The sequence below is a fragment of the Grus americana genome, chromosome 2 (assembly GCF_028858705.1).
Source record: "Grus americana isolate bGruAme1 chromosome 2, bGruAme1.mat, whole genome shotgun sequence".
NCBI lineage: Eukaryota > Metazoa > Chordata > Aves > Gruiformes > Gruidae > Grus > Grus americana.
The window spans coordinates 38,948,110-39,020,198 of record NC_072853.1 but is presented as its reverse complement, the minus strand read 5'-3'; the positions used below and the strand labels follow the sequence as shown (position 1 = coordinate 39,020,198).

General features: G+C 40.8%; 1 protein-coding gene and 1 long non-coding RNA gene across 9 annotated transcripts in view; one reads left to right on the top strand and one right to left on the bottom strand.

The window, feature by feature from the left end:
- The window catches only part of LOC129203321 (cytochrome P450 7B1), a 126,056-nt gene extending 119,662 nt beyond the window's left edge, over positions 1 to 6,394 (bottom strand). Inside the window, exons 1-3 of one of the 4 annotated variants that reach the window (XM_054817644.1) lie at positions 6,186 to 6,308; positions 1,705 to 1,802; positions 360 to 517 (exon numbers count right to left, since the gene is read on the bottom strand). In XM_054817644.1, coding sequence (XP_054673619.1) covers positions 360 to 385 — 26 coding nt within the window. In that variant the 5' untranslated portion in view covers positions 386 to 517; positions 1,705 to 1,802; positions 6,186 to 6,308. Of the gene's footprint in view, positions 1 to 359; positions 518 to 1,704; positions 1,803 to 6,185 lie in introns of all 4 variants that reach the window. The other 3 variants (XM_054817645.1, XM_054817646.1, XM_054817643.1) reach the window with 3 other exon arrangements.
- A 16,919-nt stretch (positions 6,395 to 23,313) lies between these two features.
- Positions 23,314 to 50,000, top strand: LOC129203379 (uncharacterized). 5 transcript variants are annotated; one of them, XR_008576001.1, is made up of 7 exons: positions 23,314 to 23,550; positions 24,200 to 24,304; positions 24,858 to 25,151; positions 26,375 to 26,750; positions 31,200 to 31,334; positions 35,469 to 35,736; positions 48,729 to 50,000. It is a non-coding gene; the product is annotated as an uncharacterized LOC129203379 (long non-coding RNA). The 5 variants fall into 5 exon arrangements; XR_008576000.1 differs by having other exon boundaries at positions 26,375 to 31,334; positions 48,729 to 48,819; positions 49,864 to 50,000; XR_008576003.1 differs by lacking the exon at positions 31,200 to 31,334.
- Positions 50,001 to 72,089: the final 22,089 nt, after the last annotated feature.

Below are 72,089 nucleotides of genomic sequence, written 5' to 3'. Positions count from 1 at the left end.
GAGCTGAAAGCAATTCCCTTTAATTCTTGCCCTTTAATTTTATTTCCTCCACAGAACAATGAAGAGAAGAAAGCAAAACCAAGTACTTCAAGAAAAAAAAAATTAGACTTTTTTTTACAAAAACACTAGATGCAAAAAACACTGTAAAAGTAAAAACCATTGTATTTTAGTGAGAAACCTGAAGCCACTAAAAATATCTCTTCCACACACACACATACATTTACCAGGATGGCATCTACTGATGGTTTCTGGATGCTAATCAAGACCAGACCAGGTACAAACTAAAACTGAACAACCCCCGACAAAGTAGGTCAAGAAAACTGGGAGGGAAGGGAAACTGTTGCTAGGTGGCAGTGTACCTTAAGCAAAGAATACTGTAAATCATAGATTACTGGAGAAGTTCATTATCTGCTAAAAGAGGTGTCATCTTCAGTGTCATCTTCAAAGTCTTGGTAGGAAGCAGAACCCAAGATGTACATGATACCCAGGCTACATATCAGAAGGATGAGAAGCAGCACTGGAAAAAAAATAAGAAAAAGAAAAACCTGCTTTGAGAAATGCTCTTGTGAAAGACTCATGATGTAACGACTGTCCAGGTCTATCGGTGCCGTAAGAGAACCCACAAGCCACTGAACTGAGTCCTGTACATCTTGAGAAGGCTATCTTTTTGCTTACTTTGTTTTATTCAACCTTTGCTAAGCTCTTACCAGAAGAAGCAAGCAGAGAAATAAGTTTCCACCACATCTTGGCACAACAGTGAAAAGTTGACAGAAAACCCAAGTGTGGTGGTGAGAAAGAAAGGCTTTTTAAGGCTACTTAAGAAACAGAACTGTTACTTTTCTGCCTTGAACAGTTTCAGTCTTCAGTCCTAATCTTTTCAGAGCGGAGTTAAGAGTGGACAATGACACTTAACAAAAGGAGGTCACAAAAATGCGCGCACACCCTAGGACTCCAACCAAGGGGATGGAGAAAAAGGCCTGTGTAGAAAGCCAAGGTAAGAAGGTAAGAGGGAGATTTTTCTGGTATCCTTCTATCTGTCCTTCCTGATGTTCCCTCCAACAGAAAACTACCTTAACATATTGCCTAAATTAGCAGAAGTGGTAAAAAAGACAGGCTGATGACATCTTGTGAACTACAATTCGCTTGGTAAGAGAGCTGTTAGCAAGCTCACAGCTTGTCACAGGGAAGGATAAGATGTTCTTGAAGGCAAAGACGAAATCTATATTCTTTTCAACAATATCTATCTGGGTTCAAAAGAGCAATTTTTTGGAAAAGTATCTCAGATGAATGCAATTGTATAGACTGGAGGTATTTTAGAGGATAAAATAAAAGAGAAAAATAAAACACACTTTGCTCCAACAGGGCTTTAAATCCGTAACTCAGGCCATAACAAAATCCTTTCTGAGAAATTTATCAAGTAATTCTTCTTATGTTGTCTTTAATCTACAATTACACTGTTTAAGTTTTTTTATACCATGTTCTGACACATTAGAAACTGGTCAGAAATAATATATTAGAACATATGTGCCCCATCTAACCCAGCACGGGAATTCCTATACTGCTGTACAGTAAACCCCCACACAGGTTACACGTGCCATACATTGTATCATTCCTCGTAAGCAACCTTGACTGTGAAGCCCATTCATATTTAAAATACCAACCTTACTAAGCTATAGAGTTGCAGAGGGAATAATTTTTACAAACCCTTTCATCAGCGTAGCTCACGTAGGACATGTGTTAACTTTCCAAGCAGACATAAACCTCTCATGAGTATTTCCAGGTTGGGTCTGTATCTTCTTTATCTGAAAAAATTTGGGATGCAAACCTCAGGACAGCAGGATTCAATTTCAATGGATAAATACGGATGCAATGATCTTTGTTCCACTTCTCTCCACTGTCCCTTTCTCCAAAGCTGGTGGTTTTAATTTGTGGTCAGCATGAGTCTCTTCCTCTTCTGGGTAATTTGGAGCGTCTGCCCCACAAGGAGGGAGGCAGAGACCATCCCAGCCTTGTCCCCAAACCGCTGGTTACAAATTTGGGATCATTTTCAGTCATGGTCACGCAATAAACACTAGCAACCAAAAATAAGCATCGACGTGAGCAAGAAAAAGTGGAATAGTACCACAGCTACAGCAGTCACTAGGAGCCAACCCCTGCTGATCTCGAGGGCCCTGCCCTGACTTGGGCAGCTTTCTGCTGGAGCTGGCTTCACCTGCCCTCTCACCTCCTGCTCCTTCAGACTGCACAGCTAGCGGAAAAACAGGTTGAAAACAAACAAAAAAAGCCCCACAACACATAAAGTTGGTGCTGACTTAGACATTTTTATGAAGATGAAAGAGAATAATCTGTACAATCTCCAGGCTAGGAAGTCATCAGGTTTTGCCATAGCAGAAATACTTTTGTGCGGCAGCACAAAGGAAGGTCTCTCTGGAGAAAACACATTCCCCAGCAAACAGCCTAGATAGGCTTTTCTTCATCAACCAGTACGAGGGAGATCTTTCTGTAGCGTGCAGAAGGCACTGAGCCTCATTTGACACTGAAGTTTAACTCAAAATTTTCTGTGATTAAGGAAACTTTTGTTCTACTTCTGTTTCTACACCATCTGTGATACGAAACCTGGCAAAGACTCCAATTAGTTTCCTTTGTGTTATTACTGCCACCAGCACTTAAATCATAAACATTAATACAAAAGGAAATTCCTTTTCCTTTCTCTGCTGTCTCCAAAGAGTAGATGTAAATACTTTAATAAGAAAACCTGTACTGAACTCACCCTGAAACCTGGTAACACCCGATTACACCAACCCCACTTCAGAAGAAGGAAACGGCTGATTAAGTCAATACAACACTTCTGACAAAATCTTTTCTCGAGTTAGGAGCGCTCGGCCTGAGAGGAAACAAAGCAGAAGCACCTCACACCAAGAAAGGCAAAATTCTGTAACATCTGCTTAAGGAGCATCAGGGACAGATTTGGGGAGTTTTCTTCTCTGGGACATACGCTCCTGGGCACGTAACTCTCAGAGCCGCGTCAGCGGTTCTGCTTTCGCCTCAGTCGAGCAGGACAGAGGCATCCTCTGGCAAAACAAACTTACCGAACTCTGAAGAGCAAGATAATGCTTAATGGTGTATATTTACTTAAACTCTTTATTTATATATACACACATTTGACCACTGTTGCTATCCTAGATGGAACCCACACATAGTTGTGGTTAAGATGTTAAATTTGATTATTCTGGTAAAGTTTATCTTGGTACCTTAAACACAACAAACAATCCCCTTACACAGAGTTTGCACGCTGGTACCAGCATACCAACATTAGGGCAACATAGTCATTTCCATAAACACACCTGTATAGGAAAAGTAGTAACATTTTTTCTAGCATAGGCAACCTCTACAAAACCAGAATTTGTTTGCGTTTCTGTCCAAATCTTAACGATCCATGAACAAGAGTACAACCTTGACTTTGGCATTTATTCATGCAGTAATTTGCCAATGGTCCCTATGTCAACAGGTTGCCAAATGTTTTTTGTGGATTCCTGAGGGGGGTAGCCCCGCCTGCTGCTGGGTTTGTTAGATTCAAATAGAAGAAAGGGAAAGAAGAAATCTGACACATGGAGGACACATGGGGATGAACAAACAGATAAGGGTTAGATAAGCAAGGGGAGATCACAAACTTGCACCAAATCTGAGCAGCACGGACTAAGCCTTATTCCCAATTTTTAATCCACTGAATCCTTAGTACAGCTTTTCTTCCTGCAGATCAGAAATGGCTGCTGAAGGCAGCCTCAAGACCATGCACAACTTCTTTTCTTCCTTTATGCTAAAAAAATAATAATAAATAATTAATTGCACATTTTACTGGAGCAGGATAGCACTTCAACACCAGCACCTTATGCTGAGGGCTGTACTACGCAGAGGTTGATGCGGTTTTCCACTTTTTATTTCCAGTTGCTTGCACGCTAGTACTTTGTACGCTTCTTTGAGAAACAGTACAGGATTTAAATAAGAAGTTTATTAATCAAACAGCAGTTTAGTTTTTTGGGCAAGATAGTACGCCTTCTTGATGAGGCCTCCTGCGTAATATCATTCTCTTGTGGCACAAATGTCCAAACAATTTTGCTATAGATTCTGAAGAGCTGACTTAAAAACTCTACAGCCACAAGGGTCATGAAAATAATTTGAAATGGGTTCTTTGATCCTTTTTCCCTACCTGGAAAAAACCATCTGACTGAAAACTTTACAACCAAAATCTTTGCCTGTTTCCATTTTCAAAAAATCAGTCTTTTACAATTCTACTAGAATTTATACTAATGACAGTCACGATTTTATAATATGGCTGAGCCACTATAATAGCTTTTAGCCCTAAAATGACACCCAATTCCATTTGGCCCGACCATGTCCTCACTGCTCCCCTTTTGTTTTCTGTGCTGACTTCCTTTAGGCAGCTAAACTTGCAGGAAACCAAACCTATGAAAAAAAATAAATAGTTTTTTGCTAGTTTAACTCCCAGAACCAGCTCACTGAGGATCAGATAAGCAACAGGAGGAAGGAGGAGGAGTGACCAGTGGAGCAGCAACTATTCATTTGTAAGCTGAGCTGCAACACGAAGCTACATCCTAAGCTACTCTGTCAAGTAGTTTGTCTTATGGGATGACTCCACTCAAACACCGGGATGGATGTCAGCCACCTGAGGGATGGATTGGGCTCTCTAACTCAAATCACGTTAATAATGGTTCCAAAACAGACATTATGGAAATAATTCATCACTGTTTACAGTCAGTGACCTGATGCTTTCTGGGATCGAAACAAGAATTTTCACTGTTTTTCTCTGTTATTTGATTAATTCTATACATGGTCCCAAAGTTAGGGCTATTGGTCTAAAAACTGCCAGAATGACTTTCTGACTCTTTTTTAGAGGCTAGTACTGCAATTTCTTTTTTGCATTTGTATGTCTACACCTTCCAAAAATAACTTTTAATGATTAGGAAAAGTAACTGTTTACTATTTAAATTTACTATTTGCTACGTTTCATTATGCGATTTAGAAAAAATAAGCAAACAATGCAGCGAATACTGATGCCTCCCCTTCTTCAGCTCTCCTCCGCCAAGCCTTCACACGCATTTATTCATCAGCTGTGGAACAGACACTGCAGAGCATCGAGTATTGGCAACACAAGTGAAAAATGTTAGTATATGAAGAAACAGGTATTGGTCAGAAACAGAAAGAATAGTTCCAGACAGTGCTTCTTTCCCCTCAAAAAAACGCGTCTTCTACTTAGAGCATCCCAAAATACGTGCGTACCTTCTGTGAAGCTTTAGATCATATATTGGAAGAAACTAAAGGCAACACCGTGAGAGACACTAAAAAAAGTGACCAAAACGTCCACGACCCAAGTTCTAGGGGCTTTGCCATTACCACCGTCAGCTACTCCTCACAGAGGAAAGTGGCAGCGGAGGGCCGATGTTGCAGCCCAGCAGCAGCATTTGCCCACCTTGCCTCAGCAGGTAAGGTCAGTGCAAGCTGGGCTCCAGGGAAGGCTGTCAAGCCGCGAGCAGGTCTCTTGCTACATGCAACGCGCAAGTAATATTCACGTTTTCAGCAAACCTAAGGCTCACTTCTATTCACATGCCAAACTGCCAGGGGCCAGGCTATGTGCTTCGTGTACCCCTTGTTTCGGAGCACGGACTTCCACGCAGACACGAAAGGCGAGACCAGCCTCCCCGGGCGCTCCGAGAGCCCACGTGCGAGCGGCGGCCCGCACCCGCCGGCCAGGAGAGGAGCCGCCGCCGCCGCCGCCCGCAGCCCCGCACCTCCCCGGCTCCCCCTCGCCTCCAGCCGCCGCGCCGCAGCGGAGCGGCGCCGGAGCCCCGCCGAGCAGCGACCGCCCGGGGCCCCGCAACACCCGCGCTCGCCCCAGCCGCAGCGGGGGGCCGCCGGCCGCCATCCCCCTGGGTCCCGCCGCCCCCGGCCCGGCGGGGAAGGCGGTGGCGGCGGCGGGCGCTGATAGGGCTTCCCGGCGCGGAGGGGCGGGCGGAGGGAAGCGCGGCCCAATGCGCGGCTCGGCAGCGCGGCTCCCGCCTCGCAGCCCCGCTCCCCCAGCGCGGCCGTGAAGGAATGCGCGGCCGCCCCCCGCTCGGCCGCCCCCCGCTCCACCGCCCCCCGCTCCACCGCCCCGGCCGCCCCGGTACCTTTTCCTCCTGCAGAGCACGCACACGGCCCAGAGGAGGAGGGCGGCGGCGGCTGCCCCGCCGTAGGTGCCGAGCTGCAGCGCGTCGGGGCCCATGCCGGCAGAGCTCGCCTCGGCGGCCGCTGGTGCCTCGCCGCCGGCGGGGAGGAAAGTTTCGCCCGTCCTCCCGCTCCCTGCAGGAGAGGCGCCCGGCCGGCCAGCCCTCCCCGCCCACCCCGAGCCCAGGGGGCTGGGTTTGGCTGCTCGGAGCCGGACTTGGCGAGGGAGCCCGGTGCGACCCGGCCGGCTCCTCCCCGGGGAGCGCCCGGTGCGGGGAGGGTCGCGCCCGCCCGCCCCCGCGGCCTCCCGGCGGCGGAGAGGAAGCCGCGGCCTTTGGCGTGCGGGGAAAGGCACCGATCCCTCGGAAAGGTCCCAGGACGGAGACCGGGGCGGGGGGTCCCGGGGTCATCCCACCGCCCCCCGATCACCTTCAGCCCTCCCCGCACCCCGAGAGGGGCTCGATGCCCCCACACACCCGGCCTCGGGTGCCAGTGGCGTGTCCCCAGAGCGTACTGTGCTAGGCTTGGGCAAGTAGCGGCTCCAGCAGCCCTTTCACCTCCGCTTGGTTTTGGTACAAACATTCGATGTGTGTCCGTTGCTTAAAAAGCAAGACAACACCTCCCGGCTTCATAAAAGTTGACCGGAGGTAGGATAAACTAGACGTGAACAGTGAAGCTTGGCTCTTGATGCGGTGCTGTGTAAGAAGCCAGGTCCGGACTCTGAGGTAGCGCTCCCAGTCCCACCGTGCCAGCCCTTTCTGGCACGTTACAGAGAGGAACAAGAAAGGAGGAGGTGAGAAACCAAACACCAAGGCAATGGGGAGATCCCCAGCTTGAGGAAGCAGGATGGGGTGGAGTGGGGCAGAGGTCCCCAGAGTTTGGTACTGCGTGGCAGGGCAGGGGGCTAACAAAATACCAGGGCAGCAGCGGCACCTTACAGTTCTGCTCCCGTTCAGTGCAGCTACACTCAGAAACACTGCTGTGATGTAAGGTACTGTATAACGCAAATTCATGCTGAACAATGGAGTTAAGATGCTTCAGTTTCTGGAATCATGGTTTGGATGAATGCTGACAGACAGAAGTTCACGTACCTTACTCCTTCTTGGCTGCATGCAATATTGCTAATGATGTGTTTCTCAATATTTGGTGGTTTATACAATCCTTTCATCTTGGAAACAAGTTGTACAACACTCAGTTTTCTGAATTGCCCTGTTTTAAGTTTCCTTGGAATTGTGGTGACCCAGATGTATCTTAGCAGATAAAAAATCCACTTAGCTAAAAAACCTTCCTGACTTTAGCAGATCTCATCATTTTTCAAGGCCTGACTCACATCTGAAGATTTGAAGTTGGCAGTGCTGTGTCTTCTTCCTCAAACATTCCTGTTAATTTCAGTGACATAGTCAAAAATGCCATTGTATTAATCAGAGAAAATCTGATTAATGTGTCTCATATTAAAGTGTCTCAGAATCACTACTCCTTAAAACCATCAGCTGTCCTTCCTGACACCAAAAAATCAGACACCCTTATTGTGCAATACAATACACAGAGGGAAACCATAAGAGAAACTAATGTTTTACTCATCGCTTTGTTGGGCCTTTTGCAGGGAACTGTATTTGAAATCCCCAGCTTGGGAATCCCAAGGGGTTTCTTAGCTATTAATGCTGTTAATTCTTGGAAAAGTAGTAATTTAGAACGAAAAGCATTGCACTGTAAGACATTACACAGTGTAAAATATTACTCATTTTATAAGTGACCTCTGCTGTGAAAATTTAGTGTTTCACTTCAGTATAATGAGAAATAAGTGTTCACATACAATTAAATAGCTATGGCAGCTAGAGTAATCCCTTATCCCAACTCGAAATATCAAAACCTGGAGAAGATCACTGTAGTTCTGGCAGAGGGCATGAAGAGGGTTACAACAACATCTTTTAATTTGCACACATATTTAAGTGGATTTAAGTATTTAAGTTACTGTCTCAGATCAATTGCTGATGAAAAAATGCACCACCACACACCAAAACCCACTACACCACGAGCAAGACTCTTATTTTAAAATACAGGGAGCACAACTTGAAAGGTCCCAAGTACCCTAAGAGTGCTGTGTACTCTTCTGTGTCAATCCTTTATAAAAGCCCAAGAGCATGGGTTAACTTCTCCTCAGCTAGTAAAGGAATCTCAAAGAGTTAGAAGCCCAAACCTGTTAAAGGTTGGTGTCTTCTTTATAGTATGAACTGCCTCAATGCAGATCCAGCTGGATGGTATTTGCACATAACATATGCAGTTAAAATTATAAGAGATGTACGTATTGGCATCTCAGCTAACTGGGGAAAGAAGGTGAGGCTGAACAGTCCCCTTTGACATAGCTGTAGCAGAAAAGAAATTTATTTCATTTTCGGGAGCTGCAAGCCTAGTCTTGTAGTGATATTGTCTCATGTTGAAAAATGACTCTTTTTAAGAATTGGAGGGATTTTCAGTTTCAAGCTCTCATGGGATCTTTATGGAAGTCTCGCTGCAGCATGGTCATAAGTGAGGAAAAAAATGCAAATGCCGTTACATTTGGAAAAGGATAACATTACTCTCCAGCTGCATACAACTGTGTCCAGTTGTTATCCTTACTGGTGGGGTGTAATTGCTGTTGTCCCATGACAGTAGAATTGGCTCCTTGGAAAATTTCTTCAAGTGCATTTCCTATACTTAGAAAGCTGCTAGTAACAGCTGCGGACTGGGGAGAGGTGAAGGCATTTGCAAATATATACTGGGATGGGGGGAAGGATGGAGAATTCATAAGATAAGCTTGGAGGGCTTTCTGTTAAAAGATGCCAATGATTTCAGAGAGGTTCTTAATACCATGGTAGTAAGCCTAGATAGATAGATAGATAGATAGATAGATAGATAGATAGATAGATGCTCAGTTACATTTCTCCTGTTTAAATTGTGAACATTCTGTACATATGCTACAGTTCAAAATGCATACTGTGTGTATGTTTCATACTGCCAATGTTGTAAGATGATATAGATCATATTTTTTTGTCTTATGAAAATGCAGAAGACTCAAAATAAACTTCGAACAGTATATACTGCAATCTGTACTGTATGTTACACATCGCAGTGTGATTTTGCTATATGCAGCACATGGACAAATGCCTGTTCTACTGGGTAGCTTTCGTGTGCACAAGGATTCAGACACCGAGGCTTAGACAAGAGCAGATTCTCCATCACTGAAACACCAGTGAGATATGTGTCATAAGCCATGGCAGGAACAAGGCTTATTTTTCCACTTGCCCAGTGCTACTCATTCTAAGGCTATTTTAAACAGCTTACAGCTTCGCTCTGCTGTAACCGTTGCAGTTGCAATACTGCAAGTCCATTCTTGCCTTCAGTTTAAATGCAGACAAAGTATTTCAACCAGAACAATCTATGTATTTTTGTGAACAATGCTAAGGAAAAATACCCGTGGTAACATTTTTAGTGATTTTGAGAAACGGCAGTGGCATCAGACTTTGAAACGGGGTCAACAAATTAACCTCTGTGTCAAAGATAATCTGTCCAAATTTATTTAGGTTATAAGCCCCACAAGAAGAGAGGTTTTGTATACTCTAGTGACCCGCTGGACCTTTGGAGCTTATTTCCGTGAAGATGCCACTGGAACTGGGTCTGCTTCCAGCTCTCAGCTCAGCAGCTGTTTTCTCTGAAAGTGAAGCTCTGAGCTAATAGAGATCAGGCTGAATTCAGGGCAAAGAAACTAAAAGCCTTTTTGTTCACTGCTCCCCATCTCCCTTCCTGCTGGAATACAGGCAAAGGGAAGTGCAGTGATTTAAGTGTAGGACAGAAAGGCTACAGACCTCTCAAATCTCGCTCACTAGATTTAAGACTAACACATTTGATTCTCACTTTGTGTTCTCTCTTTCGTGAATGGATCAATCTGTATTTAATGCCTTTGTAACGCAGCGCTGCAGCCTCTCTCCCGTGGCCTCCCGTGTCAATCACGGCCGATCGGCCTGAGCTCTGAACAAGACCCCATGCCGAGAGCAACGAGAAGTCCCACTCATCTGCCCCTGCACTTCAAATGTTGTACTCCCACTTCCCACGATCACGTGGACTGACGTGCCAAACACATACCTATTAGGTGCACCAACACATGGACTTGTATCCTGTCAGGGAAAAAAAGAAGCTGAGAGGTCTACAGGGGCAGGAGTGGTGCAGTTAGCTGGTAGAGATAGGCAAAGAGACTATGAATGGGAACCAGGGAGGGAAATAGAAAAGAGGATTAAGAACAGATGAGTGGAAACTGGGGATGAACAAGCAAGATGAAATCTGGGAACCAAAGGAAGGGAGGAGAAGAGGAGAATAACAATAGAAAAGATTTTGAGGAGGATTGTGAGAGAACTGACACCACCTCAGTACAGAGGTTAAGATGTGGAGTTGTGATACGACCCAAAGGTGAAATCCAAGAGAGATGGAACTGGAAATGAGTGGGAATGGCAGTATGGGAGAGGATAAGCCAAGAGGGGTCAAAAACACAGAGATGGTTTCTACAGTTTGCAGGCTGGGTCTCCGAGGGAAAAAAGAAAGGGATTCAGGTCAAAAATTGACGCTGGGTAAGCATAAAAGTAATGGGCAAGAGGATCAAGAGAAGGGACCAACAGAAGAGGCTACATCTTTCTGGATGCAAATTAACCTTATCTAAGATGGTACAACTGCAAAGAGCTTCAAAAGACATGGTCATGTTTCTCCATACTGCCATCTGTGCCACAAGTCATGCAATCCTGTCATTTCTCTTTTGTTTTATCTAACAAACAAGCACGTGGTCACAGTGAGAACCAGTTACTTCCTAATCTGGCAGAAAACTCACTCACCAACGGAGAAGAAGGAGTAGCATGCCGCCAGATGAGCCATTGATTCAACTCATTCTGAAGCCATACAGTCATTAGCTTGTGCAAGGAAATGGGGTGGCAGTCTAAGATGTCGACTATGGTGAGACATCCTATTCCGGGAGTTAAATGAAAGGGAGCTGTGCTACAGCGTGAAAGTTTTCAGCCCTGGTGGTGCTCAGAGAAATGCTAGTATGATGCTACGTGGGAGAATTTTCACATTTTTCACTCTGACTTTTTAATGACAAAATTTTTATATATACACGTATCTATAAGGAAGTAATTTAGGAATGAGCGTTATAGATAAATCTAGATTATGTAGACAAAGAGGGCAGAGAGCTCCTGCTTCTTTCTTGTTGTAGCTGGAAACTTGGTGAGGCAAGGAGGGGACTGCAAAAGCAGTGGCTCTCCTGGCTAAGTTAACTAAAGACTTTCATCGAGAGTTATATTCCATCCCTTTCTGTGGTAAGTCATATACCATCATACCACTCATAGGCTAATTATCTGATAGTCCCTCATTCTCTGCAGGCTCAGCTTGAGAGCTTGGGTCTGATTTGCCAAAGCGCTAAGCCCGTCAAATGATAGATATATATATGTGTGTGTGTGTGTGTGTGTAAAAAACAGTGGTGTATTCAGGTCTTGCCCTTTGAACTCGTAAAGCACTCTCAGTAGAAAAAAACCAGCATTTAGCTTCCTTACTGATGAATATCCGTGAAAATATTAATGCTGGTTATGCTAAACAAAATTTATATTTGCAATATGGTAAGGTACTCAGCTGCATACCCTGAGTAACGTCACAAAATTTTGAAGAATGCCTTATTCCCTGCACAGGATTATATAGACAGAATTTGGCAGAGTTTTGATGAAAAATAAATGGAACTATGTCATAGTTACTTTCATTAAAGGCCTACAATTCTGGAATTTCCTACCTTTCTGTGTTGGGTTTGCATGGCAAGGTTTTGGTAGCGGGGGGGGGCTACATGGTGGCTTCTGTGAGAAGCTGCTAGAAGCTCCCCCTGTGTCTGATAGAGCCAATGCCAGCCGGCTCCAAGACGGACCCGCCACTGGCCGAGGCCAAGCCCATCAGTGCCTCTGTGATAACTTATTTAAGAAGGAAAATAAAACAGTTAGTTAGAGAGAGCTTTTGCAGCCGGAGAGAGGAGTGAGAAGATGTAAGAAACTCTGCAGACACCAAGGTCAGTGCAGAAGGAGGGGGAGGAGGTGCTCCAGGCGCCGGAGCGGAGATCCCCCTGCAGCCCGTGGAGAAGACCATGGTGAAGCAGGCTGTCCCCCTGCAGCCCATGGAGGAAGGATGAGGGGGTGTAGAGATTCCACCTGCAGCCTGTGGAGGACCCCACGCTGGAGCAGGTGGAGGCACCTGAAGGAGGCTGTGGCCCCATGGGAAGCCCACGTTGGAGCAAGCTCCTGGCAGGACCTGTGGACCCGTGGAGAGAGGAGCCCACGCCGGAGCAGGTTTGCTGGCAGGACTTGTGACCCCATGGAGGACCCACGCTGGAGCAGTTTGCTCCTGAAGGTCTGCACCCTGTGGGAGAGGCCCACGCTGGAGCAGTTCATGAAGAACTGCAGCCCGTGGGAAGGACTCACATTGGAGCAGTTCATGAAGGACTGTCTCCCGTGAGAGGGACCCCACGCTGGAGCAGGGGAATGTTGAGAAGAGTCCTCCCCCTGAGGATGAAGAAGTGGCAGAAACAACATGTGATGAACTGACCGTAACCCCCATTCCCTGTCCCCCTGTGCCGCTGAGGGGGGAGGAGGTTGAAGCCGGGAGTGAAGTTGAGCCCGGGAAGATGGGAGGGGTGGGGGGAGGTGTTTTAAGATTTGATTGTATTTCTCATTCCTCTACTCTGTTTTCTTTGGTAATAAATTAGATTAATTTTTCTCTCTAAGTTCAGTCTGGTTTGCTTGTGATGACAATTAGTGAGTGATCTCTCCCTGTCCTTATCTCAACCCACAAGTGTTTTGTTACACCTTTTCTCCCCTGTCTAGTGAATGAGGGGAGTGATAGAGCGGCTCTGGTGGGCACCTGGCCCCTAGCCAGGGTCAACTCACCACACTTTCTAATACCTGACTTTGTAACCTTCAAAATGTACTTTTTACTTTTCATTGCTGTAATTCATTTTTATTTGCCTTGGGAATAGTGCAATCTTTGCAAGCAACAAATATTTGGGCAACTAAAGAGTGTTTGTACTACTATAAAAACAAATATCATGTATTAACTCATTAACTGGCAGGTGTATGTATATAAACAACATCTGGACAATTTTCATTTCTCTGGAGTACTGAACATAGCTATAGCACAAATTGGAAGACAGGTGAGGGAGAGAAGAGGAGAGGAGAGGAGGGGAGAGGAGAGGAGGGGAGAGGAGAGGAGAGGAGAGGAGGGAATGTAGAAAATCAGCTCTCAACAGCCCTGTCCACTATAGGATGAATCAGCAGTAAGAAAGTGAAATATTGTGATTTGCAAACAGAAACAGCTCAAGATAAAGTCTTAAGAGTACACAGTTACTCAAGTGAAAAGAATGAATGATGAAGATTGCAGATGAAAAATCCTAAAAATATTAGCAAGTGCAGTATTGATGGACTGTGATGTAAGAATATTATATGAGCCACATGGTTAGACGGTAGAAGCAGTGGAAAGGGAGAAAGTAAAATCCAGATGGGATTGTCATCAAGGATGATAATACTACTGGCTTTAATGCAACTGGGAATTCACCCACAGACATTTCTAAAACCCCGCATAGGGAAATGCAGGAAATATGCTATCACAAACAAAAGCAAATCACTGGCTGGAGTATCTTCCTAAAATGATTAAGCATTTATGTCAGCAATGTTGACCATTTCAAAACAGGGCAAACACATATGGAAGATACATTAAAAAAAAAAAGGCAGAAAAGGTTTAAAAAGGAAACTAGACCTCCTAAACTGAAATAAAATCAGTAGTACACTCAACAACTTGTGAACTGTCTTGGCAGGCGCAGAGCAGGCGGAGCACTGCTGAGCAGATCAAAGTGCAGAAGAAAATTTTTGAACAGCAATGCTAAGAGTTACTGTGTACATGGAAGTTAATTAGCAATAAAAACACAGGGTAATTATAAACTAAAATCACATTTTATGTCAAAAAGTGGAGATATACACAGGTACCAAATGCATGCTTGTGTGTTCACATTTACACTGAAAAGAAATGCAGTTAACAAATGAGGTTTAAAGGAGAAAAATCTCATATAGACCTGAAATGCGACTTGAATAACATGACCCAGTCGCAGGATTTCTAAATCCTGATGTCTTAGACTAGAGCTGACAGTAATTCCCAAGGTGCTAACTATAGTCTTGCACAATCAGCTTTTCCTCCTCATTAGCCACTTCTGGATCACAGTTTATCAATATATTAGAGCTACGGATCTTTTAAACCATGCCTTTAAATGTGATATATTGGTGTTCTTCAGGTTTTGTTAACTTCTTGCATCACTTGCTCATCTGACATTACTTTGTATAAGTGGTCTGATCAGTCATGTCATGATAAAGATCTTATTTAAAGGATTTGGGTCTATATTTTATTGAACATAACAGTCTGAATTAAGCCTAACTGTGAAAAACAAAAGCAAACATCATAGCACAGTAATTTCAAACAGTGTATGAAAAATCCAAAACCTGGCGTAGCAGCCAGTCATTCAGAGTTAATATGTGATCAGTTAAAGGTACTCAAGATTGCCCAGCACTTTTTATGATTGACTTTAAAAAAACAAATTAGAGGTACTTCAGGATGACTTATACACTGCTTCTTTCTTTTAGTCTCTGTGTTTATTACCTTAACTGTTTCTTCTCCTTGGGAATCTCTTTATTTGAAGCCGATACAGAAGTGGTTTGAATCTCAGAGTATAAGGTTTTGACAGCAGTGCCCCAGCAGATTAAAATCTGGAGCCGTTCTCTTCCACCTGTCTGATCCTCCCACTCTTCAGGTGAAGACATTTCATTTGCCCATGAATCAGCTCCTGATCCATCAGTTTTCACTTGCCCATATTAAAGTAAACAAAATCTGAATTAGTCCTTTGTCATTTAATGAGTGACACTCAGCTCGTTCACGGGTTCATGTATGTTCTTGCCTCAGAGGTGTCATGGCAAGGCTGGGGCAGGCAGTAATGGCTCATCATTATGTCAGTCATCTGATTTTAATCTTGTGCTGCAAATCTGTCAAAGCCTGAAGTTGGCCACTAAAGCCATTGAGGTTGCTAAATATGCATGGAGAACACCTATGGGAGGTGTTTTGATTAAAGAACTTGGGCAGGGGGTGGGGTAGAGGCTGTGCTTTGAACTCTATCCTAAATAGATACTTTTGCTCCATTAAATCTTCTGTGGGTGGATAAAGACTAAGCTCAGGCAGGTCTAAAATCGGACCTCAGAAGTTACTTTATCTTAGTATCTCCCTAAAGTACAGAGTGGAGCAAGCACAGATCCTTTAAAAGAAGAAGTGGGAAATACATATGCAGCCAGCATATGCCCATGGTTACCTTCCAGGTTTGCCACAGGCTAAGTTGAGACTGACGCCATGTGCAATTTGTTGTGGTATTAGAAGGCACTGGAGTTCCTCTCTACACATGTACTCAGATTGGTGTCCAAAGATGGCCAATATATGAGAAGGGAGGTGATATTTTCCTGGGTATCATCTCCATAGGAGAACTGATGCCACTAAAAAAATGTAGGAATAGAGAAATAGATCCAGCCCTACAAATTCAAGCACTGGGCTTTCAAAATAGGAGAGAACATGTAATTTGTAAGCAAAAACTCATAAGAGTTGGGTCCAAGAGGTAAAAGAATTGGGATTTGTTCCCTAAGATATCATAAAATCATAGAAGCATAGAATGGTTTGGGTTGGAAGGGACCTCAAAGATCATCTAGTTCCAACCCCCCTGCTGCGGGCAGGGACACCCTCCACTAGACCAGGTTGCCTAAAGCCTCGTCCAACCTGGCCTTGAACACTTCCAGGGATGGGGCCTCCACAACTTCTCTGGGCAACCTGTTCCAGTACCTCACCACCCTCATAGTAAAGAATTTCTTTCTAACATCTAATCTAAATCGATCCTCCTTCAGCTTAAACCCATTACCCCTTGTCCTGACACTACACTCCCTACTCACTACACACTTGTAAGTGAGATGGCAGCATTTTGGTCATCCACCTGCTGACTACACAAGCTCTTAAAAAAACTCCACACATCAGCATGTAATGCAGTCTATGGGTCATCACAGTAAGTAGCTGATGAAGAGAAGACAGCAGTAGATGGAGGCATTTATACCTTCTTGGATATCTAGACCCGCTCAGAAACACCCTTTTGGTGGTTCATTTGTGCATGGACACTCATGCTATAACCGAAATTAAGCAGTGGAGTTTGAGTGGATTATAGTGTTGAAGTGATGGAAGGAACACTTGAAAGTTATTCTGGTTTGTGTCTATAGCACAGTCAAGGGAATGCTTGATTACTAGGGAAAAGGAGTGTGGAAAATGAAGGAAGGGAATTACTTGAATCCATCCATTTTCTATCAGCTGTGAGCTGGAGCCATGCGGAGCTCACTGGTTATCACTATGTGTCTTCTAACACAGTCTTTCTAAAATCAGTTAAAAATGGCTATACCTAGAAAGCCTTGTCTTTGAAAAGTGTTTTGGTTTTAAAAATATTCCCTATAAACGTACTTCTGGCCTAATACTCAAGGCCTGGTTAAAAACTTCAAAAAGTGTAGTGTTGTGCACATGGGGGAATGCATTTGAATTAGTGGAGTTGTCCACATTTTAATTCAAATTCAAAAGATTGCTTCATAGTTTGAGTTATACTCCGCAAATGCTGGAGGAGCTAAACCAGTATATTTTCAGATACAATACATTTTCAGTGGTGTAACTGAAGCAGCAGTCTCCTAGTCATGCCACCCATGAGTGTGCAAAAGTAGGCCAAGATGGAGTTCACAAACACCAAGCAAACAAATGGCTACTGCAAATGTAGGCACATGAGACCACATCAAGAAATTCCTAAACCAGAAAAGATGTATTTAAAAAAGGAAAATAATTGTTTACCTTGAAAAACATTGATCATAATTGATTTTTTTTCCTTCCAGGAGGAAAAATTGGTGGTGAGTGGGATCAAACATTTCCTTGATGCAACCCCATTTCTCTACGGAGAGCAAAGGCCTGATTTCCAGCTCAGACTAAAATGGAGTGTTTCATTCATTTACATTTCCAAGCCTTCCTCTAGCCATTACGTTTTTCTTCCACCAGATCCATCGCTTCCTGCTTTTCCTGTCTGCTGGATGTTTCTGTTTCTGTTTTGCACATCACACGTGGCTTCTGCTTCCAGAAGCACACAGGTATTTCCACCTCACGGTACCCTCCTGCCCAGTTTCAGTTTCTGGGTGAGCTGTGTTTTTGTCTGTAGCTTCATTTCCGTCCCCTTACTCCAGATAGAAGCATCACTTCTCCTACATTTGTAGGAAAAGAACCTGTGAAGGTCAGTAACCAGTTGCATCAGCTTCAAAGATGTGTCATCCCAACATCCATTATGCTCTTGTATTACATTCACAAGCACTAAATGGTGATATATGTATTCAACAGGCCCCTGTAAATTTCAACTTGTATATATTCAGAATATAAATTATCATATTTCCTTCCTTATTTTGGAAAAGGTCCCATTTAATTGAAAAACAAGCCTTTCCTATTGTTTTTTGTGATACCTTATAGTATTCTCTATTGTCTCAGACACAATTTTATATCACATAGCATAGGATGGTTGAAAACATAACCATTTTATGTTGAATTCTGTATTCATTTCTGTTACACCTAATTACATTTCTGTGATACTATATTGGAGTTATACCTAGAATTTGATGCATTTTTTCTTAGGTAATTTGCAATAAACATTTACAAAAGTAAAAGAAATACCTAATTAGTGGTACCAAATTCCTGAGAAATTTTGTGCTGCTTGATCTTCTCTCAAAATTAAAGTTTACCTCTATTTGAATTTAGATTTCTAACTCAGTGCTTGGACTTTAGAGGAGAATAAAAATTAGTTTACTTAATGAATCTTTTTATATCAGGTTACTTGTTAAAGTATCCCTATCAATCATTTCATTCTATAAAACTTTAAGTTATATTTTTCATTTTTTATATATTTATATACATATATATATATATTTTAGAAAAAAAGTTCGGCTTCATCCAGTATATCACTTAAGCACATGCTTAGCTTTAAAAGCCTGAACAATCTCATTGAACTCAAACTGAAAGACTACTTAAGAAGTTCAATGACATAGTGAGGAGCATCTGCTGGAAATTTTGTGCTTATAACAGATATTATTTCAGCTCTGAAAACACCACCAAGTACTTGAGCCTGTAAGTCTTTCACATTTAGAACCCCTACCAAAGTCAGGGGAAATCTTCATGAAGCAGAAAAATGTTATAGTGTAATTATTCATCTGCTGGAAGATGGTGTATTATTCTATCATCTATTAAAATAAAATTGATACCTTTACAAGTTTCTGTCTCAACAACTTTGAAAGCAGTAAAATATGTGCAGGAATTGTTAAGTATTTTTTTCTTTACTGAATCTTAAAATTTTGTCCTTAAAAGTTTACAGGAAGTCAAATATTAGGGAAATATTTTCTCTACTACAATGGTATCCATCTTCCCATAGAGTGTTTTTCTAACCACAAACTCAGGGAATTATGCTAATGACAAATCACTAAATAAAATTAAAATGTCGCAATTCACTTTATTTTAAACAGAATTTTAACTGATAGTAAAACAAAGCATTTTGCATTGTGATTTATTGGCAATGCAACATGTTGGGTTTTGGGTGAGCTGCTTGTCTTCTGGCACAGTCTGGAGAAAAGAGACTTTTAAAGCACACCCAGAAGATGTGAATAACTGGTGCCTCTCACTCATTCACCGTTTAACAGTTAATGTTAGTTATTGCAAATATGAGAATAAGGAATTGTATTTAAAGTGTTTGCAAAATAACTTTTCCTTTTTCTGGTTAGTATTCCTGCTCTAAATGACAGCAAATGGAGGGAAGCAACAATGAGGTCATTCATGATCTGATACCAATGAGTGTGTCTGTAGTGTCTCCAGTACAGCTATGCCAGGTTACATCAACTGGGGATATGACCCGGAGCTCTGAAAAGCAGCTAGCATCACACTGGCCATCAGAAGTGGCCTACTCTTTGTTTCTAGACAGTAATTAGCATCAAAAGCAGTAGCGTAAGCTTCAAGGTCCTTGCAGAAGTTGGCTAGAGAATGATTTGTTTAAAGGGTAAGTCTTCCAATTCTGAGGGAAGTTTTGCTTCTACTTGGAATAATGAGAAGGTGCAGTCCTCCCCAAACACCTGATTCTACTGTAATATTTAGTATTGTAACTGTGGACACAGTCGTTACTATTGTTACCCTATTAATATCCACCCCCCATACACATTTATAGATCTTGCTCATGTACAATGCCTGATGATTATTTTTAGAAATGTCTAATCCAGCTCCACACTTGTCCCTTAGCCTTCATCTTGAAAGGTTTTGTACTCATATTTAGCTAGGAGTGTGTGAGTCCAAAGTGCACCCATGTTCTGGTTTCAACATCTTGGCACAGAGCTGCTCCAGCCTGGGGGCTGGGTGCCTCAGCTCCACCTTAAATCTTTGGGTCCGGTCCATTTGACATGCTCTGAGCGTTGTGCTTTTGAAAGGTGCCAGATCAGTGACCCTCAAGGCTGAAGTCTTCCAAATATTTACAAAATGGCAACAACACGGGCAATAGGAATGCAAGATTTATCACACAGCAAACAGTGCTGCACAGAAGTAACTGTGTCAGCCCTGAGAAGGTTCTTCAACCATTAGGCCATTCAGCTTGATCCAAAGAGTCAAGAGCCTCAATTCTTCAGCTTAGACTGAGCAGTCTACTAATTTATTTGACGTTATACCTCCATAAACAGCTGCCTAGCCCAGACAGTGCTTATTTTGCCTAAAAGGTAATAGAGGTTCAACAAAATGTGGCACTAGATTCCAGGCTACCCGAAACAATCAAAACAAGTGAAGTGTCTTTCCAAAGCCCACAGCCCCCCGCTGTGCCCCTCCTTGCTGAAAGGCTCTCAGCGCTGGAGCTTGGCAATCAGCAGGTTATTGCACTGAGAGAGAATTTCAAATTCAAAGACCATCCAGATCTTAAAATGTCAACAAAACACCTGCTCTTCCAGTGTCAGGAGGCTACTGATGAACCACAAATGCCATTTTTAATTATGTACAGATTACTATATGAGAAGTTTAAATCACCTATGTCAAATTTTTGGTGTAAGCTTATAAAACAGTGAGTGCTTTGTCTGCCAAAGCATGCAGGAAACCTGCCTTTTAGAACAAGTTACTGATAATACTCAGCAGCAACAGCCCCAGCAGTTCCTTGCTGTCCTTCCTGGGACAAGTAGAGACCTCTGCGGTCTCCGTCAGACTCTCTTTTTGATGTATGGCATTTTGAAAAGTAGTAGCTGACGCTAGATCAAATGCGGATAGTTAATTGCTTCTGACGATCCCTTCTGATACCGCTTGCAAGTTGGAAATGCTTGTGGACACAGGATTATTAATAAAGTGCTGCACGCAGAAGACTTAGACTTCAGTGCCAATGGGCAGACAGAAATTGCATCCCTTTGGGTTCTACCTGACTTTTGTTGATCAAGTTTGCCTGATACTTAAATGGTTCTTACAGCCTTTGCTGGCTCTCTACATTATACTGTTTTGTTGAAAGCAAACAGTGAACTCAAATTGTGGGTGGGAGGCTCAGGTTGGCCATTTGGGAACAATTTGTCACCAGGACAGTAATGCAGCAGTTGAAGAGGTTACCCAGAGAAATCAGGATTTCGCCCACCCTTGGAGATTTTCAGCAGCTGGCTGGAAAAAGTCAAACCTGACCTGATCTCGAGTTGATGATAGTCCTGTTTCAAGTGAGAGGATGCACTAGAAAACATCCATAAATTTCTTCCAACCAACATGACATATTTGTCCTTTTCGCTGCATTTTTAGGATTACTGACATTAACATTCTGCTTTGAAAAGGAAAAACAATTGTGAAACCTGGATATTTAAACTAAACAAAAGCTTTTTTCAGGAGTGACCAACAAAAAAAGAGAATGAATATAGATTTTAGTGCTGGTGTATTAAAATGAAAATATACATGGCCTCAGAGAGCTACAATGGGAATGTCTTCCTCCTCACCAGCCCACAGAGGTTTGCACATATGGTAGCCCACTTTGAATTGCTCAGAAACTTTATCACAACATTTGCAAAAAGTGATTTGTGTTTTGGGATGGTAATTCATTTTTTAGAAACTTTCTTTTTATTGACTGCTAGAGATGGGCTGAAGCCAGTTGTATCTGAAATGAAACCAAAAGCCTCATGAGCAGATGGCCTAGCATGTTCAGCAAAAGTGCTATCTGGAAATGTGATGTGTTCTTCACTAATGAAGAACCTCGAGGACTATCCTCTTTGTTTATCATCAACCTCTGAATGTGTACCATTCCCTTATTCTCACAGGCACTGCTGCAAATGAGAAATAACAAGTAGGAATACCACTAAGATTTGAAAGTTGCACCATATTTATATTTTTGTTCCATATTAATGACATTAGATTTTTTTTCCCCCTAATATCTAGCAGTACAAATACTTCTAAGGGTTAACTTGTCCATATATATATATGAACTGGAATATGTCTGTATCTGTAAATTGAAACCACACTAAATGAACATTTTAATACCACTTTTGGTTTCCTTAGCGTAGGCTATCATCTCATCTGATTTTCCTCCCAATTTATTCACTGTAGGGGTGGGGAGGAAGAAAAGGAGGCACGGTTTCTACACGCTTTCAGCCAGTTTCAAGGTTACAACTACCTTCTGCATCCACCACTTTCCTCAGGTTAATGTCATGTTTGCCTGGCTTCCACTGCCAGACTCTCAGCTTGCCTCCTGTCACATCGTTACCTGCCATTTCAACATAACCTATTGTGGTCCAGATTAGGACACTTAGATGTGTTTTAATGTGCAAATATGAATACGTAGGTGTCTACATGTAAGGTAGGTTGTTAAACTCCCGTTACAGTCAATGGAGATGTTTCCCATCAAATGGACGTGCATTACCATGATGAGCTCTGGGCTCCAGGCAGCGTAGCTCTCCAGTGAGCACCAAGGGGAGCTGGACACCTAAAGCACAAGTAAAGACCTACAAAAGAAGCCCAAGTTTAAGGTGTCTTAATATGGAGCTGAATCCCACCCTGATTGCCAGCAGCACTATCTTTCTCCCCAAAATTCCCACTCATTTTTTTCATCTCTCTGTTTCTGTTGGTTTTGTGCTCCCACGTCTTGTTTAATTCCTTGTTTTGCTCTCTCATCTCATAATTTGTTCTGTGACAATATATTCAAAATCTGCTCTTTAATGACAACCTTTGTTCATACCTGGTTTAACTGCTGCTCTGATAGCGTGGCTTCCTCCTCCTGACATAAGTTTGACACAAATCATTTATCCTCTCACCTCAGTTTCATATTTAGCACACAAACACGTTTGTTTTTCTGAGGGAAGGAGATTCCTCATTAAATTGAGGTTCTGTTAAAAAAAGGGAATTTGTCATGACTGGTTAGTGTTTTAGCTATCCATTTCTAAACAAACACTGCCCACAGTCTTGTTAACATGCCTGATCCTTATTTTTAAAAGCCTTTAAAATCAATGGGAGCTATGGAAGCTTAATCCATCTCCTGATTTCTGTGCAAGTTTTTCTCCACGGTGGTTTGTGACTGTATCTACATGAACGGCACGGCAACAATAAAGCAACCAAAGAGTAGAGCACGCGTGCAATGCACAAATTGTGACGACAACACTGAAGAACCTTCACGTTCCCCAAAATGTATCTCTCTGAGCAAATATGAGAAGACTAGCTCACACACAACAAAACTATGGGCTATACTCTGAGCCTCATTGCACTGGTTTAAATCCGGAATGATTTAATTTACTTTACTCCAGCCTAACCGAGATCAGAATCTGCCCGTATAATCAATACAGTAGGCATATTGACCTAAACCTTCTGGAAATAAGTAAATACTGTCAGGAACAGTCCTCTCACTGGGAAACAAACAAAACCACCTGACTTTAAACAGACTTTTAAAAAACACATCTCTTATGAAATCTCTTGGGAGCAGGAGTTCTTTCAGTCTCCCAGGGCATAGCAAGCAAAGCAAGGTAAGTTATCTTGACACCCAGTCCTCGAGCAGCAGATCTTTTGGGGAATGAACAAAGTGCTCTGTAAAGCCAGCCTGGCTTATCGTCAGAGTCAACTGTATCCTTGAAAAGTACAGCTGGGGTTAGGGAAACTGCAGAGAACACTTCTGTTACACTGACGTGTGTCTCCAAGCAAAGGAATCATCATAACTTCAGTTTCAGGGTAAGTATTTTTAGTGTTCCTTCCTCCTGAGGCAGGTTTCTATCATAACCCATTGATTTACATGGAGCTTATTGTGAGATGTAGGGGGGTTACAATTTTTTTCTTAAAAAAAGAGAGAAACAAACTTAAAAAAACTCCACGCTTTTCAAGAATTTTCCTTAATACAGTTGCCCTCTGTGAATTATTTCCAGCAATCCTGAACTTTGAAGTGGAAATCTTTATTGTATTCCATAGTTACTATGTTATGCAAATAAATATACACATATGTATGCGTATAAATCTCAGAAAATATTGCTTTCCTCTGTTTTGGGCATCCCAAATAATTCTTTGACACTTTGGGAGTCATATGACTTAATGAGAACAATACCCAGTTGACCAGTCTGCCAGGAGAAATAAGTCTGTATTGTAAAAAAGGAACAAAGATTTTTTTTTTTTTTTCTCCTGGAGTTCTGATTCCTCATTAAATAGTAAGTTACTTTTGACAGATGTGCTGTAGTTGTATTCATTTTTAATCTTGGCCATATGGAGGCATAGTGGAATGATGTTTCAGACATTCTACCAATCCAGGATTACTAAAGATGAGGGAAGTAAATGTCAAATCCACAAAACCATACAGAAATAGATTTTTCTTTTATTTTTTGCCCCCCAGAGAAGGTCAAAAAGAGAATTTCCCAAATGTATCAACTGAAATTCTCAGAAGCCCTGACAAGAATGTGCTAAGTGATTGAACACAGGAAAAACTCAAAGTCCTGTGGTGAGTCAGTAGGATTTTGAGGGATGGGTGTTCTTGGTTCAAATGAGGATATTATTATTTGTACTTCCTGCTGGAATCTTTATTTACAAGTAGCCCATTAGTGCAATTTTGCACCAAAGCTCCCCAAATTTGATTTTTTTTTAAATTGTATTTGTATAAGCTAAACTAACAATGTATGGACTGGAGAGTGGATGGTTTATGCTCTTCATTCATATGTGCTGGCAACAGAGGAATTGCCCTGTTTTCCAGCAGAAGAATGTGAATTGCGAAGGAGAAGAGACGTGGGTAGCCGTGCCCCAGCCAGTATTTTCAGGCTGGTATTTCTGAAAGAAGCAATTCTGAATTGAACATTTCATCTGTTTATTTACTACATGCAGGAGCCTGGTTTTCTCAGTTGGTTGTTAAACAAAACAGCTGTCTACTACACATCTGTTTTCAAAAAATATTAGCAGATTGTGCAATGAAAGATTGGGGAAGCTTATTTTAATTTGAAATGAGATAATGGGACAATCTTAAACCCAGGATCTGATCCTGAATCTTTGTTTTGCTCTAGAAAACAGTGCTGAGCAAGTAATGCTTGGTCCTACTGTCCTGCCTATCAGTCTGGACCACATGGCAGCAGCCTTTGGCCACATCTATTTGGAGTTTGGGGAAACCAGTGATCAGAAGCCAAGTCAATGGAAGATTTCTCCCAATTTAGAAAATTATAGCAAATACATTGATTAGCTATTTATGAATTTTTCAAATTGTGGTTGAGAGGCCTAAGCATGGGATTTGAAGACCAGTGACAAGAGGAACGCTGCTGTGCACAATCTAAGCCACTACACCTCTTTCACCATGGACTGAGGTAGGCTAATTAACCTGTTCTTTGCCATGGACTAAGCATGTATTCACAGATGGGTTTTGCCCTTCAGCTGATGTGAGATAAATAGCAAAGCTGCAAGAATTTGATGAAATGTTTGAGCTGTGATTTCTGATTTGAGTCTGGCTTCTACCTGTGTAGCTTCTCACTGTGTTCTTCCATTTCTGCCACACTTTTTCATGGGTGGAAAATAATTTCTTCACTTGTGAAGGATGCTGTGCCAAAAAAATACTTGGAAGGTGCTTTGAAGATGTAATTCACTGTGCCATAATTTAATGACCCAAACCCCATTTGAACTAAGGCTTATCTGGGTGCTTTCTTTTGGGTGCTTGAATTGTGACACCTTAAAAAAGCCCCAGTCATTAGACAGTTCTCAACAGCTGTTCTCTGAAAATCAGAGCCACTGAAGACAGTCACAATACCAGTTGGTTCAGATGGGTGTCAAAGCAGATCTGACAGAGCTTACTTAGGGCAACAACAAGCAGTGACTTTAAAAAAGAAAAAAAAAGAAAAAAGAGAAAAACCCCCACAAATCAGCATGTTAAATAGTCAGAGATCAGGAGAGACCTAATCTTCTCCTGTAGGTAAACTTTGTTCTTCAGTTGAGCTCTGTGAGGTCCTTGCCTAAGATCTGGACTTCTTGCAACATGCAAGGAGACAAACTGGAATGGCTCGTGCTGTGACAAAGTTTCCTGTCTCTGGCTGTGTAGAATTTCTGTATGATAACAATTATTTTTTAAGTATGAAATTCACTCCTTTTTGTCATGGAAGATTCCCACAACTTCTTCATTTCTCAAGGGGAATTCCAGGCACACCAAGTGAAAATTGTTTAAAGGAACATCTGTTTTTTCTCATAAATTATAAGACAACATCTTAATAGAAACACAACCCGCCTGTATATACTTCTGTGCTTTCACCCATTAATTACAGAGAACATTAAGGTTCCATTTTACTGTGCTTTAAACATCTGGTGCCAAAAGAAGCAGCAAGAAGGGAAGCGTGATTATGTTATTAGACTCAGCAGTCGCAAAATACTGATCAGCGCTCATTATTGTCTGTTGCTTCCATATGAAGCTAGTCTTTAATGTGCAACTCACTGACTATACATATATATCTCCCGTCAAATATATATTGAAAATAAATATATAATCATAGATACTGTTTTATCCTTTTGTGCAGTATTTTTTAATAATCTCAGGTTTTAATAGGTAACAAAAGCATCATGTGGTCTAAATTCAGCCAACTTTTATAACCAACTTGGTAACACATCCAGATTGAAATCTGGTGTCCCTGAAATACCTGCAAGACTTTCTTCGAATCCCATGCTACGCCATGAAGAGTGTTGCAGTCAAGCTTTTAACTCAGTCCTGTGGTCGCCATGTGCTCAACAAACAGCAGAGGCAGAACAACCGGCCCTAACGCAGCGGGAGCGATCCCTCCTTCGCATTTGCCGTGACTATAGCCAAGGTGCAGTGTTGAACACCGCGCGGTAGTGAGACTCGACATTTCGACCTGACTTCCTGGCCCAAGCTGGCCACAGCAATGCCAGCCAGGTCTGTGTCCAGGAGAGAAAAGCAAATGATGGTGAGTATCCATAGGTTTCTAAAGGAAGGCTTCCACTTTATTTGAAGCTAGAGCAGCTCCAAGTTCCAGCATCTGTTTTTATGCTTTAAATTACCCCAAGTAGTTTCTTCATTTTCCAAAATTGCACTTCCTTAAAATGCTTCGTATTACACTATCACATTTTACTGTGCATTAAACATCTGGTATCAACAGCCTAAACAACGAAAAAGCATGATTATGCTGTCAGACTTAATAATTCAGAAATATTAACCAGCTCTTATACTATCAGGAGTTTTTCATGTGAAATTGGCCCTTGATGTGTATTTTGCACTTATGAGACTTTGCACATACCAGCATAAGATAACAGTGTTCAATCTTTCATGTAACTAACAGAGTTAATTTGCCTAAATGAAATCACTTTATCAGCAATACTCTTGCCCTGGAAAAACCAAGGGATTATCATAGTTTGTTAAAACATACCAAACTGCGATCTAGAAAATGGGGGCGGGAGGGACTTCTTCTGTGCAATAATAGATTAGGAAAGCTATTTAGCCTTAAGCAAACTTGAGAGCTATGGAGGCTGAACCATGTGGAAGGAGACCATAAAGCTCCTTGCCTGTTCAGTAACCAAATGACTGCTGCTTAGTTAGCTGTAAGCTTCAGTTTGAGACCTTTTGCTCCCATATTTAATTAAAACATCATTGTCATCTTCTGTGAGTACTGAGCTGTAATAGTGCAGGCCCATTCAAGATCTGTTTCTTAATTGGTCTTAAATAGGTTAATTGCAATTCAAAGAACAAGTCATTACCAGTGGGATGCAAGTGTATGATGCAATGGGACTGAGCATGAGCTATTGGCTGGAATGCCTGATGAACAGCATAGCTATTATTTTAAGGTTATGGTTGGAAACGTTTTTATTACGTAGATTTCTGGAATTTCTTTCGCCAGCCACCTCCTCCTTCTTACCTTTGCTCTGTGGGATCTACCCCCACAGCTGTTCCAAACTTCACATCCACTGCTTGTGCGTCTCTGCATTAACGAAAGGGCCGGGAACCTTCGGTGAATGGCACACCACTGATAATGGGGGTTATTTTAGGGACTTTTTTCTTCTCCTTAGTAATCCTGAGTTACATTCTCAGGACAACAAAATGGATGCAATTCTGACTACCTGTGAAGTCTGACTGCCTACAGGAAACAGCTCTTAAACCCTCGTGGGGTCCCCAACGCATCTGTATGAGAGTGGTATGAACATGTACCCAGGATTTAATGGCACCGTCATTACATCACGAACACTTTCGTAATCAAAGCACTTCACAGTGATACCGCAAGCATTTTCCAACTTGTCCAATTGCACTGGATTGAATAACGCTCTGCAGCTTTGTTGCCCACTTTACCAAAAGACGCTATTAATATATTAATGCTTCTGTATGGTGGGCTCTTGATGGACAGACTTTTCAGGTAGTCTCCTTAAAATACTGTTGTATATGGAAAATGTATAGTTATATAATCCTCCGAAAGTCAAAGTAGTTTAAGCATTCAACTAGGTAGATACAGACTTTGCATGAATGTTTTAAGGAAAGTTGCATTTTTAATCCTTTTACTGGCTTCTAGTCCTGTCAGGCACATAGTAACATCCCCTGGAAATTGAACAGAGGATAATGTAAACCTCTTCAACAGGCAATGAAACTACTGTCTTCCCCAAATAACCTGAAGCACCAGAGTCTGGCATGTTCCTTGGCATAAGGAACGAAAACTTGCCTCCATCTTTGCTCACCTCTGCTTCAACCTACAGGTCCGGGTGCAATTGCACCACTTGCACACTCAATGGCTATGGTCCTGGGAAGCAGAACCATATTTCTTCTGTACATCTCAGGGCTTTATACTGCTGCCAGGAGTCCTGGCACTATATGAAGGCATTTGCAATAGCAAAGTGCACAGAAGGATTCGGGGAATCTCCAATACATTTAAGGCCAAGACTCTGCTGGGGTATGGCTTTCTCAGATAAGAATTTGAGATGGAAAGAGAGAAAGGTGTTCAAATTGTGCATTGTAATTTCTGGGGATGAAAGGCTTTCCCGTGGCTTTTGCAACATTTCCTAAAGCTATTTTCCTTTGGGCTGTTGTTCCTTAGCCAGATGCCCTGAACATAGAACACTGTGTCCCCAGCTTTGCTTTTAGCTTTGTGGTCAGTGTAGTCTCAGAAGAGCTTAGCTGTCAGCAGGATTCATAGATGCAAATTTGATGCAACTGGGGGTTAAATCATGAATTATTTTCAAAATTAGGACAAAGGTCTTAGTTCGCATTGAAAAATGATATCAAGGCAGCAGAGGACTTGTGTGCAAAATCATATTTAGGAAGTCCCTGTCTCCTGATATCCTGGCTGGTACTTTGCTGGTTGGTACTAGCTCTAGACAATAGAATTTGCTGTCAAGAGCAGGCAAATCTGTATTCTTCCCCTTATTCTTGCATTTGGCATAATAATTACCTAAAGATCTTGTTTTCAAGGAGGTACAAAAAAGCACATTTAACATGCCTGAGAAAACACCCCAAGTATGCAGGCAGTGGCAACGGAGCAGGTGGATGGCAAAAAGAAGGTTATTTTTAGGACTTTGCAAAACTGAAATCTGAAGACTCAAAGCATGGCACATAGGTCACTGAACAGCTGTTAGACCATGAGCACTCTCAGTCTGTATTCAAATCAGTGAGCTAGAGGTAAAAGAACAGATTTTCACGTACTGCATGTTCTCCTTCAACTGTTTTTGTTAATGAAATTTTACAAATCGGAAAAAGTGACAGTGCACTCTGGGTGGGATTCAATCGACCACATAAAGGTATCTGCAGAAGAGACTCCATGTATGAGTTACTTGCCTTGACCCCTGTGTTAGCAGCAGGAGACATACTCTTCCAAGACGTGATTTATACCATCATAAAGCAGATATCTAAAACAGGTCAGACAGATACCTTCTCCTTCTCTCTGTTGACGACCAAAGAAGCCAAGGGAGAAAATTTCAGACATTCAAATTTTTTGAGATCATAAACCCCTTATACCGACGCTGAGAAAGTCAGAACAAGGATCAAATTTTTTATACATTAATGTTCAGGGAAACACTAGGCAACAAAACCCAAACAGAAAATTTTCACCAACTAAATAGAGTCTTCACAGGTCCATTTAGCTGATGACAGTTATTCCTGTGTGCAATATCAGGACTGAAAAGATTACTTAGTCTCAAACTTTACAGAGAAGGTGTAGACAAATAAACTACCATTAGTCTTGAGTCTTTCTGCAGTGGGAGGATCAACAGCCTCCAAAAGTATCATCAAAACAAGTGGTAGAATTACTGCTGATCACTACCCACAGGGGTTTAGGACACGTACAAGTCATGGTTTGCAGGTAGAGATAATATCTGCCATCAGAACAGCTGAAGTATTAAACAAGCTAGAAGCTTTTAGGCATGCAAACCTTTTCTCAGCTCTAAAAATTTGGCTTTTTCAAACAGAGATGGGGAACTTCTGACCTAAATACAAATGGAGAACACTTGCCTAGTTGCATATTATTCACTAACCTAAGGCCTCATTTTAATGTACATTTAGCGGTACCCTATTCTGTGAATAATCTTTCCCATATCAATTGGTTATTTTGAAATATGGTCCTTATTAATCAAGTCTGTGTGGCTATTGGTCTCTTGCTGATAAATAACAAAAGTTTTTGATCATGTATGATACTTTAGTCACATGAAAAGAACAAAAGCTTCACATGTGAGGTTAGGAACAAACACAGAAAAATACTATAGTAAGTCGACTGTTGGGGCAAATTGAAGAGTCAAGTAACTTGGACACATCAGGATCTATGTGAAAGTCTTTTCTATATTTTTCCCACACTTCTGTTCATATTTCATCAATTTCCACTATCCTCCATTGACAGAGATGATTGAAACCTGCATTACAGCTTGATAAATACCTCTTCTTAAAAAGATCTCAAGACCAATGTAACATGACAGAAAACAAATCCTTACACTTGAAATCTAAACACCTTTCTCGTCCAATTCTTCCAACTACCATAAGCTAAAAAAAGAAAGATGAGTCTGGGATTTAAAATAATTTCTATTAATCATGGAATTTCACTCTTTTGAGACCAACAAATTATTTTCCCTTGATAATACTTGAAATATAGTAAATATTTGGAAAAAAACCCAAAATCAGACAAACAAAGATTTCCCTGCAGAAATCCAAGGTTACCTGGCCTCATTACCAATCCTGATTTGGCAGATGTGGACTGTCTGTGTTGTCAGAAGGTAAATACAAGGCATTTTATTATTTTCATTTGCCCTTTTCTGTTTATCCCAATTATTTGAGATGCTGGTAGCATTTAAAAGAAAGTTGTGTATTGCAATACCTTCTTATTCTGTGTTGTATTACATACAGCTGTAATTTTGTGATTTTACAAGCCATTTACTTTCCTATTGCTCTACAGATTCTCTGAATTTCTGAATTATTGTATATATAATTATAATTGTTAACTTAGAAACAAACCTATGTGCACCAAGACATAAGTTTTCCTGAAGGACTGGAAAAGAATCGGTGGAGAAGACTCAACAGAATAGGAAAGGTAATTAGGAATAAAAGACCTTCTTCCGGTTGCAGGAAGGACACTTGACTCTTCTGGTCAAGTGTCGAAAGAAGGAAAAAAAATGAAAGCATAAATTATAGCACTGTAAATGTAAACACTAATAAAGAAAGCAAAATAAAATATTGATAAATAATTTGATAAAAGCATAAAACCAATAACATGAATATTTTTCATAGCAGAGAAGAAATTGTGTGAAACAACTTTTAAGGGCTAAGAAATTACTCAAATTTGGAAAGAGTAAGGATCATAAAGCCATAGCAGAAGAGCTGGATGAATTATCTGTGTTGATAGTTGCTCTAGAGGAGGACACACAGGTTCCTGTACAGGAACTTTTCTATACAGGGAACAAGTTGTAGAAAGAAGTGATCAGGTGTCACAATAAGGGGAGGATACCATGAGAGTCTTGCAAAGGATGTGGGCTGGAACCTCTGCTGTCCAAATTATAAATAATCTGGAAAGAGGGGTGACAAAGTTGTAGATGATTCAAAACCATTCATGGTAGTAAATGTGTACAAAGAGCTACAAAAGGATCTTGCAGTACTGAATGACTGAAAATAATATAACAAATTCCATGTCCATAAGTGCCAAATAATGCACATAGGGAAAAACAATTGTAAAGTATACATATACAGTGATGCACTCTAAATTAGCTATTATCACTCAGCAAAGAGATCTTGACTCACTGTGGGTGTGAAAATGTCAGCTCAAAACTCAGAGGCCATAAAAAACCCCAAATAGATTGTTAGAAATTATTGGGAAAGGAATCAAAACCAAAATAGATCATTATGCCATTGTAGATCCCTGGTGTGTCCCCTCAGTACTATATGCAGTTCTGGTCCCCTCCATACTGGGAAGGATAAAGCAGAAGAAGAGTGTGAAAACGGCGATCAAAAGAATGGAGAAAGGCTTCCTGCATGAACAGGGATTAAATTGACTCAACTCCCCTCCATTTGGAAAAGGAGAGACTGAGGGCAAGTCTGTAAAGTCACAAACAGCATGGAGGCAGAGAACTGGGAACAACTAGTAATTACCTCTCTTAATGCCGAAATTAAGAGAAACCCATTTGCCTTATCAAACAGCAAAACGAAAGGCATTATTTTTTCACATGGTAATTAAATTGTGGAGTTCATATCTGAAGGATATCATAGAATGCATACATGGGTGTAAAAATAGGGATATTTAAGTGGAAAGATGTGGCTGTATGTCCAGCCCATAAAGTCCGTAAAACTGCATAGGTTAGGGGTGTATTTGAGGGAGGGTTGTGCTGCGCAAGCTCTAGCACTATCTTGTTTATTATTAAAGATCAGACACTGGATACAATAGAACTGTGGCTGATCCAGTATGAGCAGTTGTGTGGTGGACTACATCTCAGAAGCTTTCCAGGCTTTCACCATCACTAGTTAGTGTTGGTTAGTGCCTGTCTGGTAGATACAAGTGTCTGGTGCTAACAGGGGGTTTCTCTGTTTAAGAAACAACTTTAAGAAACAACACTGCCTTTATGTGCCAAATAGCATCACTTGGTGAGAATAAATAAGAGGATTTATGAAGAGAAAGAGATTCAGAGTGAGTGTTACTGGCCTCATTTGTGGGGTTGGAGGGAGGTTAGGAAATCTCAAAAATTTCAGAAAATAGACTTTTCTATTACTCTCTTAATACACTTCCAAACTCTGTAAGGCAGTAAGTTCTGCTGTAGGTTGCGTGTCTTACCTATCTTTGGTAATAGACACAAACATCTCTCTTTATGGTCTCTCTTAATGATGGGCATTCTTCACTGCAGTCAAACGTTTTGCTCATTTCTGGTTGTAGTGACATTATAAATCTTACCTCATGCTTAGTGCTGTAAAACTGCTTGCAGCAGGAATGGGGAAATGATGGTTGCAGAAAACATTATGCTTCAAGAAATTAAACTAACATAGTACTGAAGCCTTCTGTAGCAATAATTTTGCTGTGTCCCAATATTTGGGGTCTTTGTGCCATGTTATTTCCCACATCTGGGCCTTGGCAGGTGGAGAGGTGCACTTAACTTCCTTCAGCTCCGTGCCATTACGCTGTATTTGTTTTCACTGTTTGCACAGATGTAACTGTAAAAACTTTACTCTAATGAGAGCTGTGAGAGCTTGGGAAAACCCACCTGGAAAACCAGCTTGTTTTTTAATATATTTTGTTCAGAAAAGCTCACCAAACTTGTAGGCTTAGGGAGAGATTAAATAAAGCCAGTGGAGAATTTTAAATGGAGGAGAGGGGAAAGGGGCATGAAGCGGAAGCATGAAATCACAATAAAAAGACTAGATGACAGATAGTTAATGGGGAGTCAGAAGTGGATGGTGCCAGTCATCATTGATTTGGTAGATTAAATGTATAAAGAGTGGAGAAAATCACAGTGAAACCACCAAAAGGTTGAACAAGAATTCATCTGACCCCTCTGCCCTGGAAAGGACACCCTCCTGCCAGCCTCCTGCTAACCTGCTGAGGCTGTGGGACTCCATGCAGAACTATGCTGGACTCTGAAAAATGACAGTCTGGGAGGAGGCGTTCAGTGGGATTCGCAGATTCAATATTGACATTTTGTCTACTGCTGACAAATGAAGAGCGGCTGGTTTCAGCTGATGGCTGTGAGACATCATGGCTTTCAGCAGCAGCAGCATAGATTCTCTGGACCAAAGATGGGCTTTCAAAGTACCCACGCAATTCTTCTCACATGGAGCAAGACTGTACAGATGTGTGGTGGAAACGAAGGGGCTGAAAAGGGGCAGTGAGAGGTCCTTTGCTCCTGGCAATGATTCACTAGAGGGAAAGAGCAGAGTTTCAAAGTCCAGAATGAGTTTAATGTACTCAGCAGATTCCCTGTCAAATCAATGGGAGTAAAAGCACATCTGAATGCTGTATGTACAGAGTTACTGTTATCAGTTTAGCATGCTTGGTCAGAAATATGGCAAAAAATTCTGTGATAAGGTCATGGATAGAGGAGGGAACATTTTTTGCTGTTATTTGATTTGGAACAGCAAATATTCCCAGCACCATAACCATTTCAATATTATTTTCATTCCCCTGAATCCTTGTGTTTCCCAAGTGGAGCAAGGGCCAACAGTTCAGAACTGTACTGGATACCAAATAATAATGGATAGAAGGGAAGATTTTCCAGCAATTTATAAATTTCTGAAGACTGAAAGATAGAAAGACTACTATTACATACCTCCTTTGGAAAATAAGGTGCAATCTAAGATGAAATCTATAAAGTGATAGCGTACCTTTCATTTTTGCAACTTTATTTTTAAATAAAGCCCTTGTTTTGTTTGTGGAAGCTGTGACTATTAAGACAATTGCTGGTGACAAAAATGGGAAGCCCAAAACTTCAGTGATTTTCACCCATGAGGGAAGAACCAACTATTGTAATACAGAATTAGCCAAACACAGTCATGATACACACTTACAGAAAGGCACCAGTGTTCCAAAGAACTTAATGTTGATGAAGATAGAAAAAAATATTCAAAATATACAGAAAGGGTTTTTTCCATCGTAAGTAGACAGAACAGATAATATCAAGTACAATGCATGAGGTATTCCATAATGCCCTTTGAGTAGATCATTCTTAGCTGAACGATTTCTTAAAGGTTTGAAAACAGAAAATAGGTTTGAAAACTCAGATCTCCACCCACGATTTGAGTAAATGTTGTTATAGGAGTAGCTCATTTGCATACCTGACTACAGTGAGCAAAATCAAAAAACCAACACAGAATCCATAGTTACAGGCCAAACTCAGAGACAGTATAAATGGATGTAAGTCTTCTGACTAAAGTTTTGCTAAACCAGTTTGGACCTAGCCGTCTGGAAAGATTTTTTGTCTATCAAGTACCTAACCTGAATTTAAAAACTAGGCAATCTTATTTCTCTTCTATTTGTATTTATCTGAAGCTTCAACATGTGTTTTCCGCAAAAGGGTACATAAACTAAACCATAAGGTCACATCATCCTGTTCAGAAATTGCTGCCTCGGATGTTCAGGTCTGCCCTGGAATCCTTGTTCTTGTCAGCGTTCCTGTTGGGAACAAACCCCTGAATTCTTAATATAATTTCTGACTTGCCATATTTAGAATCTTGTTTTGTCTTTTGTTAGATTTATTGACACATTTCCCAAAAGTATGGCTTTGTAAGGCTCTGGCAATGACTGTAATATGGAACTGAGAACATCTGTTATTGGAGGTGGATGATTTTCTGTCTACGCCTTGATCCATATCAGGATGTGAGCGCTGCATCAGTTTCATGTGAAAAAAACCCGTGAACAGCCAGGCAGGAGGACAGTGATCTTTCACCAGAGACTTGTCCCTAAGCCAGTAGAAGTCAGCAAGAGGACCCTGAGGCATGTTCGTAGTGCAACTCAAAAGGTAGGTAAAGACACAGCCTAAGCCAGATACGACTTGTAGTACATAGATGGAACGCACACAGAAGAGTTACAAAGGACTAAGTGAATTTGTTAATGCTCCCCCTGGAAGCTGGCAGGACATAGCCTACATGGTGATACGAACCTGGTATTTACATGGTTGTGTAATGGCAGGGAAATAGATGTAAGCAATTTGGAGCAACTTGACTCATCTTGTTCTTCAGTTTTACAAAATAAGGATGGGATTTGGAGCAAACTGGTCTACAGTATCATGATCAGCTTTTTGCACCAATTCAATGAAGAATAATTCCACTGCAGTCAATTGAATTACATACAAGAAAAATTTGTCTGTGTTAACAGAATCTAACTCATTCACTTTACCAGCATAATCCACCTTTTCAGTGATATGATTTGGTGGAATCAAATATAATGTGAATCTTGTAGCTATTCTGGAGTACACACCAAATTTAATCCATGGGCTATTGAAAACATCTTACTGGGCATTAAGGAATGTATTTCGCAACAAAACGTTTATGATAGAAATGAATCATCAGCAAACAAATCCGCTTTACTACATCACTAAGTGCAATATAATACCATGCAACGTTACTGGTGACAACTGTTCTCCTCCTAACAGTAAGGACATAAAATTCTTTGGTATTCTCCTCAGAGAATGATTCACCTATTAGAGGCATTTCCTTTAATCTAATTTATCTGTTGCTGTCAAAGATATGTATTTTTAAAACTTTATTTCTAGAGAGCCATTAAGTGATTAAAACCAAATGAGAGGAAAGAAGACAGTTGGTAGAACAACATAAATCATAATCAAAAACATCCTGGTAGTATAACACCGCCAGACATTTTGAATGGTTTGTGAGGCTCTGAAGAGTTCCATGGTAGTATGGCTTTTTAACATCCTGCTCAGTAGTTAAAGGGTATTCAACCTGATCTGCCTTTGTTGATAGCTGATATTATTTGACATTTTAACAAGGTTCTGTATTTGCAGAAGCATCTTATGGCACCACTTTCAACATCAGAGCCTATCACAAAAAACATTTTAACTGTTTTGCAAACAAACTTTCTTCCAGTTAATAATTAAACAGAGGAACAGCTTGCGGTATATGCTTGGAACTAATTTTACTATATATAGTTGGAAATGACAAGAGCACATGAAGATGTGACTGAAGCCTGGTAGCATTTAAATACTCAGTACTTCCTCTGTTACCTTGACTAGTGTAAAGTTGGTTCCCAAGGTAAAAACTAAGTGGTCTGCTGGCATATGGTATAACCTCCATTTGAGCGCTAAAAGCTGGATACTGTTTTTGTGAAACAGATGTTGTTGAGTGCAGCAATGCACAACTGACTCTATCTAACAGCTGGGAATCCTTCGTGACCCATATAGCTAGAAATAAACATGGTCCTATGCTTGGCAAAAGTGTAAGGAAGCAAATTTTCATTTGTTAAGGGCTTATCAAAATGAAGAATAAATGTTTTTAGCCATAAACTGATTTTATTCACAAGAGTAATCTTTCCAGCAGCTTATGCGATGGCCTCATAATATTACAGGCACCCTTTGCCAGATGAAGGCTGCAGTTGCACTGACATATAGTGCAGATGGAAAATAAACATCTGCCTCAATCAAGAGAGAAGACCAAAGACAAGGTTGACGAATATTATCTGGCATGACTATCTTTGCAGGAAAGCATATAAATGCTACAGGACCAAAACCACTGGCATCGTCTGGTGTTGTCCTTATGTGGTTACTGACCATGAAGAGAGATGATTAGTATGCACTCTCCAAGGAGGAGTAGTGCAGATGCTCAGAATGATATGATTCCAACTCACTAGTATGTGTTTTGCTATAGCCATACTATGCTAGCAACAGAGCAGTTCGAAATATTTCTTTCTCAGTGTTTCAATGACATTTTGTATCCTCAAATGTACTTCTTTTCTGGGGAGTGGAGGGGGAGAAGAGGAGATTTAACAGCAATTATATTGTTAAATATAATTTAAAAATGGATATTGCGGCAATTTTCAGCACTTTATTTTCTTAAACCACTTTAGAAAAAAACATTTCTGTCCTGTTTTAAACCCAGTCTGTTTGTAGAGAAGGAGTTAAATGTGAAGATAACTCAATTGAAAGCAAACTATTCAACTGATTCCCCTTTTACCTTTGGGAGAGAGAGAGTAGCGTACATTTAAAGTAACTCTACATACGTGCATGTATGCACATACCTACTCTGAGCCGATATGGAGTTCCTCTTATTCTCCCACAAAGGATTACATGATGCAGGACAGATGCAGCTTCACCAGTTCTGTTTTTCGAGGAGGATTTCTTTGTTGGATTAAAATAGGAATCTTAAGAGTTTCTGGTCATTTCAATGGTATCTGATTTCACATTTAATTTTTGACTATATAAGTTCAAACTGTCCCTCTTTGCTCTGGAAGACAGTTAGTTAGGAAGGGCATATTAACTATTGTTCAGTCTTAATTAGTCAGTGTTTTTGACTTCATAAGAATTAAATGCATGATTTGCGTTAGCTAAATTAATGGGAAATTTATTATAGATAGAAAACAAGTTTAGCATTAGGATGCAGGTATAAATTTGAAAGTTGGAGATCTCAGATCTAACCAAATCCTGGAGAACTACAGTTAATGTGCCCAACAGACGAAAGAAAAGGATCTGGAGCATAAGCCATAATATTTCAGGCAGCCTTTGCCAGATGAAGGCTGCAGTTACACTGACCTATTAGCTGTATATAAGCCCAAAAATCACAACTCATGGTAGTCTGTTGGACACAATTTTGAGGGTATGTACACACAAAACACATCAATGTGGCCATTCCTACTTGTCCCTGAAACTGCATTAGGATTCAGGCTTGGGTTTCTTAGGTGCCCCAGGTGAGGCTGTGGAAGCTGCTGGTATTAAATACCCATAGAGCAAGAACAAGGAATTGGAATGGGCATCAAATACCATTTGAGGCTGAGGCAACAGCATCATCTCCTTTGACCTAGATGAATATTTCTGTTAGAAAGAATGTTCTATTGTTCAGGAATGTCCCATACTACCTGCTCTGCTTGCACCTGACTAATATGAGGGAGCTCCTCAAAAGGACTTGGGGTTTGAGTATAGTCAGAGCTACAGGTTCTGGACAGAATTTTAGATTCAGCTTTGCTGTTTCTGAGTGATAGGACGAGCCTCATGGTATTATACGGTGTTTTCTTCAAGCTCCAGATCTTGGAGCTGCAGAAGAACCTGTTTTCTGTAAGAAATAATAATAATAATAATAATAATAATAATAATAATAATAATAATTTACTTTGTAGAAATTAACTAAAAAGTGAGCTTTTGAAGTCCATAAATTAGAAGGAAAAGGAAAAGAAACCAGTATATACAATCTCAGAGTGTTTATGACAATCTCCTGGTTGTCCTATCTGCTTTGTTATTCTTTTCTGTCTCACAAATAAAGATTCCCCCCTTTTGGGAATGTTCTGGGAACTCAGAATTTGACTTGCAAAGCTTAATGGGTGCACAGAGCTTTACACAAAATGACATTTCCCTGCCATGTGCCATATGAGATGTATCAGAGGAGTGCTAAAGAGGCAACCACAGCACCTTCTGCCCCGCACCTCCCCAACGTATATCTGCCAGTGGGCAGGGTGCAATCCCTAAAGCATTCACAGTTTTCAGGTTTTTTACCCAGTACTTCCTGAAAGTCAACCACTGTGATAAGAAAAACATGTAGCTAAAACTGGCAAAGCCTCAGTTTGAGTTTGGAATATTAAAGAGGATCTGGACCCTTTTCCCCAGTTTTGCTTTCTTTTTTTTTTTTTTTTTAACAAGGATTATTTCAACTGGTTGCCTCCCACCTCTCGCCTGCTATTCAAACAGCAGTATGTTTCCTTTAGGCAGTTTTCTTCCCTTATGTGCTGTTTTTATTTCATAGTCTAGCCCTCAGACTTGTCTTTCCAACTGTAGCCCCAGCAGACATACTCTCTAATGCTCTAGTCTTAAAAAATTAATTTGAAGTAATAGACTAAAACAAGCTTGTGAAGGATGGTGCTAGTCGAGCCAATCACTAAAAGCTCTAGTTTTCAAAAACATATATGTGCCTATATGTGCATACGGCACAGGAACAATAGGAAAATTGCTTTCTCTGAACATGCATGGAGGTTCACAGGCTACGGCGGACTTCAAAATGGACAACAATGTCATAGCAGCACCCCAAATATCACCCAAAATGCCTGCTCCACAAACTGGTGTTTTTCATGACAACCATTTGCAACAATAAAAGTGACCTCTCAGTACACGAGACAAAGGAAAACTTGGATCATAAAGTAAAGGAAATTAAAAGATGGGGGTGATGTTCTTCTCCCAGTGACATCATCAGTGAGGGCAGAACAGCTCCAGTGAGTTCCCTAGGTATGAATAAGGAATGACCTTCTGGATCGCGATCCAAAATAGCCCTAAACTTGTTCAAGCACTAAGAGTCATAGAATGATCTTTAAACTACTTCTGTCAGGTTGCCATTTGGCACTTTCTTGCTGCAGTTACAGCACTCACTGCAATACTTGCTTCTTAGCTTTTTCCAAACATCTCGGATCTGTGTTGGATTTCAATGGTTTTATCATTTAAGTTCCAGACTAGTTTTTCTTTTTATCTGATACATAGACTGAGAATCGACAGACTGAAATGGCACACAGCCTATCTCCTATATCCATCAGTAAAAAGTACCACTTGGCAAGTAGTGTCAAGATGTGATCTTTCCTACTTACCCAGAGAAAACTTGAATCAATTTGAATGTTTGAGTATGGACTACAGGATTCGATCCTATGTACAGTTAATGCAGAAGAATAAGACTCACAATGTTTTCATATTTTTTCAGTTATGTGTTATTTTTTGTTCTTTTTCTTACGTAGCTCTATCACAACTCAAAAAACAAGGGGGAATTTCATTACGTTTGCCCTGTCCTGATGTTTTCTGAATCGTTTTTTTCTTTCACAGTTGTAAAAGTTTTCATCTGTTTTACTGTTCTACATTCCATAGGCTTTCAGTTTGCTACTAAATAAGCAGCACTGAAAAACCATAGTGAGATACTGATAGAGTGAGGGGACAGATTTTTGTCATCCCTAACATGTTAGTCATTTGTTTGGCATAATATTTCTGCATAGGATACCAGTCAGTTCAATAATAGTGGGTTTCTCACATGATATACCATCAGCTGGAAATTTATATGGGGCATAGCCTCACCAGCAATATCTGTATTTTCTATCAAAAAACAGACTTTTGAAATTATCCATAGATATTCCATAACATTAATGACCTTGTTCTTTGTGGGGCTGAAAGTGAATAATGAATATATTTAAGACTGCTCTGCATATTTACAGTTCTCACATATTTTTTACATTCTTAATATTTTAAGCAACCTGAAGGCTGGTCTCATTTTGCTCAATGCTACTGTAACTTATTCCTTAATTTTAGACTAAAATGGTCATCTAGGCCCCTATATACTCAGTGGAAAGATAAGTGCTTCCAAAGAACAATATAGTACACCTTCCTTAACACTGATTTTCAGACCAGAGGAAGTGCTGTGTTCAGGTTCAGCTGGCTTAGACTGGAAATTTAATGTTTAGGCAGCTTGAGTTACCACAGACAGGTGAGTATCCAGCTCAACACAGGATACCACAAGACGACGTATGTGGAAGACACTTTCCTGGTTCCTCAAAACCTCATATATTGATGACATGGCAGATATTGAGTTCCTTTTTGTCCTGACCTTTAAACGTAGAAAGGTGTTTCATATGTGTATAAATATATATATACACATGCACAATATGTTTAAAATTAAAAAAACCTCAGCCTGGGTAGTTGACCCTGTGGTCTTCCTAAGACTACATTTTTTACTTGGGACTGCTTAATCCCATCTTGAGCGCAAAGCTGCACCTAGAAAAAAACCATTGAATTATTGCAATTACAAAATGGAGTGTTCCCAGCTCAGTCTGTGCTTTATTACGCTAGGCACGGCACTCCCAAAGGAGTGAAGGAAAGCAGACACGGTCTGTGGCCTTAAGCATGCATACCAAGGCCATTTTCACCAACTTTCACCTCATTTCCAGCAGTCACTCTGCACGCAAAACAAAGAGGCTGTGCCCTTCGTGTGGGGAAAGGCAGCGACAACGCACTGTAACACCGAGACTCGCCAAGCTTTTCATACAGCTCGTTCGAGCAGCAGGTAAACCACTGGCTACGCTCATGGTTTGTCCTGAGATACGGGAAGTATTGCTACTTCCATTTTACAGGTGAAGGCCCTGAGGCAGAGGTGTGACAAGCTGCTTGAAATAATGCAATGAATTAGTGTCAAAGGCAGGTTTAGGAGGCCCATTTGGTAGTGCCTCAGCCCTGTTTCCATTCTCCAGGACCCTGTTTCCTCAGAAGACCGTGGCTTTCCTGGTTCCTACATAGCCACGGTTTGTTGATTGTGTTATTTTTTCCCAAATAACGTTTATGGAAGCTAAAATATCTCTGAGTTACTACTATCATAATAGATATATGAAAACCTAAAAACTGGGGAGCCAGTTCTAAAGGCTATTTTGATTTCAGTGAAATAAAGACATTAATAAAAGAATTTCAGGGCTATATCAGAAATTCCTTTCATAGGAAGAAAAGGAAAAAGCCCAGTAGTAACACGTGGAAACATAATCTTTTATTTTTAGAAGAATGGTAATATTTCTCCACAAGTAACACCTGATTAAGCAAACTTATTGAATAAGGTCCATTATGTCTGCTTGAAAAAGCTATAAGTTGAGACATTTTAAGATAATCAGATTGTAAAAGTGCACTAAATTCTCACCATTAAGCTACCTCACCTTCATTGAATCCTGAATTCTCATTACAACTAATCATATTTCCATGCAAAGTAAAAATAATTCAGGTACTTGAAACTGGGATATATTCTGCTCTCAATACTCATGTACATCTACTAGCGGTAATGGCAGTTAGACACCAAGTGGCAAATATATATGTATATATATCCCAAGGTATTTGCAGGGTGACAGGTACAGCGGGTATTTTGGTGAGCAGACAAAACAGGAAGAAGCCTGTATATCCCAAACACCGGTTTATCTTCAGACTGGAGATTTTAGAGCATTTATTTATCTCCATTTGCAATACAGCTTCGCTGAGGATGGGATTCAGCTCATTTAATCTAAGCCACCAAAAGTTAGATACCTAAATTTAAACTAGCTATCTAGAAATGTCTCTTTCTTTACACTATCGAGGGAGCTGAGGCAGTGATTTTAGGAGGGGTTGCGTATGTCTGTCTCTCTTTAAAAGTGTTTAAATTTTGAAATATAAATGAGATGAAGTACCTGATAGCCTAGATAGCCTTTAAAGAAAATGTAAAAATTTTTATGTGGCTGCATCTTCATGTGAAGCAATGGAAGTAAGAATGGTGGTAGTCTCTAATTTGCAAGTGAAAATTAAGAACATGGTTTGTTTGGTTGGTTTTTTTCCCATTTCTGAAGGCTGATACAGGAGAGAGGTATATTATTTGGCAAAGTTAAGAGATGAGATGTACAGCAGCTATATATGTAAGAGTTTGCAGCTGTGTAGCCTCTTTCTCTAGGTCTGCCCTCACCTGGAATTAGTCAATTACTTGAAAATAGCATTTATTATTAATGTCCTTTTTGTGAACCAAATCATTTCGGTCACTTTAGCTGATATGTAAAGAAAGTCAGATACAACATTCTCAGCTGCTTTTAGCTCTTGATTTCTTTGTCTCATGTGAGACTTCTTAAAGGAGATATTCTTGAGGCTAATCTCCAAATTTGCTGAACTTCAAAGACATGATCTTAATTTAGAAGTGAATTCACATTTCCACTTCATCTAAGATATTTCTAATATTTTTCTGCTGGTTTCCCCACAAAAGGCTGAAGCTTGGTCCTGACATGGGATACATAATTTATCTGCTGAAAGAATCTCATCATCTGCTTAAGACTTTCCAATGTTTTTACTTGTTCATTTTGAATGTTGAATTCCTCAGTTATATTTTAGTGTGGGATTTAGTTGACCAATTCATTTCAGCTGTCTCTGAAGATTTTATATTCACATGATGCACATCCGTCACTCATGTTTATTGTTTCTGGGAAACTAAAACTTTGCAAATGGTGCTTTAGCACTTTCACAAAGGCTAACACAATAAAACCCGCCTTGGTCTTACAGGGTGCTTTCAGGGGTGGAATGCAGAAGTGAAGTTGTGAAGATGACCAGCTCTCTCGGTGGTGTGCTTTTATAGTCCATGCTACTGTAAATAGAGCTGCACTGTGTAGCCTTACAACTTCCATGGTGGAGCCGACACATTTATTTTTTGGCTAAACAGAGACATTTTTACCACTGAAATGGAGCCTTCCTGTCCTGCAGCATGGCTGAAAAGAAAGCCAAGCTGGTTAAAACCAAAACAACACAATGAAATGAAACAGCGTGCAGCTGCCTCCTCAGGAATATCCCTGCAAGGCAGACAAATGGATACGTTTATTTTCCCAGATTTATTTGCTAATGTAAAGATCCCAGTGCAAGCATTAGCACGTCAAATCATTATATAGTTCTGGGGCAATCTTGGGAGGAGTTGAATTTCATTAAAACAAATTAGTAATTTGAGATTGCAGTAACTGTAGATATAATCTTGTTCCCATATATTTCATGATGCAGTGCAAAAGAAACCATTCCTCACACAAATGCTCCACAGCTAAGTATCACCTTGCTACATCAGTAAACTGAGAAAAACACGCAAAAAAAATCTTGGCTTCCTTTTAAGTTTGTGCCTCTATTGACCAAATAAAACAGACAGCACTTTCATGTTTTCAAATGCTTTTGAAGTAGTAGATAAAATAATTGCATGCTTTTTAGCAGGACAAAGCACCATATTTATTAATTTACAAAGAGTAAACAGGACATTTTTCCTTGCTATTAAAGATCTAGCTTGCGTTTACATGTCCAGCCGGCACCAGGTGATCATACCCTTAGTGTGAGGTGTTGCATCCCTGCTGGACCAGAGGAAGGGACTGCATTGCTCAGCAGAGCATGGGCCAGAGTACTGCCAAAGGCCCAGCACCCTTCCCACCTCCCCATAGTCATGTTGGGCTGCCTGTTGCACCCCTTCTGTCCTTACTACACGTGGTATTGGCTCTTGGAATGACCCCGGCATGACTTTGCTGCCTGAATACAGCAAGGTGCAATTGTTGTAAGATGTGATGTGCTACAGGCTGGTGACTGGGACAACTGAGCAAAGCTACTTCACGCTGCAGGCAGGACGGATGCAGCTTCTCTGTAAGGGGGAAGGTGGGATCAGGCTTTCTCTCCATCAGCACTGGAGCTCACTGAATGTCCATGCCATAGCCTGGGCTTGTGTCCATCTGCTCTGGGCTTAAGCACAGACTCATTATAACATAGCTATAGCCAATGAAACCCAAGCCCCTCCAGAAAACATATTAGAGAGGCTCAGAAATCTGCATATAAAACCACAGCAGATTTTTAGTCATACTTTTTTAATGTACCATCCTTAAGCGATGGGAGGCTGATGGGCAGGATGGTTTTGTCACTGCTGTGTGAGTGGGAAGGGCAGTTGAGACCTCCAGTGAAATGTGGACAGCCCAAATCACCTGTTCCGGCAGGGCAGAGCACTTTGACCAACATCTCTAATTAGATTCTGGTGCTTTAGTTTGGACAGTCTATATGGGTAAATAAATCCCACCCTGCAATATTTTTAGCTTTACATTGTATGCTCTATGTAGGGTAGACATCGCCTAAGCTATACCAGTTTTTTCATGTTGCTGTATGGCCTGTGACACTGCTGTCTCTGACATGTTGCACAGTACAACCTAAAAAACCTCTGCCTTCTGTCCTCTATACAAAGCTTTCCAAGCCACCTCCAAAGAGACACAGCTGCATGCCTTTCACCTAGAATATAAAATAGGAATTGGGTTCTTATTCACATTTTCATAACCATAATACACAGAGAAAATCAGCAAGAGAAAAGCAGCGTCCAGGTAATGAGAGACAGCATAAACCCGTGTAGAATGTGCCACTCAATTCATTAATCCCAAAGAAGTAAAATTGCGTTTTCTTGCATGGATAAATCCCAATATCTAAAAAAGTTCCCTTTAAATTGATCCTCAACTTTGTTTTGCAAGAATTGGTCTGCATAGCATTTTAGCTCTGATTACAAAGCTACATTATGCATACTGCAGTCCAACAGGAACAAGATTTTGGGGTGTTTTGATAGTTTGAGGAAGGCATTGTGAACAAATAGCAGGAGCATACATCTAGCCCCAGCTCCTGACTAATCTGCATTACAATGAGGATTTAAGCATGCAGATAGTCAAGAGGCACAGTTTTCTCTGACACTGGAACAAACAATTTAATCATAAAATACATAGTTCAGGAAAAATACAGCTTCTTTTGCAGCTCCTTTTCACAAATTAGGCTGTTTGTGTTGTGTAATTGTGAAATCACACAGGGATTTAATAACTGTTGTCAATATGGATAAACCCTTTGACTTACACCAGGAGTGTCAGCTCTCAGTCCTTGTTCAAGTGTGTTTTGACAAATCCACCACACAATTTTGGTCCTTCATTTCAAATCCTTGCAGAACATCTTACTCCACCTAGACTAATAACGCATAAACAATGTTTAAATACAAGGGCAAAAAAGCGAGCCTGTGGCTAAACACCAGACTCCAGCAGAAGGTTGAGGGAGCACAGAAGTTTAGCCAGCTGTTTCCATGAAATCCAGGAAGCAAGCAGAATGCCACTCGACAATTTTTATTTCTTCTGGAAGAAACAGTTGGAGATCATATGCTTTCTAGCAGTCAGAATACCAAAATAAGAACTCCTTTTGCCAGCAGCAGTGGGAAAACACTTTTTTGTCCCTTCTGTACTTTGTACCATGTTTCCTAAAAATCACATACTGATATCACAACCATGTTCAACCTGTGAGATTTGAACAGTACATTGAGCCAAAATTTGATGGTTCTGCTGTCTCATGGGACACAGTCTCCTTGTATCATTTAAAAAGAAAGAAAAAAAAAGAAAGCTCATCTCATTTTATACAGCTAATATACTCCGGAGAAAACAGTTCTTCAGAAGTACTTTTATGAGTCCTGAGAGTTAGTCATGCCTGACAAGAGGGAAGCCAAATGTGGTGTTTTCATCGGTACAAGGGAAATAGTCCAGCTCAGGCTTTTGGAAGTTCCCAGGCATTCCCCTGGTGAATGACTGAGCTGGAGAACCACAGACATCCTCAGCGTGTGCCACCAGAGCTGGAAATGTGGAAAAATCATTACAGCTTCCCTTGTTATATGTTAGTCACATAGGACAAATCACACTGCAGTGGGGATGTGACATTCCTCAGTTGCTCTTAATAACCTCTCACCTGTGACTAGGACAGAAAACTAAACTCTGGAAAAGTCCCTCCCAGCTTGTTTTTAGAGAGTGAGGAGGTAAGTGCGCTGAGGATGGAGACAGAAACACAGCCTTGATTCTCTGGAGCCACATGGACAATCCAGATACTTTTTCATTACAGGCTCCCAGGTCTGTGTTATTGCAGTAAACAGTGGCTTGCTAGGCAAATACTTCCTGAAATTCCTCTGCTTTTTCAGACCTACCTCATTCTGTTTCAGTAGGGACCATAATTGTAGCCTACCTAATGGAAGGACGAGTGAAATCATACACTCTCTGACTACGCGAACTCAAAAATAAGTATATTTTTGGCAACATTCATCAAAGAGTTCTTTGACATGTCTTTTTGTTCATTCAAAGGCTGACTTCATCCTCTGACTCATGCCTTGATTGCTGCTGGTAATTATTGAAGCCCATTTAGCACGCTATGTATTAACTAAGACAGAGACTCAGTGTAAGCATACAGAGTGCTGATTAGGTGGGCAAGCAGCAAGCTCTAGAAGACCGTGTGGGAGTATGGCAAATCTTCTAGCATAAAGAGGACTTGCCTAGTCTAAAAACTGGTCTCAGAAAATGTAGGCATTTTCAAAGTCAGCATACAGCAGAAAATCAGCAGGGTGGAGGGGGAGTTCTGGAAGGCCTACTAAGCTGTCTGCTAACGAGCATCATTTCCCACCACCCTCAGTGAAGTCTGGCAATGAAAAGTATTTTCTTTCAAAAGATTTCTGCTATCAGGTAATGTTTCCTTTAAGTTTCCAGCTATTTGCTTCTTCTTGACCTTCCTCTTGAGGTGCTAGTTCAGGGTTAACAACAAAGAACAACTTCTAACTTAAAACATCTGTGGAAATGGACACAGCCTGCAAACACTGCATGCTGCAGATGGCCAATGTGTACCGCAAAACTTAACTAAAAGTCATGGGAAGCCACTTGTTTTAGTGCTTTGATTCACATTGTGAATTGTCCTCGTTCACTGTCCAACAGATTGCTAAATGATACTATTATTATGAAGAAGAGTCCTTCAGTAAATATGGTCTTTTTGCTACTACAGTGTCTAACTGCATGCAGATCAAAAGTGAGCATTTCTTGTCTTGCAATCCATACTCTTTTTTTTCTTAGCATTGCCAAACTAAAGAATTAAAGAAACAGATCTCCTTTAATGCAGTAACTCTCGCACTTCTCACATCCCTCCCACCTCTGCCCCCACCTTTTCCTCATTTTCATGCTATAATCCTAGGCCAACTAGGTCAAACGGCCACATTATTTCCTTGAATATGTCTCTCTCTATTAAGATTTTTCCAGAAGCTTTTGATAGAATGAAAAAAAGCAATATGAGGAATGTCACTGTAACAATGTAAATTGTATGCTTGCATTTTTTATTAATAAGGCAAGGCTCTCCAAGGGACTAAGTTACATTGTTTTATGAGATTAAATTATTAGACCTGGAACTGAGAAGGGCCTTGTCCTATTGTTGAAGAGGCTGCTGGGGAGCATGGAACTGCAGGGAGCATTGGCGAGTCATGGTGATATCTTATTTCTCCATAGAGAACTAATATCCCAGCTGCTCCAAATGCACCTGAATGGGTACTAGAGAGATGAGGAAGCTAACTTGTGGCAGATGGGACCAGACGAAATGGTCAGTGAAATGAACACATTCAACTAATGCACTAACCATCTCTAAACTGTTCTCCATCAATAATTTAAGGCCTTATGTCATAGTTTGTTAAAAATTATCTTTGATTAGTTATGTTATTAATACAATATGCATATTACAATTGTGTCACATTTTCTATCCATCAAAGTCAGAATAAGTCAATATGAATGCATCAATAATTTATATTGGGTGTACTAGTCAATTTTCTGCATGCAATAACATTGACTGCTGGCAATTACTGAATGCAACTGGTGCTTTTACCTTTATATTCACATTTTAAATTAGGTCATATTTATTTTCCAAAATACATGTAGTATGGGATTATTTGAGCTTTGCTGATGATTTTTAAAAGCTGAAGTATTTTTTTATGTTAGGCTCCAAGCAGAATGAAGCAATGTCTGTGATATTTCAGAAATAAAAGAGTATGTATGACTTACTACATGTTGTTCCCGTAAGATCTAGCAATAAGCAAACCCCTCAGTTTTGGTTTTTTTTCTGGTACAAGTGTAAGTAGGAAGCAATATCCTTAATTTAAATGCATTTACAGTATCACAGAACAAAATCTGAACCACTGTTTTGCAATCCTTATGCATTTAGTTTCACATAAAATAGTACCCCACTGAAAAATGTATTTGCATTACAATCTCAGGGGGAAAAAAAATTAGTCACAACTTGTGTAGGGCTTCTAAATATCCATATCTTTTTTTTAGGATGCCATCAAACTTGCATCAGTAAGGAAGTATCTTCCAGAACTCAACGAAAATCTACCTTTAAGGAATTAGGTCCCTCATATGAAAAGGTCAAGTTGCTCTATAGCCTGTAGTGCTATGTGCAAGGCAAAGCTCTTTATTCTGCTGAGTGTACTAGTATCTGTGTCAATGCTAACAGACCCTAACACTTACCTCTTACCTGTTTAAAACAAAAATTGTTCACCTGTGATTTAACAGGCTTCAGGAACTTGTTCTGAAGACAAGTTGTGTATGTTGATAACCTCAAGCATTTTGTCTCATGACTCTTTTTCCATAGTTTTGGATTCTTCTGTAAGGCTTCTCCCTTCATCCATCCAGTCAGATGTTGACTTTTGGAAACTTGGAGCACTTTTTATGGATTATGATGGGAAGATTCCTGTGTGGTTCCATATATTATATAATAATTGTGCACTTCAGTAAAATAAAAATCTGTCAAAGACAAATTCTTTCCTCTGCTTTTCCTTTTACAGCAAAAGACAAGGGACAGATTTTAGAGGCAAAAGACATGGGGTCCAGCAGAACACGGGACAGGCTGCTGCGAATCAGCAGATTTTCCTGGTGCCATTACTCACAGAGGATCGAGTATTTCTGCTGTTGTAGCAGCCCACTCCTTACCTATTTTGATATCATAGGCTCAATAGAGGAAATAATTGATTCTGTTTATTGAATGAAGAATAATTTTTAAATGTAACAGAAATGCTTTGGCAGTTTCAAGCTATACTCCAGTGATAAGGGATCTACATGTCACCACAGTAGCTCTGAGCTGCCTTGGGATCTACCCTGATTACAGCTGCCTTGTGCTGCTGGAGCAGTAGACATGCTTGAAGTGGGGTTAAGGTGCTTGGCCCTCATCGCTTCCCACCTGCTTCCTGAACAATTTGTTTTCATATCATCAGCCCTACACTTGGTGCTCTTGTGCTCTTTTCACTCTGAATGGTGTTCATACTCACAGCCACGAAACATGACAGAGTTCAAGATACTAGCTGACACTTGTATACCACGGAGCCTCGAGAACTCAACTTAAGGAGCTTGTTCTTGCTCTGTCTTTTACTGCTGGGATATGCAGCTTCCCAGAAGTCATCTCCTTTGTCTTTCTTGTGTCAGGTGTGACCTGAATTTCATACAAGCCTCAGTAACCTGGTTTATGTGCTAGAATTCCCCAACTTAGGAGGATAACATCAATAGCATATACTATCACCATTATGTTCATCAAGAGCAACATGTATTTCCATACAAAGGTAGACAGGTGGTGTGCAGTAGAGATGTGCAATGCAGCACCTCTGTGAGAGCCAGAGCCTCTTAGTCCCACGCTGATTGCTCTGGCTGCTTCATTTTGCTTATAACAGAATCATCCTGTAAGCTAGTTGGAGGCCTTGGGGCGTAAACACCAAGAAAGGAAAATGAACTGTTACTATCTATATCAGACTAGTAGCATGCACCATATCAAACTTCTATTTTTCCAGATGTACATATTGCTTAAAAATATTTAAGTAGTTTTCTAAAGTTTTATGACAGTCAATTTTCTTTTTTGTGGATTGTGAAAGCAAAAGTGCAAGCAAACAGAAATCACCTCCAGGGTAAAAGCTGAAGTTCTTAGGATTTTTAAAACTCTTAATTATAACAAAGCTATTATTTAGGAAGGAAGAACTGAAAACTGAGTCCAGTAAAGGGTTCTGGATCTAACTTCTATAATAAAGAAATTGACATCAACATTCTGTCCTAATCATCATGAAAAGCCACTTAATTTACAGAGAAGTATCCACTCAGATGCAAATGTTAGCTAAAAAGAAGAGTGTTCCTGTTTTTCTGGTAGTCTCTATAGATCACCAGACAGCCTGAAATCAATCTTTCCAAAGTACAGTGTGAGTATTTGGAACTCAGTGCAACAGTCACCTCGGTCACAAACTCCGGATAGTTGCACCTGCTCTGAAGCCCACTCTGAAACTTGCAGCATAGGAAAGAAAAAGAGACCTACAAAGAAGGTAAATGATCTAGAGCAGAAGTCTGTACCTCTCCAACAACCCTATAAAAGCGGATGGCTTCGTTGTTTGAAGTAGGTGGCAGTTGTACTAATAATCTCAAAATTTACCTCATTAATTTATGATTACAGAATCAAGAGTTCTCATTGCAAAGGGAAATTAAGTCTTCAGTGGGAAAAGGCTATTTCTATTCTTCCTGTTTGCTTATCTGAAGAGCGTACAATGCCAGCTCTGGATCTTGGTCAGCAGCTATCAAGCACTGTCATTCATCAGGACTGTACATTTAAGTGGACTGTGCAAAGTCAGACAATCACAGAGATAACTGTAATGGAAATACATTCTTAAAATAACTCCTCTGCCTACAGGTAGTATAAAAGATTGTAGGGAATATCTGAGTATTTTGAAATATTCGGTTAATTGATCTCAATTCATAAGCATTCTTTTCCTCCCTTCCACAAAGATGTTTCCACTAAGCATCTGCTGGTATGAGCCACATAATAAAGAGGAGCTATTAACAGAAGGGAATTTTAATAAACACTGTTCTTTGATCCTTGTATTTTAATGACTGATATAATTAGAATGAAGGTTAAGGGAATATTTGTTTTCCTTCCCCTCAGGGCTACTTTGAAACAGTTTGACTTGCAAACAACACTTCAAACTCTTGCAGCTATAATACTTAAGCATTCTGATGTTGTACAAGGAAAAAAAAAAGAAAAAAGAAACGGTTAAGCAGCAAGACCACCACCCAAACTCTTTTTGTCCAGTGATTATAGCAAAGGACTACATAGAATCATAGAATATCCTGAGTTGGAAGGGACCCATAAGGATCATCGAGTCCAGCTCCTGGCTCCACACAGGACCAGCTGAATCAGAGCATATCACTGAGAGCGTTATCCAGACGCTTCCTGAACTCGGTGCTGTGACCACTTCCCTGAGGGGCCTGTTCCAGTGCCCGACCACCCCCTCAGTGAAGAACCTTTGCCTGATATCCAACCTAAACCTCCCCTGTCGCAGCTTCATTCCATTCCCTCAGGCTCTATCACTGGTCACCAGAGGATGGAGATGAGCGCCTGCCCCTTCGCTTCCCCTCGTGAGGAAGCTGTAGGCTGCGATGAGGTCTCCCCTCAGTCTCCTCTTCTCTAGGCTGAACAAACCAAGGGACTTCAGCCTCTCCTCATACGTCTTCCCCTCTAGACCTTTCACCATCTTTGTTGCCCTCCTTTGGACACTCTCCAATAGTTTTATGTCCTTTTTGTACTGTGGCACCTAAACTGCACGCAGTACTCGAGGTGAGGCCGCACCAGCGCAGTGTAGAGTGGGACAACCATTTCCCTAGACAGGCTAGCAATGCCATGCTTGATGCACCCCAGGATACGGTTGGCCTTCCTGGCAGCCTGGCCACACTGTTGACTCATGTTCAATTTGCTGTCAACCAAGACCCCCAAGTCCCTTTCAGCATGGCTGGTCTCCAGCGACTCATCGCCAAGTCTGTATGTATAGCCGGGGTTGCCCCTTCCCAGGTGCAGAATCTGGCACTTGCCCTTGTTAAACCTCATGCAGTTGGTGATTGCCCAGTTCTCCAATCTATCCAGATCTCTCTGCAAGGCCTCTCCACCCTCGATGGAACCAACAGCTCCTCCCAATTTGGTGTCATCTGCAAACTTGCTCACAACACCTTCTAGTCCTACATCCAAGTCATTTATGAAAACATTAAAAAGAACTGGCCCTAAAATGGAGCCCTGGGGAACCCCACTAGTGACTGGCCACCAGCCTGATGTAACCCCATTTACCATAACTTTTTCAGCCTGACCCGTGAGCCAGTCGCTCAGCCATCGCACTATGTTTTTGTCAAACTGTATGCTGGACATTTTGTCTAGAAGGATACTGTGAGAGACAGTATCGAAAGCTTTACTGAAATCTAAAAAAATGACATCAACTGGCTTCCCTTGGTCAACTAGATGGGTGACCTTGTCATAAAAGGAAACTAAGTTTGTTAAACAGGCCCTTCCTCTCACGAACCTGTGTTGGCTGTGATCAATGACTGCGTTGTCCTTCAGGTGTTTTTCGATAACTCCCAGCATAATTTTCTCCATAATTTTACCAGGCACTGAAGCTACCTGAGCTATCAAGCATCATGACATTTCTGGAACATGTATCATCATTGCCTGGATTCTGGAAGGGGGTTTCACAAATCTGGATCAGTTAAGGATAATGTAGCAACAGAGTCTGGGATTTCTAACTCCCATGTAGTCCTTTGCTATAATCACTGGACAAAAAGAGTTTGGGTGGTGCTCTTGCTGCTTAACCATTTCTTTTTTTTTCTTTTTTTTCTTTTTTTTTTTCCCTCGTACAACATCAGAATGATGTACAACATCAGGGAGGAAAACATCCCTGTAAACTGACAGGTAATTTTGAGTACCAGATCCACTACAAAGCAACTTGAATCAGCTGGCCAAATTGCACATAAAATAAATACTCTTCCAAGGCTTTACAATTGGCATAGGCCAAAGAACACAGCCAGGCAGAAGTACAGAAGCACAGCTCGTAAAATTGGGAACAAGTCAACCTATTATAACCATTATAAAGGAGGTGAGAGGGTCCCACAGTGGGAGAAAAGGCAGGGATTCTACATGAGTAGATCAAGTTCACTGTAGAAGCCTGGAGATATTGAGGTGTGACTGCTGCACTATAACCAGACTAGACAGGACAGTAGATGATGCCACAAAGCATATTGTCAACAGTTTTCTTCACATATTAGGAATTTTGAATGATTTGATAATCGAATATGGACTCCATATCCATGTTGGAGGATCAAGCCCAGTGCCTTGTACTGGTGGTTGACCGGCACATATGAAAAACTGCATGTGTAGTGTGAGTACAGATCATGGTAGAACATTTACTTCACCACGCCATCTTGATTCATCTTGTCAGGTTTGCACTGTCTAGACCCGCTTCTATGAAATTATACCCATGAGCTGAAAAGACTTATTTTTTTCTAAATTACAATATTTAATTTGTAGAAATAAGAACCATCATTTGATAGTTCAGTCCTAGGTTTTAGTCATCAGGATATTCAGCCAATACTGTAATTTACCTGATATAGTAATGACACAAACAAAAGCAGATACTGACAATCATTTTTGCAAAGCAGAAATTCTGTCCCAGGATTTCAGGGGCTCAGAATACTAGAATATTACATAAGAGAAGCAGGAAAAGGTCTTCTCCAGCTTTTGCATGCAACAATCATACACATCTCTAAGGCAGATTTTAACTATATATCAAGGAACAAACAGAACCAGACCCTGTCTATATAGACACGATCCATTTCTTTTCTGCTGAGGAAGTATTCAATGTATCAATGCCAAGTATGAATTGCTTTTGTTTCTATCTGATACAAAAAATGCTGTTTATAAAAAGGTTTGGTATGAACGCTCCTAATCTGAAGTCATGTCCTTTAAGTATAATAAACTTTAGATTTGAGGTTTGGGGGGGAGGACCACCATTTATTACTGAGAAATTGAAAACAGCATGTAGAAGTGGCTTCATAAAGGTGCTCTGAGAGCTGACTGAAATCAAAACCATCACCAGAAGCAGTACAAATCTGATGGGGTTTCCTTTTTGTTTTTAGTGGAAGCACTTCAGCTTGCCACCTCACTATGCACTTTTACTCCATTTTCTTTCACATTTAAGCAATATATGGCTTTTGCTTTATGTTTTCAATCACGTATAATTTAGTAGCATCAAAAACACAATTAGAAGTTGCTCCCTGATGTCAAGAACGAAGTGACTGCAGTCGGAAGTAAGCAAAACTGATCCCAAAACAAAGTTAAGGAAATGGCAACTGTTGTGAAACTTTCACTGCAGCCAAACCTGCCGGAGCACTGGCATGCTGAGAGTAGAGCCTGGGGCCACCTCACACCCCACCTCTAGTCACAGTCCCTGGGCAAAGCTGCTACAATGTGCAGCATACAGCAGCGCTCACTTGGATCCCCCAAAATAAATAAATAGTGGCAATGCCAAGGGGAGGTCTAAAGAAACAGCATCCTGACGCTCAGCTGCCGGCTGCACAAGGCTCATGCCCTATGTGCTCGAGCCTTGGTGGTGAGAGGTCTTTCCCTCCCAGCAGATGGTTGTTGCCTGGGTCAAACCCTGTCATAGTGCCTGTGCTGCAAAGTCCCTTCAAATTTACAGTAAATTAACAAAACTAGACATAAACATAAGAGAATTAAATGACTGAGTTTAACTTCCTGGGCTTAGACAGCACTTGCCCTCCTGGCAGCAGATTTCACTGTCTTCTCTGGGAGCAAAGGCTGCGGTTTTGCAGGATCCTTTATCTTCTGATCTGCCTGAGCCCTTTGCAGAGAAAGCCCTCTGGAAACACGAACATTTCTCCAGCTTTGGTCCCATCCTGCAGCTGACCATGCTTTCCTTGGCCCTACAGAAATCTGCCTAAAATGCTATAGCAGGAACACAAAAGGCCTTTGCATTCTCCATCCCATCATCCTGAACATTAATCATTCCTAATTTTAGGGAATATATTATATCAGAGAGTCCCCACTGAAATATTTATGCTAGTGGTAATTTGTAAGTAAATGTTATTAAAAGCATGTGAAGACTGGAAATACCTTCCAGCAAGATCCAATCAATAATAACAACTGATTATTGCTAAACCTATTGCTGGTACAGTCTCTTGGACTTAATGATATATGATGCTGCCATTCAGGTTTAGATTAATAATTCTAGACTTTCATTTCATGGGGCATTTTAAATTGGGTGAATGACAGATGCAGTTACAGTTAAAAGAGCTTAAAGCATGGCTGAGGTAAGAACAATTGCCAGCCAGGGTCTTTAAAAAGGAATTTCAGCAATTTATCCAACATCTGAATTTTGTTACATGCAAATAAAACTTTACCCCAGGACAGTGATAGTTTGACTGTATTTAATAATAATTTTAAACTCTTATCACATAGCTGTAATAAGAAAACATCATTTTGCAAGAACATGATGATCTACCCGGTTTATCTTCTGAAGCATGTTTGATAAACAAAGCCTCCTACTTTAGATAACTTTTTCTCCTCCCACAGAGTGGCCTGAAAGGGGAATTCCAAAAGTTACACAAAAAAAAAAATAATCACTGCATTGCTATTGTATAGCACTGTGACCTTAGAAAAATGTGGTCACATTTTTAATATTCTTTTGTTTGGATTTTTTTACATGGAAGGCTGTAGTTGGAATATTATTGTTGGAAAGAGTCTGTTAGCCAGGTCTCACCTGGTGCGAACTTGCATCACTCTTCTAAGACTGATTTAGTGTCCCTGGTTCATAGTGACTGGAAATCTTTTTTTTTTTTTTTCCCTCAATTATCCTGTCCTGATGCTCCAAAGTGATCTGCAGGGCTGCTCCCTCTGGGGAGCCTCACACCTCCATGGGTCTGTGTCCACCAGTGGCATGCAGCTGGGTGGGTGTGCAGTCAGTCCCTGGGGCTCTCCCCAGCCCTCCAGGTTCAGCTTGGCTTGGAAGCACTGCTTGGGTGGTGTCCAGCTCAAAGGTTTTCCTTGCACTTTGCTGTAATGCAGCTCAGTTTCTGCTATTATGTACGCTGTAGCATCTTCCTTCACATACCTCAGGCTACTGGCATGAAGAAGCATCACTTAAAAAGTAATTTAGTAAATAAGTATACTTTCCCTAGGGTGCAAATAAGAGGAAAAGTTGTAGTAAATAGCTAATGTAAGCAAAAGGTGCCTTGGGGGAACCCTAAGAATCACTTCTTTGAAACCAGCAATAACTTCTGGTGCTATTGGTCCTGAGGCAGCAGCAGTCAACATTGTTTAAAAAAGCTCCCTTATGGTGTACTCATTAATTAACTGCACTGTTTGTTGATTCTAGATTGATTCAGTTTGTTCTCAGGAGAGTGTTTTTGGAAACTCAGTAATGCCTTGATGCAGAATTTCATCTTCAGGCCCTAAATTCCCAGGATGCTGCTTTACTGGGACATATAGAAGATGAAGTAAAAAGGAGAATTTGTTAGACAAAAATGATAATCAAAATATTTTAAATTCAGATGTAATTTTTGAAGATTTTCCCCACAGAGCTAAAAAATTACCTGCAGCAAAGTTTGACTGACAGGCAGGCTTTATCAAACAGAGAACAAGACAAATGGCATGCAAAACAGATAGGAAAGTATTTGCTCCTAATTACTCGAGAAAGCATTTTAATTAAGTTGTTTGCCAATTAATGCCTCATTTTTAACATTCCATAAATATTTAAACATGTTTCATAAACTTTTCTTCACAGGGAAACACTTGCGAGTGTTGCTGAAGAGATTCTCTGGGATCTTTTAATGACATACACGTTACAATTTAAGTTTTATTTGCTCTTCTTCTCAATAAATAAGCAAAGAAAGATGTCATTTCATGTCAGAAATATCTATCAGTATGTCTATATCAAATCTATATCAATAAGATATTTCAAATATATCTTCATGCGAGGACTCTCCTTCTGTTGTATGAATGAGAAACTGAGAAATTATGTTAAATCTGAAGTAGAAACAGACTACTGAAATGGAAAAGCAAATAAATGCAGATACCTCTCCTTTTTCATACTCCTTCAGCTAAAAAGAAATTCAATTAAGAAAAAATAAGAAGCAAGTGGCAAGAAAGGAAATTGGAATGATCTAAGTAGCACTGAGGCTTGACTCTGGCTGCATCTTAGTCCACATGCAGCTATACCCTTCGTCCATAGGGACTTGCTCAACCTAGAAGCTTAAACCCTCTCTCCTCCCGTCTCATTAGAGCAGAAGCCTGCGCCTACACTCGTGTGCACCGTGAGTGGAAATGAAAATACCCAGACTCAAATACTCCTCTCTCCATCTCGGCAAGGCTCTGGTTTTCTGCAAACAGAAAACAAATGCCTCTTTCTCCTCATATTTTAAAGGCTTCCTGTTTTTATGGAGCAGCTGACTCTTCATTTAAAACTTCACACAGGCACTTTATCTGTTTATTTATTCATTCATTTGTTCTCCCTAGAACTTTCCTTACTTGTCCAAGGTTTGTTTGCTCAAATGACCACAACTTCCCTTATCTCAGAGCTTTACTTTAGATTTTGAAACTCAGATCCTGCCCCGCCCCCCTTTTGCTGTCATTAGTCATTTATGCCTGGAAACAGGCTCTGTCTGATGATGCGGGAGAGAGATAGCCTGGGCTTAAAACACTGGTGATCTGGATTGAAGGGGGCACAGGTAGAGGGATTTATGCACAGATGGGCAGGGGGACAGGATGAGATGCAGGGAGGGAGGATGATGCAGCTGGAAAGCCCACCGCTGGGTGAAGCAGTAAGGCCTTGGCACATCTCAAGGGCTTTCCCAGCCCTCCGGCACTCACTAGGTCACTTGTTGCAGAGCTCCGGTCCCCCCGGACCCCTGCTATCCAGAGCTGCTGCTTACCCTGTTTGCTCAATTCAGAAAATGGCAGCAAACTCCGACCCCAGGGGCAGGAGGGAGCCAGGTCTGGAAGGAGGCATTGTGGTTTCACCTCCTCCTCATCAGGGTGAAAACAGGGTTCTGCAGCTCCCCAGCTGTAACTGTCTAATGGACATCACAGACCGTCAGCGTTTCTTCAACAGTACTTGTAATAAAAAAAGTTTTGTTCCTAAAGGCTTGTCAATTTATAGCTATAATCAGATTAGAGCACAGTGGCGCTGACCAGTTCCACTGCACTCAGGTTCTCAGTCCATGAATCTGTACCATGGAATGAAAGCCTGGAAATGATGTCTTCTTGGGTGTCTCAGCCAAATTTATAACTAGCCCTCTCTTCTTGCCCATTTCCCTCTTTTTCCCCCAGTACCTCACTCAGACTTGGGACAATTTATACCTGCTGTGAAGCAACCCTCACCTGTCTATGGAGATAGCTGACTTACAAGGTCAGAATGAAGATGTATTTGCAAAACACAGTAATAATTATTATTAATTAGGTTAGAGGGTAACTTTTGCAACTGGTACTCCCAAAGTTATAAGGGAGTCATGCAAAAAAAATTTCAACTAAAATTGTTTATTCAGAAAATGCCTCTTAAAAGAAACAAAAAATACTGCCTGTTCAAAGTGTTCCTATTACGAGAAAGGAAGACCTCAAACGTAGCAGGGGGGTTTCTTTGTGACTTAGTCACAAATAAAATCTAGGAAGCCCATTAAATGAAATACTTTTTCTGCTTTCTGTCGTCATTTTTAGAAACAGTACAAAGGAAGAGGTGACAAGCCCCTGAGAAAGAAATGGAAAAACAGCAAAGTTGTAAGAAGCTAAAAAGCAGTGAAGAGCCGTATTAACAGGTAAATAGGATAAAGGACAAATAGTGTTTGAATGAAGGTTAGCACAAGGGGAGTCCTGAGGCTGACTTAAGCTCCTGGCTCCTGCCGTACTATGAATATTAAGCAACAGCATCTCTCTTCCTCTGTCCTGCAATACACAGCTCCTCTCAAGAGATTTTGCCCATGGAGATGCTAAGACAGGGCTCCTGATCATACCTAGATTCCAGAGAAGGCACACAACAAAATAAGAAGCACTCCCTTTTTTCTCCCTACCATTTGTAATGGGGTGTTACCCCCTCCCCCCAGGAATCAGAGGCTGTCCAGATTGCCTTCAGAAAGGGACACAGATGGTATCCACAAAGGTCCTTCAACCATGCCAAATAGGACACCTCTTTCCAGAGCAGCAAGACCTCCCTGACCAGGGAACATTTCACCTCTGCTCTTTAAAGCACTGAGGTCAAGAGCTGCAAGACTTAAGTAGGTCTACTGCAAGTCTTAATAGGTCTACTACCTATGCTTACTAACGGTATCTTGCTGCTGAACTTAGCTAGAAAATTATGTACACATGTGGCTACTCACAGAGAAAATATACTCTCTGGCTAAATGGCAGGAGCTCGCAATGCCTGTTTCACAGTATTTTACAGGGGATGTGATTCCTGCAGCTCACAAGTCTGTGGGAAGAACTTGGTAGGGCTGGGGAGATTGTCCACCACTTTGTTAACGTTGTGCATCTGAGAGAAGCAGCTGTGCTTGAGCTCAAAAGCATGCCTCCGCTTTGAGGACAAATACAAATACTAAAAATAGCAGAAATACATAATAATACAACATTCACAATTTTTCTTTTACCAGTGTCATGTGCGTATTGCCAAAAGGGGACTGGAGCCCATGCTTGGTGTGTTTGGGCAATCAAGCTTTTCTTCCATTTGCTGGTTTGAATTTCAGCTACAAGCAATGAACAGACTCAAGTGACAGGCAAGCACGGGGACATCGGTGTCTGTGTATCGAGCAGAGATTTACCAAAAGGCAGACAAGCTGATTTTAATGTCAGGCAATGCCTGTCTGTCTTTCCTTCTCCTGCAAGACCTGTATGAAAGAGACAAGTTCTTTGTTTAAGGACTTGTTTCCTGAGTCTGGATTTTTTTTCTGATGGCAATAAGCCAAGACTTCAGGTTTTGGAAGACTGATTTTGCATGGTCCTTTGAGTAAAATGAAGAAAAGTCATACACAACATAACCAGTTTGCAAGGTTTTGATAAGAAATGTAGGAAGTATATTTCCTTTCTGTCACACGCTGTGCTCATGGATGTTTTTTAAACTTTGTTCTATCACTTGCTGAAATTCAACAAATTTCAAGGGATTTAAGGAAAGGAAATCACATTGTGTCCTTGTTAGCAAAGATCACCCGATAATCAGTTCAATGCCTAAAGCACAGGATGGGAGCAAACCAGGGATCTTTGGCCCCTCTAACAATTTTTTTACCTTTGTCTGCATTAAGGAAGACAACTATGAGAATCTGGAGTAACTCCAAACATTTGCCAGCTGGTTTTGAATGTTCTCAGCTGTGTGTGCTGTTGGATAATCTTAGACTTATTTTGTGCTGTTTGTTGCTGCCAGATAGTGTTACTGTTTAATGACAGTGTTAGAGGAGGCAAAAGTAGGTCCAGCTTCGGAGCTAGAAATAAGCCTACATAGCTCTGGCTGAAAGTTAATGCAGTCTGAAAAGAGAAAAAAATAATCCCCCAGTGTATTCATTTGGCTGCTTGTCCTGATACTTGTGGGAAAATAAACAATTTTCAAACCTTTAGTTTTGGTTTTCTTCCCTTCCATTATTAAGGCCAGGACTTTTCTCTGATGTGAAAAAATCAAAGTATAGACTGAAAGCCCTTTCAGAATTTCTGTCAGATCAGTCTGATCACCAGCAGAACTTCTCATGGTTACTTCTCTTAATCCTACAACAAGTTTTGATGATTTTCCATCCAAGCTCATGGAATGTTTCTGATCTACTCCTAGATCCAAATGGACAGTTTATAGGCAGTAAAATACTCCTGCTTTCTGAACATCTGCCCAGTGGTTCAACGACCCACTATTTTTCTCTCTTAAAAACAACAGGCTCCATCTTGACCCCTGAAGTCAGAGTCAGCTTCTTCCCAGCACGAGGTCTAATTAAAGATCTGATGGAAATTCTGCTAAGCTCTGTGAAAACTGTGCATCAGAATTTGCTTAGAAAAGGCAATGTTTTTATTCAGTGAATTACTTCTAAACAGCTGAAACTCTTAGTTAAAAATACTGTGGGTCTGTTCAATAACATATACTTTGGATTTTTAGGTACTTTTATCTTAAAAAAATCTTCCCCTCAGTTGTGGGTTTTTTTTTAATTTCTCCTTCAAATTCTCCTCACGCTTTCAGCTATCACTTTCCTTCGCCTTACAGAAACAGTCCACTCTCTTATTTTAAATATGGAAAGTAATCAATAATTCAGACACTACTCGCCTGTTCACATCTCTTCTGTCAGTCTGATCTGTGGGACATTTATGACACCAAAATCTGTAGTTAGCTGCAAATAATTAGCTCACATTTCTAGAAATGTCAAATAAATCAGACTCATTTTTGCTCTCACAGTCCAGAATCAAAAACCTGGTAAGAACCCCACTCTTGCAGACTCAGTCCTTCTAAACTTCGAGCTTGTGGACATTTCTTGACAGCTAGAATCTATCAGAAAATAAAAATATGTCACAAGCAAAAGCTCTTCCCAGCAAAGTACCATTTCATCCCAAATCTTAGCTGGTTTTGGGTTGTTAGAATGCTTCATTTTGTTCCTTGGAAACAAACAAACAAACAAATGTAAGTACATACCCACTTCAAAAGTCTTTTTGATTAAAAAGTTGTCATAAACAAAGTCTAAAAAAAAAGTACCAACATATTGTTCCCAAAATAATCACAGAGGTAGCTTTTGAATCTACAGATACTATTCCCACTGTAACAAGTTCTGTGAATCTTATGGGTTTGCCCAGACCAGCGACGCAGGTAGGCCCTCAGAGCTGGTCTGGGCTCAGCAGGCCTCTGCCTAGCCTGTGGTACGCAGGCAGTTTCCTGGAGCCAGCTGGCTCTGTCTGGGTGAGATTCAGAGTTTTATCATCTCTGCCTTGCCATCCGAGAGCCTCTTTTTTAGCACAGAAAGGTTACCTGTGTGCAGAGGCTGGGCAAAATACACAGTGCGCTTCCAAGCACCTCCCCTGCTCAGAGGACCAGGACCCTGGTGTGGTCATACACCCACATTGTCAGTTTACATGCCGCCTAAGAAGGGTTTCTGTGGACTGGAATAACTCTCATGACCATATAATTGAGATAGTTTTAAGAAGGACTAGAAGCACCCAGTTTTAAGAAGGACTAGAAGCACCCTTACAACCGGCATTTCACTGTTACCTCTAGGACACTTAGAATGATTTGGGTTGGAAGGGACCTTAAAGATCCCATACAGCAGCCAAGCACCACCATGAAGGAGCACAGTGTTTCGCAAGAGGGAAATTCTCTCAGAAGGACTTGAAATTGTAATTGTGTGCTGTCCTCATCCACCTGACACAGGCTTAAGAAATGAATAGTAGCCTTGTTCAAAGAGAGCAGGAAAACAGTTCAGTACTGTGCTGTTTCAGCCGACTGCATAGACACCGTGAAAGCTCCTGTGTGTGTCTGGTGCTCTGAAGACGTGCAGCTGGTGCAGGGGGTAGGACGAGCAGCAAACATCTGCTCTCTGAGGTACGTTCCCCTCGGGACTGAGCATATCTCTAGTCAGAAATATGTCAGGGAGTTAGTGCTAGCTGAACCAGAAGTCCCACCCAGCTGAAAGAGCCAGCAGGGACTGCCTGGCAGTGCTGCCAGGGGAGTCACACCGTGGAGGTATGGAGAAGACAACGAGCAGTGTGGGATGCATCTGAGTGAGTGCAGCCTTGTGCTTCAGACCCTCAGAGTGTAGCCCATGTAAAAAACAGGGAGGGGGACAGGCACGGGGCAGCCCCCATCTCCCCCCCCCAGGCTTTCCTTATTGCCCTGCTGCTGGTCCCTGGCACAAGGGAGCTTCATGCCCAGCAGCTCAGACCACAACCCTCTCCTTTGAAATGGTGCTTTCACCTGCTAAGAAAAAAAAACCCCAAAACCCACCAAAACATGCATCCACAGGGAGACTTGGAGTCCATACCAAAAATCCTGACCCACCAAGAGGCCTTGGGGGAATTTAGGGACTCTCCAAACAGAGGAAATATGATGAACCTGAGCACCCAGGTACCAGCTTCTGCTCTGCCCCAGAAGCAGGGGAGAAGGTAAATGCCACCTTCTTCAAGTCCTGTTACTTAACGCACCTGTGCCCTGTTTGGCTGCTTGAAAAGAGACCAAGTCCCTGCTTTTATGAGAGATTTCCGTAACCTGATATTTGATATTATTCCCAACAATGATATTCCCTTATTTGTCTGAGTTTAAAATGTTGCACCATGCCTCTGCTGACTTCTGGCAGCTCCTTACTTGGAGCAGTGTCCCTTTTAAACCCCACTCCAAGACATTTGACTCATTCCACTTACAGCACTTGGAGTCCAGTGACTTCCCAGTCTGAAGGTCTATATCATTTTTAGCTGCAATACTAGACTTGGTTTGTAGGCCAAAAGTACAAACTTGACATGAACTGGCAGTTTATCCTTCACCTTAAGTGGGTATTTCTTTTACCTCCTTATGGCAGCTTGATCTCCCATGGAATAAACGCACGCTTTGGTAATTTTAGTTTCCCTTTTAGACATGCTTAGGTTAGTGTAGCAAAAGGAGCTTTCTAAAGTTGTCATGGCTTAGTAGTAAAAAGAGTCCTTATGAGAAGGAAAAAGAAAATCCAAGCTTAGCTTTGCTGTAGCATGTAGTTTTCAGTCACTAACAGAATTACAGTAAGGATCCTGCGTCCTGGCTGTCATTAGAAGCAGCCTACAGTGGTCCCACACATAGCATGGATTTACTTCCCACTCTTTTCTTGCTGGACTCTGGTAGATATGACTATTTAGGGTTGTCCATTTTGCAGAGATAAAAAAGACTTAGAAGAGGCAGTGTGTGTTCTCCTTGTCCCTCAGCATGTCTCTCAGGTCCTCCTTGTTCTTAAATTGCCTCACCTGCATCCATTGGTATCTAGGCAAACATATGTCAAGACAAATCTTTCCCCTTGTTCTCCACTGACACATTATAAAGATAACAGCTACCACTAGATTTTGATTAACCTTTTTAGAAGATCTTTTACTAACCTATCCCCAAAGCAAATCTCTTACTGCTAAGTGTAATTTGTTCCACATCTGAACAGCAAAAATATCTATGTTCTGATGAAATCTGTCTTACATAAGTTAAGAATTTTCAAGTTGGTTTTAAGAACTAGGTGTAAAAAAAAAAAAAAAGAAAAAAGAAAAAAGATGCTGAAGCATCTGCAAGTGCAAAGAGATCCCCCATCTATATCACTGTTTTTTAAAACCTGTCCCCTGAGTCTCTTAGGTGCATCTAGAAAGAAAATAGTTTATCCCATATCTGTGTATACTTGATTGCTGTCTGGATTTTGCTAGTGAATACAGTTTCAGATAGTAAGTGGTATTTAAGCTTAGTTGCAAAGACAGGCACACAAATCCATTTTTATATATGTCATCCGCTTCTGCAGGGATGAAGATCAAAATCCTTAATATCCTTCTTCTAGCCCTCTTTAAACAGAGATTTACACACAGATTTATTTCAATTCCAGTTGATAATGACTTATAAGAGTCTTGATGTCTTTGGAAAAATCAGCCTTGGCAGCTCTCCATTGACCCCCATAGTCAAGAGCACCACATCAGCTTGAAAATGGCTTATTTGTGTGGCTGAAAATCCAATCTACTTACATATTAGGTCAATTATTTAAATTAAATATTATCATTAGTCTTCCTTTTAAGTGTGCTTGGCATGATTTCGGTTTGTTATTCTCACAAAATATCAGCTAAATATTTGCCGAATTGTTATTGCTATTTATCTTAACCTGCTAGCAGCACCGGGGGTTAATGGATTTACCTTTTGCGTTAGGGGAAATCAGCATGTGGCTTGTATTTCAGCTACAATAAGTGGTACTATATTTATGAAATAGCAAAAACTTTTGTACAGCATAAGTTATTTAGAGGAGAAAAAAAATCAATACGGTGTAGAAAATGACAAGAGTAAACATGGAAATTAACTCCTGGCACATCTTTTGTTCTGGGCTGTAATACTCATATTAAGATTGCCCCTTTTTAATAGCTTTCGAAAGAATTTCTTGCATAATGGCATTTTAGTCATCATGTTAATGTCAACAAACAAGGCAGATTAATGCTTATAATCCTGAGCTGTCTCACACTCTGCTTATTAGAACTGTAGGCAGATCTTCATTAGGATGAATGACATCTGAATCTATAAGCTCGTCACAACAGAGGCACCTTCTTGCTGTGGTGTCACCCTGCAGATGACAATGTCGGCCATTATGAATGACACTCCACAATTCGTTACTTCCTGCCTCAAATTGCAGTTAATCTTTCATCCAAACTGTACACATGTGCAGCTTTAAGTGGGCTATCACAGCAAGTACCCAGTAATGCTGCAAGCACATGGAGAATGACAGAAGGTAAATTGCTTGTCAGGAGGTCTGTATTTCAATTCACAGCATATTCCAAACACGTTGTGGTGAAAGCTCTCCACAACAGCTGCTTTCATTGCTAACTATTTTTGATGTAAATGTCAATAAAGCTCCAGGCCCTTTCATATTTTTGGCCAAGACTGTGCATCTTTCCCTATGCAGGCTGGCAGGTTGAGCTCCATTTATCTACTCTTAGGAACATGTCCTATAATAACGATTGTCTCTGGAGACCATTTAGAGTGATTGAAAGCAGTGATTGGGACAATAGGCTGCTGAATTTCATTGCTGGATTGGGTTGACAGGTGACTGCTTTTATATCCTCTAATCTGGAAGAGATGGAAATAAAAACACAGTTATATCTAATCAACAGACAGGCATCTACCAATTGCAAATCTATACCTTCAGCTTGCCCTTCTCATTGGAATGACTTTACCATGAATTATTACAAGACTCTCATATTTCACCAGTGGTCAGAGGGATTTCAGAAGGGAAGATGGAGCAGGTTTGTGTTGCCTCACTAGAATTGAGAAGTAGGGAAAGAACAAGTCGCAGGTCATATAGCTCTACCAATAGAAAAGCCAGCTGTCGCTTTTAGTAGCTGCAGTTAAGATCTTCATTTTGCTTAATGAAAATCCCTTAGTGTTACAGAAAGAAGGAACTTCATTTTTAATCATAGAGGCCATGAATGTTACATATTGCCGATGAATTTTAACATACCAATTGTAACAATGTACAGGGGTTTTGACTTGCATTTCAGCAAAAGTTCTGTAAACTCCCTAAGCTTACTGTGGACTTTTTTTTTCTTTTATGAAGTTGGTAATTAACACACCACTGCGTTTTCCAAAGGAGATGGGAAGATGATCAGGTAGAATTCTGAAAACAGTATGGCAAATGGTCTAAAATATTCACTTCGCACCAGCATCTGGCTCCTTGGCAGACCCCAAAGACAGTTGTGCTGGCACCTTTGAAATTCCCTGTGAGTCCGTGTAGTTGCCCATGGTTACATGGCAGCTGGGCTCTGGCTTCCTCTTCTTCCCTGCTACCACGTCCCCCCCACCTCCATTCACCTTTGCTTCTGTAAATCATATGCACTTCTGCCCATTAGCGATGCCCATGTTACATCCATTTCCCCCTCTTATTTGCAGATTAGGGCATAGAGGGTAAGCAAGAGTTTACCCTTGCCCATCTCCTTTTGTCTAAATCCACACTGGTGTAGTTTTGTTCACATTTTACACTGATTTTTGTTTACTCGAATCTCAATCTCTACAAGACTGAGCAGCTTTCTGTAGCTCTAGGCAACACTGACACAAGTTGTGAGAATAATATGATTAAAAGCAGTTAATTACCCAATCCCTAGCTGTCAGAGTCAAATCTCTGACAAAAAACTAATTCAAAAAACTCCATGCCCTAGTATTTGAGTTCTGGCCTTCAATTAAGAAAAACCCAACAAACTGAATGCTTTTTGACTTTAGTAAGCTTTTAATAACAGCAGCTTTATTTTGGAATTTTGAGGGGAAAATATCTACTATGTGACAAATATTCATAGGAAATATTATTTCTGTGAGGAAATAAAATCAGTTCTTTTGAATAAGATTCACATTAGAGATTTAATGCAAATTTTCTTTGGAAAGAGAAAAAGAAGCAATTATTTCCAATTCTTGAATAACAATTTTACATGTACTCTTGCTTAAGTAAGTGTAGCTGATAGGTTGCCAAAGCAATCCTTTCTGATTTAAGACCCTAAAATCAGTTTGGAATGTTTAAAACTTGGTTAAAACTATAAGCGCTGGGCACGTCTTATCAGGTGCCAAGTGCCAGCCTCCCAGTTTGTGCAGACTTCCACAAACCAGGGACAGAAATACTTCACATCTCACAGGCCATGTGAGGAAGCTGGAATGCCAAGGAGCATTACAGTTTTTCTTTTTTATGAGGTAGTTTTTCATAAAGAAGAAAAAACTTGAGGTTTGGATAAATGTATGCGAAGAGGCTACTACAAAGAACAAAAGAAATACATGAAACACATAACCCATGCTTTGTTTACATACAAATGTTCAATTTCTATGTTATGGGAGGTTAACAGTTGGGTTGGGAGAGTCTACCAAGAGTAGCCCATTTCACACAACTGGTAACACAACTGTCACTCAGCCTCTGTCTTTCCTTATCCTTACACCAAAGAAAATTGTTTGTAAATCTAGAGCTCAAATATTTTTTTGCCTTTTCCTTTAAAAAGGTACTGTTTCTTGCTAAAGGGAAAACTGGATGAAAGATTGATTGCATTACCAAGAAATGCACAAAAATGCAGCAAATCCATAATATCTGGAAGTTAAGAAGTTTTCTGCATGCAGTAACATCCACTAAGACATAAAAATAAAAAGTTACTGAGTTTCACTACATCATTACAGAGTCAAAAGCACTATAGTGAAAATACAGAATCCTGTTCTATTTTATTATATATATTAAAAAGATAGATTATTTTTATTCACAGAGGTACTGAAATACATTAGCTTTCCATCAGCAGGGAGAGGATTGCCATGGGAGTACACTCAGAATGAAGCAAAAGCAGGGAAATGAATATTAGATTATTTAAACAGGGAACGTACAGTCATGTTGGTCATTTATAGAAGCATGAGTGTTCCCTCAAGCAATAGTTTTTAGAAAAATATTGCCCAGCTACTTACAGTGATTGTTCTTGGATTGTTTTTGTGGGCAGACTACCAAAGAAATCTGTCTCTGGTCAGCCAAGGCAATTGTCTATTAATTTGGAAGCATCTTAAAAGTGAAGAAACTGTTTACTGGCTTGCTTTTTGGTTTATGTAACTTCCCAGGACACAAGTTATTGTCAGATGTCTTTTGTAACCAGTTTTCACCTCAATTCTCTCTGCTTATCCAGAGAGATATAAAAAAGATTCGACATATGGTCTCATGTACATTGAACAATTTAGGTTTGCTAAAATCTTTTGTAAAAATGTAAGATTAAGCCTGATCTTCTGCTCTGCAAAGTGGCACTTGAAAAGGCAGGTAAAGGTTTAAATTTGGATCTTTATGAAGGTGGAATAAATGTTTTGTCAAGTCCAAAATCATCCTGACTGAATCAGTCAAAAATTGTATACAGTCTCCCGAAATGGACATCCACATCCTGGATTTCACTCTGGCTCACACATGAGCAAGTACTTTGACTTTCATGGGTTTGCCACAGTATCAAACAAGGGATGAATTTAGACAGTAGGTGTAAGTCGGGCCCAGAGCCTTCTTCAGGCCCTTCACTCAAAGGCACAATTCGTTGACCCAGAAGGAATCCTGCAGAAAATATGAACACAAAATACCTTTTCTCAGACAGTGTCATTCCCAGGAGACTTTTCTCTTGCCTTTGTCAGACTCTGGAGGTCCTTGCTGGAAGATTTAGGTCTAGAGAGACCTGAGATGTGCAGATATGAAGCTGATATTAAAGCCTGATGTGCAAAGGCTCTAAACTGGAGAGGTCTGTGTTGGCTAAACGCCTCCCTCTTCATTCAGAAAGATCCTCATTTTATACATTTTCTGTTTCTGAGGGTGCCCAGAACTGCCTCACCAGCTGGTGCCCTCTGAAACCCAGTTGAGCAGAGCAGAGCAGAAGCCCTTGCAAGGTCAGGTCCAGTATCTGTGTTCAGAGCAGTTTGGACATGCCAACCCAACAGGGCATGGCAGAATGGCCAAACAAAAAAGTCAGCAGGATTGAACAAGTTCTGTGCAATGGGTAACCTGAGTTTCCCAGCTGCTGGGAATGAAGCTACATCCCCTTGACAAGGTTATAACAGCCCCAGGAAAGGCTGGAAAGACAAGGTTTATTGCACAGGTCATTTTAAGTGTGAAGTACAAGAGGAAGCCCTGGGGACTGAAGTGGGCCATCTTGTCTCCTGAGCACAAGCTGTAGTGTTGATGGATGTGTTCCCAGAACCTCAGTCATAGCCTACATATCTTTCAGGGCTGATGTGCCTGTCCACAGCAGACACACTCAGATTTTCTGAATGTCCAGTGTGTCCCAGGCAGAGCTGTTACCCCAGCCAGGCTGCCAAATATCTGGAATTTCTAGGCATATTTTCAAGATACTTAAATTCTATCTGGACAAAATTTTTGGCAGCAAAAGGAAATGTTATCAAGGGAAAAGTTCAATATATGGTAGCCTTTCATACCGTTCCACTTAAGAACAGCATGACTTTCTGCATGGAGGCTTAGATCACATAGGCTGCAGCTAAACTGCATGTTGAGTGCATGCAAAATATAACCGGAGAGAAGGGAAATGTATTGCACAGTTCAAAACTTCACAGTGGAAGGAGGAAATACACTCTAGCAGATTTCAGATTCTAAATACAATTCACAATATTATGTTTTAAGTGAATTTTAAAACTTTTGCTGACCTTAAATTATTTTTTACCTAAGAGGGAGAAGATCCTATATATGACTTGTTTCCAAAATTATGGTTTTTTCCTTAACTGCATGCTATGTTGTGTAAGTTAATTTTCCCTTCTTCAGCATTGTTCTGGCTTAGACAAACCCTCTCTTGAACAAACTCTGTACAGAACCCATTCAGTAAATATTTACATTAAAATCACTATCACAAGTGATATGATGTATCATGTCTACCAGGACTAGATGACATTCTTGATCTTTTATGGAGTTGTAAATGGGGTTGAATACGTGTGTGTGCACCCCTCTCCTCTTGTAATAAGAACCTGGTATCTGTTGAAGATTTTGAAATATCAATGCTAGTAAAAGCCCAATCAACTATCCTCCTCATCAGAGGAGCTAAAATCTGATATTTCTCTTGTTTACAGCGATTCTTCTTTAATATTTGCAAGTCTTATAGTTTTTTTTCAGAATGTAATTCAATTTTACTTTACTTTAATTTATCCCATGTAGCTTTTGGCACCCCACTGAGGTAAACTAGGCTCAGTGGAAGGAGAGAGAGAGAGGCATCTCAGGGATATGAATCTTAATGCACCAGCACAAAACCAAATCAACCTAAGTTGTAGGGCACCTAGGTTGCTAACTTAGTCACTTCAGTTATGTGTCTAAAGTTAAATGGAATGAATCACTCTCAGTTAGGTTAAAGTCAATGTAGACAGAAACCCACTTCACCACTCCATGGCATAGTGGGATGTCATGTTAGTGCATCAGCTCAGTGGCTGATGGGAAACGTTATCAGACCTGAAGAGTGGGTGGTTCATAGATATTCCATACTCTGTGAAGCACTGTTTGAAACAGCAGCCTAATGCACCATGCCAGATCTAGAGGTTTCTACTGAAAATATTCTTCTGAGGAAGGCCAACATTCCTGGCCTTTTCAGGTTTGGAACCTACTTGAATAAGAACAATTAGATATACAACTATTGTTTTTAAATTACTTCTGTTTCATTTCATTCTTCAACAGAGTCCACAATGAAAAACTTCAGTAAGGTATTCATTGTGTTAAAATGAACTCAGGCTTATTAAAATATTTAGTAATCCAAAGAATGCTGTAGAAAACTGGCTTGAATGTCTGATAATAGTCTGTCACATCAGCAATGCTATATCTGTACTGTGGTATAGGAAAAGCATGGGGCTT